A 60,948-nucleotide genomic window follows, 5' to 3' on the forward strand; every position below is an offset into this window, starting at 1 on the left:
CCAAGGATGCCTGGAGCCCCGCAAGAAATAGAGAAACGTCTGTGGACAAACGGTGGTGCCTGTAGGCAGTGGTAGGCATGCAATTTCATTCAAATCTAGAAAATAAGCCATGGGCTCTTGGAAAGGTGGTATAAGGATAGAGTACTTATGCTCTCTTCTGCTTTGATTACTACCAGTACTGGGAACAGATGGTGCATTACACCTCCTCCCCAAAACAAACTATCATCTGCACTCCCACCCACCAATTTCAGCACTGCAAAAGAGGCAGGGACCTTGGAACAGAGCTCTTTCATGCTGATTTTGTGTTGGTTTATTTCCACTGAAATGATTTGCATAACGCTAATGGAACAGATAGTTGGTGCTAGAAAATAATCATGTTGTCTTAAAGAGAAGGAAGGAGAAGTCTCAAGGGATGTTTGGAAGACCATATTGAAGATGGATCCAATTCTAGAAAATGAAGTAGTCAAGAAGGCTAAGTTCAAAACTGTCTTGAAGTCTTGCTGGAGCAGATATCACCAAGTAACCTACCTAGGGGAAAACACATCTTTATAAATCAAGCAATTTCCCCTGAGGACACTGTTTAAAGACATGCGTACGAGAACACCAAAGAAGTCAAAACCATTCACCCACTCCTCCATATAGAGGTATCTCAGACTTTAAAAGAAATACTAAACTGAACAGATATGCACTCCTTTCAAACTCATGAAATTATACTGACCGCAACCACGCTGGCTAGGTTAGAAGTCAACTGAATCAAAGCTCATTAAAATTGATGTGCATATACCAAAATGAACTTATGAAACTTTGATATGACCCCAAGTGAGCACCTAGACTTCAGTGTAAACAAAGATATTATACATACATTGCAGCATTTGGGCAAAGCAAAAATGTTTTTGAAGAATATCTTTCATGTTCTGTTATGCTTAGAGTTGGAATTTTTTACTTCAGAAGTCTTTATTGCCCAGAACTATTTAGTTTTAAGGAATTTCTCACGGTTTATGTTCTTTCCATGTATATCAATGTTTTCTGGTCAATTTGTCCTCTATATTTCTGGTTTTGTATGTGTTTGTTTGACACCAGGTGACAAGAAGTACAATAGTAGATGATTCGTAAAGTAATATTACAGGAAATGCCTAGCAAATAATTAGCAAGTTAGTGTTTTTTTTTTTTTTTTTTTTTTTTTTACTTTATGCGGCTGCAAAGTTAAAATAAACATTAGCGGAACACTTGTCCCGTGTATGACAATAAGGTGCAGATTAGCAACTGGCTACTTATCAAGAAGAAAGCAAACTAATCATTCTCCTTGTTAATGCTTTCATATTGTTTTGTTTAGTGAAGCTGGTTTAGCTGGATGTAAAAGATACCTGCGTTACGTTGCACAGTTCTGGGTTGTACAATGGGTGTAGAGCACCCTCTACTTTCTTTTGATCAAATAACTACTGGGCTTGAAGAAGAGGGTGTGTAGGGGGAACATAGATGCTGTTTTTCTGCAGATTTTTGTACTGAAATCAGAAGAAAGAATTTGTCTATAAGGTTCATTAACTGTTGGCCTTTGCTGGCAGTAACCCATGTTATATAGGCCACCATTGTGACATCCTCAAAAGAACTCCCTGAAGGAGGCAAAATCTAGAAGGAGAATATCTACTCTGAGGTTTCCCACCTTCCCTGAACTATATCTGCAGAGCCACCCCAGGAGGGGAGAATGTGGCTTTGAAAAATAACACCTTTGTTATTCCAAGTGTTAGAGATGAAGCAGAGTTTTCAGATGGCCCCAAGGTTTTTGCACCCTTCACCAAACACAGATGGAAACTGGACTCTTTGAACTGCTTTGAAAATCTGTTACCATGCATTGCTGTGGGGCCTGTGAAGCAGCCATTGCTAACTTCTGTCTGCCTGCAATTTTTATGGCCATGTGATGACAAGGGATTAAATAGCTTCATTTTAGCAGCAGACAGTTTTTAAATGTAAAAATGAAAAACAAAATAAAACAAAAAGCCCAATAATTCTTTGCTCAAGGCAAAACCTTAATAGACATTGAGGTAACATTTCAACGAATGAGGTGAATTCTGAAGTTAAAATGCAAGCAGTTTAGAATTCAGAATTTTATCTTAGGCAATAGTTGCAAAACCTTTATAACATTATGATCTTAGTACATTGGAATCCAGAAAATAAAGATTATCCCTTATTTCTCTACTTAGAAATCTATTGGAATTACAGTATATAATACCATGACTGTTCCTTGTGGTGTTTTATATTTAGTACCTGTAATTTATGTGGAATTATGATAGAGGTGCTGAAAAAAAAAAGTCAATTGTCAATTCATATAATGAAAACTTCTTTGACTCATCTGAATTAATTGTTGTTGATGGTGAATAGCATAGCTTTCTATAAGAAAACATGTTCTCTAAGATTTCTGTTCCACCTTATTCATTATTCAGACCATCAGAAATGTATGTGTTTATTTCAACTGCTCTTGGTTTATTAGAAAAGCTAGAGCTTTTTTTTTCCCGTCATTATTCAATATATTGAATTTAACTAGCAATAGATTGTCTTGTATTTTCATCTTTTTTATTCCAGCAGTATTTAGTTTGCATGTTAGTGAATGAAAACAATATGTTTTTCGTAGATATAAAGCAATTATCTCACTTTTCCAATTTGTATAGCATGACTGATATCAGATGTATGAATCAGGAGATGCATCATGCTATAAACTTCATCCACTTTTCATGAGCGTAACTACTTTGGGCAAATTCAACAGCATGCAGTACAGCTGAATTAACTGACCAACAGAGAGACACAAACCTATGCTATAGACAGCTATATTCTTATCCATTATAGATATAAAACTTATCTGCATCAGCTTTGCTAGTGGAGCAGCTAGCAAAAGGAGACAAAAGTGTGATGTTTTCTACATGTTCTGCCTTTGTTGCCTGGGCAGAGGTCTTGGGCACTGCAGTGGGCACAGGATCGTCTAGGCTGCACTTCTTCCTCCTTCAGGCTAAGGTCTCTCATCTCTTCATTAAGGCATGAGGATCAGCTTTCCATGAGCCGCGATCCTCTCTGAAAGTTGATTTAATGATCTGATATTCTGTCTGGAAGGTGAATCTACCCAGAAAGAGAGACTACTGGTTTGTGGATTCTCTGTAAATTCCTCATCCCAGAGATGACCAAGGCTTTCCCTTCTCTCCACCAAAGGCTCCCACCTGATGCTCCTTCCCCAGGAACTGGTACTTGCTCTGGCCAGTGAGAGAGGCCAGTTTGGGTCTCCTACCTTTCTGGGTGGCATAGTTTATTTTGAAATAAAATGGTAGTGATGGCAAGTGCTGGAAGGCACAAAGGAATATAGTGCAGCCTCCAAGAGCTGAGGTTGGTGCAGCAGTCCTATGGCTAATTTCCAACTCATCACTGAAGTGACAGAATTGATCTACCCGTTACCACAGCGAGGCAGTAGAGTTCACTACAAATTTCCTCTGCTCTGTGTAACTAATATATATTATAATATATATATATATATCTAAAAGAACAAAAGTGTGCTCTGCATATATTGCCATTGCATAAACATCACTCATGACGTGAAATTTTATTCCAGCTCAGGGAATTTTAATTACAAGCCTCATTGTCATAGTTGCATCTTACATGGAAAACAGCTTACAACAGGTGTGTCATGTTTTAGAATTCTCCCATTAGAATTATTTTTTTTTCTTCTTTAATTTATGTGATACTATACAAAAGAAAATTTTGTGATGAGATGAAAAATAATTAACATGCAAGTGTATTCTCTTTCACTTGCTGATAAAGACAGGGAGAGTTTAAGATGAAGTGGGACAGCTGGTAACATGAGGTGTGGAGACACTGGGTCAGTGTGGGCAATTATAAGCTTGTAGCAAATCTATAGTACTTGCTTGCCATTAGTCTTGCTGAAATTTCTTTATCCACTAATTGAAATATTTTTTTCTACTTCAGTGAGTTTTGAACTTTAGCACAAGTCATTTTAACTCTGAAGAAAACTCAGTATTTTAATGTTTAATCATAATTTTAAGCTAATACTGGAAACATAAGGGATCATACTTCTTTTATTAGAGGTGCTAAAAAATAATATAAATTTTCTGTACATTTTAATAGAGACATATAATCCTCAGCAGAATTCTGATTACTAATTTAAAAAGCTTTATTATCTAAGATTTATTCAAAGAAAATTTTCTGGCTCACTTTTTTTTTTTTAATCATTTCCTTAAAGAGTAAGGGTCACTAACTGTCACTAAAATCAATAAAGCTTTGTTAATAATATTTGGAATGAGAAAAAATACACAGGCAATTACATCAACCCTTTCTTTTTTCTGTAGATTTTTTTTTGTACGCGTTTTAAGTCTTATAGGAAATATTCTTAAGAGCTTGTTCATCAAGCGTGAGGTAGATTTTGATCAGAAACTGGATCTTAGTCCTGAGACCTTCCCAGAGAGAGCCTCTCAAAAGCAACAAAAGATTGAATAAATTTTCATTATACTACTTGTATAGTAAAGTATTTGGAGTTCCTCTAGTCTGGCTAGACTCAGATGTTCAAGATCAGTGGAAAGCTGAGTCCAACAGGAGGAAAACAGTGAACAGGGAGGGAATGTTAGCAGGACTGTTGCTGAGTTTGCAACTGGGTGAAATTTTCATAGGCTTCAAATGCAGTCCTTGTACGTGTAGCGGGGAGGGGTGGAGGTTCACAAGGTAGCATCCTGTGCAAGGGAGTGTGTGCCAGTGAGCTGTCTTACTATGAAGTGTGGCCTTGCCAAGTTTTGGAGATGTACGTCCCCCCATCACTGGCTGTATTGAGAGAGATCTGACTCTCAGCGCTCAGTTACCCCTGTACTTCCTACAGCTGATGTAGGCTGTCTGCAAATCCTGCTACAGGTACAGTTCCCTCTTATGTTGCTAATACAGTCAAATTATCTGCTCAGAGAAAAAAGATATTATACTGGAGATTATTCAGTCTTCTTTCTATGGCCAAAGCCTTTTGTAGCAATGAAAGATCAGTTCATAAGCTTTTCCTTCTCTGAACTGCATGCATGCTAGTCCTGCTCGCCTTTGCTGTATAACTACATTGGTCATGTCTAAATACTAGATCAATTGATCTTTTCTTTCAGCAAATTACGCTCCTATCCTTCAAGCAGGAAAAGAGACCTGACATTTTGCACTTTGGGTCTGTAAACATTGCAGCATACTCTGTGACAGGGGCAGACCTATCTTCTTCTTCAGCTCAGCTTGCCAGCCTATTTTTTTCTCTCTCATAGCAAAGAATTATCTATGATACTTTGAAAGAGATTTTGGACTAATAAAAGGTCACATTAAGGCAACTTGGCTAGTATTAAGTGCAAGCTGCTGAGCTGGATGGCTTGACTACAAAGGGACAATTGGGGTAGGCTTAGTTTAATAAGCTAAAAGTATCTTATTAATGCACATAACTGCAATCCCTTTTCACTTGTGAATATCTCATTCAGAGTAAGTTGATCTTGGTTACTGTAGCTTTGTTCTCCTCTTGGGCCCCAACACAGAAATTGGATCATACAAAGTGTAATATGCTTCAGACTGTATGCACTGACCCTTGGTTGACTCGTGAACCTCTGGTGTCTTCCTGTATATGGGCCATGGTGCCTGCCCAAAGCAGACTGCTGTGCAGAAGACCATTGCCTTCCACCTCCTCCTTCACCCCAGAGGCGGGAATGGATTCTTCCCTTTGTACTGTCTGCAAAGTGGCCCCAATTCGTAGTTGTAGCAAGAAGTCTGTGAGTAGCTTTGTGGGATGTCTTCATTCATTGGCAGGAGTGGTGCTCATGCATTAGCCTGGCACTGTGTCAACCACTGGGCAAGAGAAGGCTCCACTAATCATTTCTCTTGAGTAGTTTGAAAGTATTTGGTATTTCTGCATTTGTATGTACCAAAAATATTTGGTACCGACTGCTGCTGTTAAAAGCTTACAGCTAAATGCTACTCATGTAATATTTTACTGGTCTGTAGGTATGTAACATGCCTATGCAGGCATATAATGTGACATACACTTCAGATACATACTAAATATATGCCTGAGGGGAGACAGGAAATAAATGGAGGGCAGCAGGTAGGGTTTTTCGGACTCCTTCAGCTTTAAATGCAATGGAAATGAAATGCCACTTTTTCAAAGTGATGAAATACTGTGTTCTATATAGTTATTTTCATGGAGAAACATTCATTTTGCATCGACAGATGATGAATAGTGACACTTGCCTCTTGGAGGTTTTCTGACACATAAGAGACAGTAGAATTGGTGGAAGCAGACTCAAGTCTTTTCTAACACTTTCTAATCAGTGAGCAAAATTCCCTGCAGTAAACAGCCAGCAGTGCAACATTTTGGGTAAAACTCTTTAGTATGTCGCTGTGCAACATTTGGACATAGTCAAGAAATACTTTTCAGTACATGGATGACAACTCCCCGTTTTATGGTTTATCAACTTGTGCTGAACATGGCACAGCCATTTGCATATAAAACACTTTCTGTACTTGCAAATGTCTGTGCTTTGGCCTCTCACCACTGAGTTAATCAGTTATTAACAAGTTAAAAGACCAGAATAAATGTTAGATCCTGATGCCTTATATAATCAGTCATGTAAATATAAATTCTCTGGGATTTTGCCCCGTATAGGGATGGGAAAGACATGAGAGCCTTGGCAACAATGAACTTGCTGGCTCCTTAGTAATCTACAGTGCTGTGTATGTAGAAGGTAATGAAAATTGTATTGGATGCAATTTAAGAAAACACAACCTATTTGTAATTTTTAAAGAAGAGGGTTATACCATTCTGAAAAGAAGCGTTTGTGAAACAAGTTTCTAAAAGGAACTCTGGTATTATAAATAAAACTCCTAAACTACTAAGCAACTTATTTTAGTAATCATAAAGAAAAAAAAAAAAGAAAAACAAACAAACAAAAAATCAATTAAATTTAGTCAGCACACTGATCAACAAAAGTCATCAGGGAAGAGCAATAAGACAATTCTTGTGAGCAGCTGTAATCAATCTGTACAGCCTAACCTGAATGTTTGTGGGGGGAAACAATGCAGAAATTACATATATGAAAGAAATTAAGATTTATTTCACATCTCTTAAAATGAAGGAAATCTCTTCGCTCATAAGGTTTTTCAATGAGGAATGTTGGGTGAATAGAAGCTGAATCTATTGTGTGTCCTTGTGTGGCCTTACAGTCTTTACTTCCTATTTTTTCCATTTTTTTGCATAGTGCAATTGTAGTTCAGCATCTCATTTTTCATAATTTTGATATTGAATATTTAGTTATTCCTTTGATACACTCTTCCCTTGGAGCATGTCGGAGTGCTACATCCTCAGCTGGTTGGAGCTGCTTAGTTCCCTGTTGTTCCATCATATTCAGCTTTATTTATTCACATCAGCATAGGATCAGGGCCTGGAGTCATCTTTTTTTTAAATATGAACTTAATATGTAAATGTTCTGGCGTATATTAATGCTAAAGGTCACCTGGCTGATTTTGTTATTTCTTTGGATTGCAACAACCATTTGAAGAGTGTTAATTGACTGTAATTGTTTTAGTTAATAAATTTCAGGGGATCAGGAGCCTATTTTACATGCAGGAGTTGTTTGCTTTCAGGCAGTTCACAGAAAAAGTGAAAACTGCCTTAGGTTAATCGTTTCTTTATTGCAAGAGATTAAGTGTTTTGTATGTATGACTGGAGCTATGGGGAGAGTATGGCTTCCTGATACACAAGTTGGAGAAAAATGTTCTCTAACAACAATTGCTGAAATGGTTTAACATTTCAGAAGGGTTAAAGTTTCCTCCAGAACAAAAATTCAAAGATATGGAGAGTGTGGATGGGACTTTATGGATTCAACTTTTCTAAAACCTCTTTATTCCTTTTTTTTTTTTTAATTGAAGAAAAAATTAAATTGGAAAACAGTAACCTTCTCCACCTTGATTTTTCTAACATTCAAGGCTGATTCACTTGTGCAACATACTACCCTTCCTATCCATGTTGTAACTTTCAAAACTGGTAGATGTTCAGATGTATTAAACACTGAAATTCTGAGGGGAAACAGAAAAGGCTCCTGATAGAAGTATTGCTGACTCACTAAGGGGCATGCTATTAGTGGAAAATGAGAGGGAAGGTAGTTAATGTGAATCCCAGATTTCTGGTAGAAAGATAAAAACAGAAGTATCAATAAAATGAAATTACCTGGGCAAAAAAAATCTTCACTTGTGGATGAAATAGGATAAATACTGTGAGAGGGGGACTGCAAATTAAAGGCAGCTGAGCATAAATTTGACGAGATAATTGGAAACTCCACAGATGGAAGCAGGGGAAGGGAGAGAGAGGAGTAGCATTCACTTCAAAAAATGAGTAGAAATAAAGAGCACGCGCTGCCATAGAGGCAAGGAGGTACGGTTACAGGGGGTACATTTTCTGGGACTCCTGCACCTCCTCATGCACCTGGGACTGCTGCAAAAGGGCCGTGTGGCTGCTAGGCCCACCGGCCGGCAGAAGCTGGGCACAGAGGCCTGTGCCCTCCGCTCCATCTGCATGTTCCCGCTTTGAGACATGGGGGTTGTTTGGCTTCCAATTCAATACTACTTGTATGTGAGGGTTGTAATGGTTGAGAGGAGTGAAAGCAGCAGTGATTAGGCTGGTGAAGGTCATGTTGAGCCTTCAATGTTGTCCTTCCCTGCATGAGGTTTGGAGAGGGGAATGGCTGTACCTGGGACTCATCCTGGTCCATTTTCTGTTGGGCCAAGCACCACTTCAGTCGCTTGGTCCGTAAGGGGACATACATGGAGCAGGATTTGCAGGAAAAAAAATTAAAATAAAAATTGTGCTCTGTGGACAAAAATTAAACTGTTTTCAGTCTGCTAACTTCCAGAAAGAAACAGGAGTTACAGCAAACTATAGCATGTTCCTTCTGAATTTGTCTGCCTCAAAAAGTCTCAGGTGTCTGACTCATTTTATATACCTTTCTGTTGTTAAGACAGGCAAGAAGTTTGAGAACAATATAATTGTCATTATGATAAATGAGAAGGCAAAATACTGTTGAGCAGTAGAGGACACCGGGTGTTATTACGGCCTATTGTTGCTATGAATAGAACCACCCAGACACCAATTAACATCTCATTGCTATGATTACTTGCTACAGTATCTATTCCACTAATCAAACTTGCACCTTTTTAGTCCATATTTTGATTTCAAAAAGTTATACTAAGAACAGATTACATTTGTCTCAAATGCAAATAAATGTGAAGCTTAAGAAGCTAATTAAGTTTATAACCACTGAGAATAACATTAAAAAGAAAATTAAATTGCTTGGTTTGGAGGAAAACCTTTTAGGAAACATTTGTTGAATAAACATAAAAGAAATTCTCTTCATGTACTCTTATGCAAATAGTGTTCTCTTTATATTTTTCCATATGCCAATCACATATAACTCTTATAATTTTTCCTTCACTGAACGTTCTTCTTTATAGGAATATTTACTGTCAAGTATACAATATGTATTAAGTATGAGAGCTATATGACAGCAATCTGCTATAGCTTCCTAAACTTTCTGAGAACAGTTTCACCTTTATATAAATAATGCCATCAGAAATATTTAGCAAATAATTGCTCCAGGAAAGGAGACAGAAATGAAGTTGAAAGCACGTGAGATGCTCCTTCCCTCTCTCCTTTTTTTTTTTTTTTTTTTTTTAGTGGTCATAAAAAGTACCAGATTGAAAGCCCTGGAGGAAGGAAGTTTCTGCTTATGCACAGCACAAGCAGCAATAATGCAGAATTTTTTGGGCTGGGCTCCATCTTCCAGTGTGCTGTGTGGCATTGCTAGTGTAATATTCTAACGCGCCTGCTAAGGCGCATCCATCATCTACCAAAAGTCAATGAGAAATCACGGTAGTTAAGCAGACTGGTAAGTGTTTTGGTGGGTCATGTTGCTTAGTGCCTTGAAAGGCTGAGCCCATACTGCAGTGCCTCCTGCTGGGAGCAGTCCTGGCTGGTGCAAGTGTCCTCTGTGCAAGTAATTCCAGAGAGGAAGCTGGGGGAATACCTCCCTTCTTGGTCCCTACATACTGGTTTAAGGTTTGTAAGCAGCAGAGTTGTTTGCAGGGTGTCATGGCAATACAACTGTAGCTCTGACTTGTCCTGTAGGGTCTGGGTGTCCCGGATGAGCTGCATGGTGGTACTACCCTCCCCTCCCCTCCCCTCCCCTCCCCTCCCCTCTCCTCTGCTGGCAAGAGCTTAATTCCTATGAGCTGGACACGATGAATATAGGAAGGAGAATGTTGTGATGGAAGTGGTGGATATGATGACATTACTGAGGCCTTGAAATTATTATTTTGTTAATCCTTAACGCTTTAGCCTGCTGGTGTTCAGATAGCATCACTTTCACTTCAAGGGTTTCAATTACAACTACAATATTTTGAATTTTGAAATGTGCCCCTGATGATCCATCACATTTTTTTTTAAAGCTTTGGACATGGAAGAGCAGTGCTGAACTTGGAGCTTGGATTTAGATACAATTTTTTTATAAAGCAGCTGACAGGTTTGCTGGATTAGTGTTTATAATACTTATTGACATCCCATGATACCTTTCCATAGCTGAGCAGAGTTTAGATTGACTCTGGAGTATTAGTACTTGATGAAGGTAATCTGTTTTCTTGGCTGAAGCTCACAAACAAAGCAGTTAAATCCCCATTACAAATGGCTAAACAGGGACCCATTAAACTTCTTATAGGCCTGTCTCATTTCTATAGCCCCTGAAACATTTATAAAGGGCACTGTTAAAAATTCACAGAACCTTGAGATAGTTTCTTAAGCAAAGCTACTCTGTGTATGTTACCTGAAATATACAGTCTTCCTTTAAAGAATAAAAGTCATTATTTTTCTTTTCTGTACCCTTTGACCTACAGCAGCTGTTTAGACTTTTCAGTCTTTATTTTCAAAGTTTCATAGGAAAATAAATATTACAGGTAGGAAAGACCAATTCATACTGAAGCTATCATAGGAAGCATTGGGATTGGGTATTAATAATCAAACTGTCTTTGTTAATGTCTATTTCAATTATTACTTCTCCAATCACCCTTTTTATGTGGAAGTCACTCTGGAAATTGTTGGCACCAAATTTATGATGAATATGGTAATAGTGGATGTATCATGTTAATGAGAATTCTCATATTAAGAAATATAAGACATTATTTTAATGATTCTACTGGCATCAAACCATGGAAGCCACAAAGTTATTTTTTAATGAATCAATCCCCACAGGCCTAAAATAATTGTGTGAAAACTGTTTTTTTTTTTTTTTTTTTAATTATTCCAGTAAAAAACAGCCCCAAACTGAAATTATACTTTTCACTGTTTTAGCTGATGTTTTGCAATGATAATATGAGGTATTTTGCAAACCTCAAAAAAAAGAAAATGTTTAGCACAGTGCTGGATTGGCGAGGTTGAATCAGGCTTCCCAATGCATGGCAATAAAGAGGTGATAATTAGAGAGAGAAAAAAAAAGCAAAGCCTTCATTAGGCCACAGATTATCTGAGTTGCATGGGCAAACTGTCAAATTGAGCTCACCAGGGATGACAGTATCTTGTGAGACAGCCTGTACCTTAGTGCATGGGGATAGTGGCATTTGTTTGTATAATGGGAACATGGGACTGGGAAGGGGGAGGGGATGGCCAAGAATTGAAAACCACTGTTGTCTGGTTTAATTCATTATATTCTGACTCTGGTCATCCTTTCTAAGAGATTAATCTTCTGCTCAAGTATTTAAAAAAAAAAATGAGAGAGAGAGAGATTCTGTCTTCCTAAATATAGGAGGTGATGCAGAAGGGTAGGAAATAATGAAACCACTCTGTGTATATATTTTCTAGTTCCTGTGAATTTTGATAATTTCCAGATGGTGACTTTTAAGCTTATTCATCAAATGTGAAGGATGGTTTTATAGACCACAATATGTATTCTAAGACACCTCTAAAATTTCCAGAAAATCGGAATCTTTAGGAACTGTTTTTCTCCCTCACTGACCACTGTTGTTGCAAGGAACAATAATAAAGAAGTTAATATGATAGTATGCTTTTTATTTACATGGATTCTGAAAATATATGCTAAGCCATCTATACCATCTGCTCCACTAGGGTCAAAGCCCCAGCTGTGCGAGCTTTAGGAGTAAGTGCTGTAGAATTCATATTTTATGTGGGATGAATTTGGTGTTTAAAGTAGTTTCAAGCAAGCCTTTCACAAAATTCAGGGGTGCAACTGACACTTGTGAGCATATTCCTTCTTGTGAGTTCTTAGTTGAAAAATAACAGACCTCTTTTCCAGGTGTCTTAAGCAAGTTATTAAAAAGTCCACATCGGATCCCAGCTGAGATGTTAAAGTGGCTTGTTCCCTTTTACAGTATGTAAGGGAACTACTGGTCCAAATATGCAACTAAATATCCATCATCACTTAATAAGGCAATCTTCCATTTGAACAATTTCTACCTGTCCAGCTCCAGAATATAGATCAACTAAAAACACAACCCTGTGCTGGATTCCTTTCTCTTCTTTTTGTTCTGATCTCTGCTAGTTTCTTGTTAACCAAGTACAAGACATTAAGGAATTATACAAGCCCTTATGGTGCTTGTATGTGTTCCAGGTACTTTTTTCAGCCCTGTGTCCTTTTCAAGTGGGGAAGTCAGACAAATTCATCAAGGGACAAGAAGTGTAGGAAATTAGCAGCAGCAAAAAAGATCCCTTTTGGTTACCCTTGTCCCAGGATAGTTAAGATGTCTCTAGGATGTCTGGAAAGAATCATCCCTGTTGCTAAACAGCTTGTTTTGAATCTTGGCTGTTTTGAATCTTTGTAGATAAAATGTGGCACAAGTTAAAGATTGCAGAACTTCACACAAATGTTTGGTCTTTGTTTATACTGTCTTGGCTGGCTAGTTTCCTAGAAGATTCCATTCTCATGTTGCATTTACTTTCACAACCTTATTGATCCCAAATGCTTTTTTACTAGAAGTAATTTTAACTATGAGTATTTATGATCCTGTGCATCACAGCTGTATGATGCCATATAATCAAAAAAGCACATCTTCAGAATATGACAGAGTTGCATGTAAAATTACCAGGGATAATCTTCCACTTTTCCACAGACTTTGTAGCCTCTTCACTCCTAGATATCACCAAGTACATCAGTATTTACATATGACAGCCTATGCTTGAAGACAATCATGAAAACAGGACTGAAAATACATATAAAATTCAGGAATACTGCTGAAGGAGAGCAGGGAAAAAGAAACCTCACATACCACAGTCCTACTGTTCTGTCTGTTTAGCAGTTATGCCAAGTGCCAGTATGACATGCCAGAATGTTTCAATCATCAATTTATTATTGTTATTACCAAATAAAGAATTTTAAATCCATGGCTAGCACCACTTCTTGAAATGCCATCTTACTAGCATATCTGATGAAGTGCTATTTGTTTGATACTTGCAGATCATGCTTAGACGAACTCTTCTGGGAGCTGAGGTCGCCTGTTGGACCATTATATTGGTACTGGTAATAGTTTGGAATAAGCAATTCAAGTCCTCTATGCATTCTTCTGCAAATCAAATTATCTACTACCTAACTGGGAGAGCAATAGCAGGCAAAAAACACTTGTCTGAAGAAAGAAAGTCGTAAAGAAGGGTAGTAGTAAGAACTCCAGTTATGGCATTTCATACATCAGTGGAAGAGAGGAGTGCAAATCTGGAGTCTGACCACAAACACTGTTTAGTCCAAATGCAGTTGTAATCACTTGCTACAGGTCTGTCCTGCTCTGTTCCTCTTTGCTGAAAGTCTGACTCCAAGAGGTGCTCCAGAGCAACCTTGTTATGAGAAGCTATTTAAGAGCCACATGAGGCCTGCTGTAAAAACCCTCAGTTACTGGGACGTGGTATTTTCTCCAAACACAAGTATGTCTCTAGTCCAGTGCCAATGAAGTAATGAAGATGTGTGAATTTAGGCTTTAAAAGCTGAGGATGTTCTATGGAGTCTGCACTACTGCATTCTTATCTGGATAGACTTTGTGACTGTGAGATCCCAATTTATCTATGTATGTTGATCAAGGAATTATTTTTATACCTTTCCATGCATTTTTACTAATGGAGCTTCATAATTTGTGATATTTTGGCCAAATTTGGCAATGCAATTCAGACTGCATTTCATCTAAACTTTAACAGTGCATATTCATGTGACATCATAAGGAGGTTGCCACTTTAGTCTGCTACTCAAATTAATGCTCACATAGACAGAATAAATGATTTTGATAGAAAGAAACTCCCGGTGAACAATGTCTTCCCCACTATTATTGAGAATGATCATGAGACACTTTTCCAATTTTTGCTTCATGTGCAAGGCAGTTTTGTTTCAGAGTTCAATCCATTTTTAAAATGTCATGTCAAAAATTAGTTTTTAAAAACCAGTTATTTGCAGGAATATGGTACAGTTACACCAACACTTTTTGGAAAACTTTTGTACCTCTACAATGGAATTTCTCAAGAATGGACAATGCTGTCCCAGAAGGTCATTTAGTGGTTTTGCCTTCCTGCTTAGGAGGAGGAGACAGCAGCTCAAATACTTCTCTTCCTATTTAGGTTAGGGGCTAAATTGATAGTTCTTAATGTTTATTGTATTGCAACCTCTGAGTGGACAAAAATGGGTGTAATTGCTTTCTCTCCCATAGGATAACAAAATCCTTGGCCTAATTCAGAGTAGGAATATCTCTGGGATATCATGGCCTTGGATATGCCCATGGAATGGTTGGGATTCCTTCTTTGCCTGTTTGGCAAAGATGTTGCTCTTCAACCTCCTTACAAGGCAAGAAAATTGTTTCCTACTAGTTCTCATTTCATTCACATTGCTCTTTTTCAAAAGGAAAACATTGACAAGTGAGTTTCTACAAAATAGTTCTGATTAATGTGCTCATCTACTTGGGGAAAGGACAGAACAGAGTACTCAGCGGTCACCTTGCTTAACTTGTTACTGGAAATTGCTCAAAGGTAGCATTGTGGGAATACTTACATATTGTGTAAGTTATCCTGAATTTCTTGGTCATGCCTGCAGTCTTCCAGAATATATCTCAAGTATCCTAAACTGTTTATTTTCACTTCTGTACTTTGATGATATTGTTAGATACTGTGGGGGTTGTGGGTTCATCTTGCTGTGAATTCAGAGAAGCCACACCAAGCTCCTGTAGCTCAGAGTATCCCTGCTTACCATTACCCCAGATAATGGACAAGTGTTTCATTTTCGTGGATACGATTGACTATTTCTTTTCCATTCTCTTGAGTTCTCTAAATATTTCAGAATATTTCTCTAAATATTTCAGAAGCTCTCAGAAGTAGGAGCAGGCATCCCATTTCCAAAATCATGACTGCAGGTTCTGTGAAGAAGTAGTGGCTCTTTCTGGTCATAAGATATCTACTTGTATGAGAAATGTGCGTTTTTGGCAGACTGCTAAATATTACTGCTTAAATCTATTACAAGGAAGCACAATTTTCTATAACTTAATTTCCTAAGCCTAATGAACCTAGTAAATTTCCTCTGATGTCTTCCCAAGTTAATATGTTAAATCTAATTTATTTGGCAAAAAAATGGACAAATTTCCTCTTAATTGGATTAACTTAGAAGAAAAAAATATATTGTTATGGAAATCTGTGACTAATAATTCCTGGGTTTAGTTCCATTCATTTACTAGCCTACCATTGCTACTTTTGTTTGCTGTAATTTAACTAGAAACAGTTGACTGTTGCATATATGTATTTGAAAATCATAGATGACACTGAATTACTTTCTTGTAATTCAATGTTGCAGAAGATTTTCTGTCCTACATGATTATTTGCATACTTACTGGATATTATATTCACCCATTGATTTTCTTGACATGTTACTAGTATTTTGTGAACAACACTAATGAGTGGATGATGCATTTTCATAAGCAATAATATGTTCTTAGTAATTTTGATTGCTAGATCTCAAAGTGGTGCAAAAGGAATTCCCACTGTTTGTCTTAATGTTTAGAAAATTGAAGCACTGAGAAGTTCCATCAAAAGCTAAAACAAAACCATGACTGGGAGCAGGTCCTGGAAAAGTTCAGTTGCAAGACCAAAACATGAGTTTGTCGATGTATCCTACTTTGATATTTTGTGAATAGGGTATAAGAGAGGTATATAGATAAGAGGGACACGATTATGTTTTGTTCGGGAATGCAATTCATATTCTTCATGGAAACATCTATGCTCCTGCTTTCCTGACGCCTGCTTCTTATATGTGGAGAGGTATGATATAAACAGTGGAACCAAACCTCTGAAAAATATATTACAAGGGCCAATAATGAGTGCAAATCCATGTATGACCTTTAGAGCATTCATGCAGCTGTCTCCACCCTCTGATGTGGCTTGTGCTGGAGGAATCCTACTGACACCTAGCATTTCAAAATGACTATGTATATCAAAAGGATAGGTCTGGATTCTTTTGTTTGTACATCTCTACTGATTTCAGAATTGCTCAGGACAGAATTTGATTTTAAAACCATAAGCCAAAGATCTTTCTAACATTCTTACATTTTTAAGTGACTGTTAGTGATATCTGATATTTGTAAATGGTCCGGAGTTTTCCTGCTATATGTTTTTTTACCCTGACGTTTATATCTTTTTCAGCACAACAGCAGTTGTATGAAAAATAGACAATGAGCTGCAATAGTAAGGTCAACAGTTTTAGTATTAAAATCAGTTTACAGTATGTTTGCTTGAAGTGCACATAAATTCAAAGAGTCAGTAAGTATAAACAGAATAGCTGATTTCTTGGATGCACTCCAATATAATTATAGCTATTCACCCTTGTGACTATTTGTGTGTGTAGCTTAAAGCTATTTGCCTGCCCTAAGGTACAGTAGCAGTATTTTTATACATCTTTGTATCTGATTGAAATGCAAAACTCAGTAAACCTGGAAAGGAAGCTAACAAGCTTAAAGAAATGTATGAGTAAAATTAACCAACAGATTGACTGTGCATTTTTGACATTTGTTAGCAGCACCACCCAGTTCTTGGTGCAGGTACCTCTCATTCGCTTCAGTTTTGAAACTGTGAGATATCCCTAAAGGATTTGTCACCAAAATAGTGTATTTCTAATAGGCAATTATGAAAAAAAAAATCATCATCAATCACATTTATTGCAAACATCTCATAAAACAGTAAAACATTTATGTGGCTATGGAAGGCAACTATGTTGCCATGTAATATACTAAGATTTGCATATAAAGAACAGCAGGCAGCAAACAAGTATCTTTCCCTTTCTTATTCCATTTATACAAATGTCTTTGATGCAATGTATATATTTAATTTACATCAAAATGTTATAGCTGCAACACCTGAGTGATATTAACTGTCATTAGGTCTGGGAAGAAAGCAACATGAAGGTAGCTGATAATGCTGCTGTCTTCAGGTAGGGTCCATCAGGCATGTTGCACCTTGTCACAGCCTGTTTGTCACCAAGGAGGCAGGGTTTTGTCTCAAGCTGATGTGCACCTGTCAGGGATGTTTTTTTATTATTATTATTTTGCTTGCTCCCTCCCCCAGTGTCTTTTTTTTTTTTTTTTTTTTTTTTTTTTTTTTCACCAAGCTTCATTCACGTCAGGATTTTGATTTCAAACTAATTCCGGGGATAGTGGGACTCTGTGTTGTTTCCACATGAATAAGAATAAAATGTAGTTGCTTTGAAAGACACAGCTCTTTTTGGGGAGGTTGGGAGAGGGGAAGTGTATAGCAGCTGACTGTCAATACCGAGATTTGCTGATCTCCCCTGTAATCATATGTCCTCATGCTCAGCAAATGCTCAGAAATCATTTTCTTGAAACTTTTTTAATAGCACAGAGTGTGTCTACTGTGGGGCTGTTTGATATGAAATGACTACTAAAATGTGAGGTTATTTGTGTGTCAGAGTTGGTAACAACTGTCTTTATCTGGGTTTTTCCACAAGCCTGAAGGTAAAATGAAGCAGGCAGCACTGCAGAGAAAAGAGAAATGAATGACATCACATTGTACAAATCTGTGGGATTTTTTGACATTTGACTTTCAACTATTATTTTAAAAAAATCTGCCTTCTATTTACTTGTCAGAACTGGATTTAATTCTTATATCCTGCAAGGAATTTGCCATGTTAAGATATTGATATAACAAATTGCTGAATGTTTTAGAGATTGATTCTTGCTGACCAAAATGGGCTTTCAGATTGGAAGTCTTTTTTTCTAGAAAACACCTGCTGAGATAGAAGTCTGACTGCTACACAAAGGAAATACATGGTTTGTTTAGTCTGCTTCTATCTAGCAATTTGCAGATGCTATCAGAAATTGCATTTTTTTAATGAAAATTACCTAAGGATTTGGCAAAGACCTTTGGTTAAAATGGACTGAGTGGCCAGTGTCAGGCCAGTATTAGCATACTGATTGGTTGTTACTTCTGTCAGTCTTGCTGCAAAATTATGACAGGCCACACAGCAGGGAGCAAATGATCATTAATACTTCATCCTCTGGGGCACAATAAACTGCCATTCACTTGCATACAAATAAAATACATAAAGCTTGTCAGGCAAGGTGACAGAAAAAGGTGCTTTTTCAAAATGATTTTATACTACAGTGGGATGTGATCATTTAAGATGTGTTTTATATTGTGCAGTGTATGGTCTTGACAGCAGAATCTTTGAGTTTCTTCCATTTTAAAACAATATTGTTTAGTTCTTTTTCCCAATGTTTATTTTAGTTCATTACAAGACGATAAGATTTTGAGCACTGTTCTCAGCTGTACAGTGGAAAGTTAACACTAAATCTTGCAGGCAGCAATGTTTCTGCTATTTAACCCAGTCCCCCAAATTATGCGTGTGCTAGTGCATGCTCTGTGTAGGTGAATGCAAAGTCAGATTCCAAAACATACCAATTAGAACAAAGATTTCCAAACCTGAAGGGAAAAAAAAAAAGCTGTTCTAAACTTGAATATACAGTTTCCATGTTTTCAGTAGCAGAGGAAAAAAAGCAGCATTATGTTGTGTTATACTTTTGGTAAGGTCAGAAAGAGGCTAGAATTTGAGGTATTTTCTTAGCCAGTGCTTCCAGTAATGCTTTTTCTGTTCTAGGAAGTGCACTGAGAAAGATAATTACTGATTTATGAGGAGATTTTGCATGTTCTGCCTATAGCATTTTCTGTTTTGTTGTTTTTTGACACATCTAGCAATGAATTATTAGGTGGTTACTGCACTGGAAGGTCTGTGTAGGGAAAGGGGTATAGGATTGCTTAACCAGGCAGTGTGGAGCCTGATAATCTCACAATGTTGGCAAGGAATTCCTTCCACATTTACTATAAAAACAAGTTTTCTGACAAACTCTTAGTGTTTTAACCCATTTTACTACTTCAGTCTGCCATGGGAGATTTATGGGATACACTGAATATCACTTTGTGCAAGCATTTGGTTGAAATATTTCAATTTCATTAAAAATACTTTTTTTAAGGAAGCAAAAGATGTTTTATCAAATATTTTGACTGAATTCTGCAGGTACAGCGCTTTGTATCATACCAGTGGATCCCATCTACAGAACTTCAAGGTCATACTTCCTTTCTTACTTCAGTTCCAAGGCCTGTTAAGAAATTTGGATTTCTCCTTTGTCAAAATTGATTCTGAATTAATGCTTTCAGAGTTTGGCTTGGATTTTTTCTTCTCCTGGCCTCGACGACAAGAAAGAGGATTACTAATGAATGTTCTCTCTTGACTGAGCTAGAAGGAAGAATCACTGGGAGTTTCACAAGAAAGCTTAGCAGATCCATCAGTGTTCTCTTCTTGGGTTTCTGCCACTTCTATGTCCCTGTTAGTGTTATAATGTCACCTACTTTAAAGACCCAATATAGCAAAGCATTGATGAATGACAATGAATGTTAGTAACTGAGAAACAAGCATAGGTGCCACTGAAAGTGTTGGTGAGGAATTTGTCAGTATAGTGCAGGAAGAAAAAATATAAATGTTGAATACACAGCACTGGTATTCTTGCATGTATGGTTGGGCAGAGAAGGAAAAGAAAAACAAAAAAAATACTTCTTAAAAATACTTGTGCAACTTCTCTAAACCCTGCTCTCGGATTAAATTCTGATAATGGAGCAGCAAAACTAAACAGCATTCTGGAAATATAGGTGGAGGAGACTGGCTGTGATTGAATGTATTTTGTTTGTTTGTTTGTTTTTTCCCTTTAATGCATTTAATGCATTAAGCACTTGTGGTTTATTGTATTTCTGTTATTTAGAAAATGCCTACTGATTTCAGGCCCAAATAGGAAAGTAAACCTCTTGTTTTGGCAGAAGATTATCTTTAATAAAGACTTAAAAAAATAATTATAGGTTTTTTTGTTTGTTTGTTTGGTTTGGTTTGGTTTCAATATATCAAAGCCTATCTTTACATTAAAGGGAATACTCCACAGGACAACCCATGAGACTGAGAGCAGACTGGATACAGTAATGGCTACCTTGAATTCTGTATGATATATTGTTAAATATTGTGGTTCACATCACTTGGGGATTGTGAAATCCAGTGATGAAATAATTTTTTTTTTTTTTTTTTTTGGCATAGTACTTTCTCTTCACCTTCCTTCTGGTCCTATCCGTTCTGATTTGTGCATGCAGAAGCATGAAAGTTAGGACTGATTAGCTGGCATTGGCATTGCAAAATCCCAAGAAAAATACTACTGTTAATGAGAGTTGTGCGCATAACCCCCTGCTTACTGCAATGACAATTCACTCCTCTGACTCTGTCAAACATTACAAAAAATAAATAAACCTGATAGCTCAATAATAAATAACTGGTCAAGACACGTTTTAAAAACTTTAAAATGCAATAACCTAAATCCTCAGCTAGATTGAATCCAACTCTCTCCACTGAGTTCAGGGCAACTAAACTGATTTACGGTGGCTGGGGAATTAGCCTGTTGTGTCTCAAACTGCAAAGTGTGCAAAGGTTTTGAGAAATTCAGTTGGAACACAGGCGGAAATGAATATGGGGGTTTCAAATGTTAAAACAAAGCATCGGTTAATAAAAAAATAATACAAAATACTTAAACTACTGCTTGAAAATCCTCAACTTACCACTGCAGATGTTCCAGTAATTTGTTCAGCCATGCATTGTGCTGTATTCACTGAATGAAGGAAACTTCTCATGAGAATGTTTAAAATGTCACTGAGGTTCAGTGTGGATCAAGGTGCAGGTGGCTCTACAAAGGCTTTGCTGAGGGGATGTGTTTATACAGTTGCTGCTGATGGATGGTATTGATTGGTTAGGCAACTAATAAAACAAGCCACCTCACTTTCATCTTTGTGGTTTCTGTTCCTTCAGTACATAGAAAAGTGGTTTTAATTATTCACATCATCCATTTTGATGTTTTTGTTTTTTTTTTTTAATTCTCATCCACCCACTGTCTTATAAGCAAGTCATATTCATATTTTCTGATTATTGAACAAAACTTGCAAAGGGGCATAGGAGTGAGCAGACAGATAGCAAATTTTTGAGAACAGGAAAGTTGGTGCTGCATTGCTGGTAAGGTGAGCAGACGTCTCCATGCAATGAGACCATTTGGGTCAGCTTCACGATGACAACACTTGACAGTGCTGTCATGGCCTCAGCAAAGAGAGCACAACCTGTAAACACCATGGTTTGAAAGGCAGCACATGCACATGCCTGTGAACCGAGCATTCCAGAGTATCCAAGGATCCATGCTGGAAGCAAGTACCATGCAGAGTGTGCCCTACCCCTGCACCATTGTGCTGTGAATGGAAGCAGATTTGGGATTGCTTGGCATCAGGAAAGTCAGAGCTGCCTTTTGAGCACCTTAGACTTTAAGTACTATTTTCCCACTAATTACTTTTTGCCTGAAAATTTGAGTGCTAGGATAAGTCTTTTTGTTTACCATGCTCTTGCCAAGCTTCTGTTTACATCAGTGTTGTAAGTTTTTGTAATAATCTACCTCAAAAGGAGGGCATATGGATCACAACAACTGCAAGTGTTTGTTTTTAGATGTAAAAACCATGATCCTCTAAAAATACAAGTCACAAAGAAGTACAAGCAAAGCTTTTGGTGACAATACCTAAATCTGAGGTGCTGTCAAATGTTGCCACCCTAAAGCTGACCCAAACAGTCAGAAGAAAGTAAAAATATGACTTGGTTATAAGACAGAGGGTGGATGAGATTAAAAATAAAATGAAATAAGATAAAATGGATTATGTGAATAATTAAAAATACTTTTCTATGTACTTGCACAGCAAGTAAAATGAGAAAGTATAGATGGGAGAGTTCCTCAGCCAACTGTTACAAGAGATTGTTTGGAGAATGAGCTGTAGTGAAGTGACCTTTTTTTTTTCTTTCTTTTTGAGATGTTCCATTTTCCTTCAAGCTAATTTTAACTTTAAAACATCTGTGATTATTTTCTTTTTAAATCAAGTTGGGCTGTAGGGGGAAGGGAGGCAGAGAAACGAGCCCAAAGGCTGTGAGGTGGGATCCCTCCCACTGCACAGGCTGCTGGTGTGCACGGTTCCAGAGGGAATCACTGATGGATGGCAGCAAAAGCTGCCTCACCATCCCTGTGACAAATATGGAAGTGAAAGAATAAGAGTACAGCTTTTCAAAACCTTATTTTATGTTTCCTTCATATTTAGCAGTCCAATCTTGAATGCAAGTACCAGTTTAGCGTATTCCTTTTATGATTTTGTTTCTTCTAACATCAGCCTGTCTCTCAGAAGTAATAATTTGAGTGTGGAAGAAAAAGTTGAGCTGATTGCAGAGGATGCATATTCCCCATCCCCAGTAAAATAAACTAGGAATCCATGTAAATGAGGCATACAGTTTATAATGAATTGGGCTGATCGCGATGATGTGTTTGAGTGTATCTCTCAAAGTTCATTAACTTAATGTAATATACAGTGGCAAGAATGATACCTATGATTACTCCAATTAAAATGATAGTTTTGTGCTTTTCTGTGCTGCAAGTTAGTGCTGTGAGAACGTGAAACACCTCATAAATGCCACCCAGCTGCAAAAGTGACCGTGAGTCTGCCAGTTTTTCCTAGCAGCATTGGGAATAACAGGCATGGCAGTGGCTGGATTCTGTCATCGCTGAAAACTCTCAGTTCACCAAGCATGGTAAAACCAAGGCGATACGTCTGCGATAACATTGCTCAACAGGTCATTAAAATACACTAAGGAAAATGTGAAAACATATACTTTTAAATGGAAATAAAAAATAAATAGAATTAAAAGCATGGTGTGTGGATACCACTAAGAGGGGGCTGTAAGCAAGGCTCACCGTCCTGCTCAAAAGAAGTGCAGGATTAAAGCTGTGCTCTGTTTTGAGCTCACTGCTTATTAATAGAGTGGATGGTAACTGAAGAGATGAAGAGACTGTATTGTGAGACACCACAGAGCTCTGCATGTGTGATGTTCCTTCTGAAGCCATAATAACCATTTGATTTCTGACCCTGAGGTGAATTTTGTATACTCATATGCATGAAGGAGGTGAAAGGATGTTCACTGAGATATGCCCTTCTTTCCACACTGTGTTTTTAAAAGTGACATAATTGAGGTATAAATAAAATAACAAAGAAAGCTTTTTCATATACACATTATTATTTCAAACTGCCAACAGTTGTCTTCCCACTTGCTGGTATTTTAGAGTATTTTATAGGTATTTTAGAATTTTAAATGGCACAGCTCTCCTTTACCATCTCCTGTAAAATGCACTCAACAGAGAATGCATCTTAAGGGAAATCAGGTCTATAATCAGGTCCTAGGAACTTTGCTGGAGTTTCCTGCTCATCTCCTATTTGTCCTGTGACATCTCTGACAATAAAGAATACAGAGCCCTAAAATTGGCACTTAGCAATAGACGAGGCCATATCCTTTCCCCAAAATTAAAATGGGGACCTCGTGCATGGTAGTTGCTTAAAGTGTCTGCCATTATGTGGAATGCCAAGATGCCACCCCCTGCTGTTTTCTATTCAAATGAATGGAAAACCTATGGATAAATTACCACCTGCAGCGTGTGATAGCGGACATTGTAAGCAGCTGTCACTGTAGCTCTGTAATTATGCAAGTATTTTTCCAATATTATACAATTAGATGGCCCCATCTCTCTTTCTTTCTCTTGATAATGTTTTTGTAGGTGTCAAGAGCACTGAACTCTCTCCTTGTTCTATCAGTTACGTCTCAGTGCAGTACAGCCACCACTTTGCTGATGATCCTGGAGCTGGCACTCTTCTTATACCAGAGGTTGTCTTCTGCTGCATTTGCAGTACTATCTCACTTTTTTTTTCTTTATTTTTTTTTTTATTGTGAGATAGTGAAAATCATCTGTCAGTAAGCAGTCACAGCTTACCTTTGTTATGGGTATCAGGCAGTGTTGGTTGTTAGAAAGATGCAGCTGGCTTGGAGCATTTGGTGGCCTAAATGTGATGTGGGAGATGGACCAAAAAGTGGCAGTACCTCCTGTAAGACTCTGAGGGGCCTTTGTGCTACAAGGGTGGGAGAGAAACTGGATGGTATGACACAAAGCCAGCTTTCTCAAAAGTAAAAAATAGAGTTCAGTTCTCAGCTGGGGGTGCTATCTTAGCAAATTGTTAGTTTGTTCCTCGAAGTTGTTCAGGAACGTATGTTTTACTACAGAATGCTTCTACCTCTTTCATTATCATCTCTTGTTCCTTTCCTTAGAATGCCTATAATTAATAGTGAGATTATGAATACTAAAAAAATGCATTTTCCCAAAGATTGTTAGTAAAAATGGCTATTTCATTTTTTTGCCACCTTGATTGTTATTTTACAATTTAGTACTTTTGATTTTGCCCATTTCTCCTGTATGGTGTTTCTGCAACTATATTTGAACAAGAAACTGTGGAGATCTGAGGCCACACAGCATATCAAATCTCATCCTCAACAGGTGGCCTTCTTTCTGAAGGGGTCTAAATATTTATTGTTAAATCAGCCTACAAAATCTGCAGATTTTATTTTCATTCTATATCTTTTAACCTAAAGAAAGTCTGTTACATCAGAAGGGGATTTGTTCTTTGGGGCAATCAACCTTTTTCTATTAGACTAAAGTTTAAAATAATTTTAGATTCAACACCAAGGTTGCTAATTAGTGCCTGTTATTTTTTTTGCCTAAATTTGGGCTAAGTCACAATGAATACTTCATTTGAAAGGCTTCCTTCTTGCTGCCTTAAAGAAAATTCCCATAAACAAAAATTGTGAGCCAATTTTGAAATTGCCTTTAATTCTGCTGTTTACAAGATCCTCAAACCCTGTCTCTGCAGTAAGCATGCAAAGATTACTAAGTCGGGCTCCTGAAGCAGCTGTACCGATTAACATGTTAACCCTCTCCACACACCAACATGGCACCCGGCTGTGTGCTGTACTAGTCAGCGCGAGTGCAGGCTCACAAGGGTTTTACTGAAACCACCGCTTTTACTGACCTGTGCTCATGGTGCCAGTTGCACAGCCATATGAGAAGCAAACAGGGATACTGATGTTCTAAATCACTGCACTTACAGGGACAAAGGTGTGCCTCTGCCCAAAGTCTCCTGGGCAGTGGCACCCACAGCATGTCCTGCACCGAGTCCCTGGGACTTCTGGCTATGGTGGGTATCACAGGAGCCAGGAGGCTGGCTGCAGTGTGGTCGCAAAGCCAAATTAATGTGGCTGGGCATTGCAGACTGCAGGTTCTCCCACTTGTGTTTGATGTGTTGTGCGAAGGCACAGGTGGATCAGGGCCATCCTGCCCTCTCCCAGCACTGCTGCAGGTGCATTTCTGCTCAAGTCAACAGCGAGTGAGGGAATGCTGTCATGCTGTCATGTTATCTTTCTCATCTCTTTCCATAGGTTAATCCCTCGCTAACTTTGTACATTTACTCAACAACTCATTTTTTGGGGGCACATTACAGATTAATCTACATATTTCAGGGTACATAAATAGATCTAAAATAAGTTGCAGGTAATAACACAGGATATGCACCTTTTCTTTTGGATGCCTGGAAACATTTGACAAGGCAGAGTATGTAGAATATTGTTTTCTGCCTTTATTTCTTGAGCTTGTGCAAATATAGGACTTTTGAGAGCCCAAAGAATCTTGATAACAGAGCATCATTCTAAATTGATAAATTAGAAATACGAACCATGGTAACATAATGCCCCCTATGGTTTGCAAGGGAGTATGTACAACAGCATTATGAGGAGTACTTCCCTACATACTTTCCTTCAGTTGAATCAGAATTACATGTTATGCTCCTCAGCTACAGAGGGAAAAATAGCTGGCTGGATTTTCTTAATAAAGAGGTCAGATGCTACTAATTTAGAGGCTCTGAATCTCCTCCTCCTTTTAGGAGATTCAAAGCAATTGCGATCAAAAATGTTTTTAAGTACTGTAATTGCAGAGCCAGTAGCAGCTGGGTGAATACATTTATGTACCGGACTGGGGTCTGATGGAGGAGGTCGCCTAAGGAAAGCCAAGCACCTGCCCCAGAGGGGAGAGGGTGCTCTGTAGTTGAGTAAATGGCCACTTGATGGCAACATTTTACCACACATAAGTAAAGCCAGCAGAATTTGACAGTAGAAACTATAAACCTGGAGGAAAAACAAACAAACAAACAAAAAAACAAGCAAACAAAAACAAAAAGCCTGTACGTTTCCTCAGGACCCAGTTAAAAAAAAACTCCATATATTAATTCAGCACCGTTTTCCCACAGCCTTTGCAAATAATAGCTTTTTATCCACCATATCTTGTACATGCCATGACTGTAAGTCCATTTAGGTGTTCCCTTGTTAGAAAATTTCATTTAGCAAGTTAGTGTTTCCTTCAGCATGAAAACCCTTTTAAGCAGAAGAGGGCATAACATATTCTTAAGTTTGCAGAGTAGTAAGTTGCCTCAGCAGCAAGAGATGCCGAAGATAATGAATAAATAATGATAGGACATTTTGCTGGTAAATTAGCTGTTTTCCATTCAGAGTTCTTTTCCTCTGCCTCCCCACATCCAGTCTAAATGCAGGTCTTCCCCCTTTGACCTCTCAGTTTCTTTGATTTCCTGGTCACAATAAGAGCAAAAGCAATGCTGCACTCGGTGGGGGGGCAGACATGTCAGGTCTGTTGTGATCTGAAAGTATGGGCAAAGCGGTCCGACCTGCGAGAAACACGTACAGCAGCCTGCCATGGAACCGTGAAGGCAACGAGCAGGGACAACCAGGTGATCCAAGACCTGCAGCTCATCAGTTCCCTTGGATGGCCACAAAGTTCCTTTTGAACCTTCCCAGAGTACAAACAAAACTGATCCTTGTACAGTGGTGAACCAGCAGCAACTGGGGCGCACCCACCAGTATCAATGGATGCACAGATAAAATACAAACATAAACTGGCCACTTCAGGTCCCCAGGGGGCTGAAGAGCACATGTGTGCAAGTGGATTATTCACGTAGGGTAGAAGTAATGTGGTTGCGGAGATGAGATGTCTCCTAAACCCAAAGTTTTGGGATTATGTCATGGATCGGTTGGTGTTTCCAGACTTAATTCTTATAATGCCATTCCTCAGTTGCAATAGCTACTGGAGACATGTTTTTTCAAATATTTGTCTTTGGAACTTGGGAATTGGGTAGGAAAGAAAGATAAAGGACAAAGAGGGAATGACTTGTTCTGTTTCGCATTTTGTCAAAACGTAATGAAAATTATTTTGGTCCTCTGCTTTTAAGTTGAAATTCAGGTAGCAAACTGTAGGGGGGTTGATTTAGCAGTAAGTATATTTAGAACTAAAATAAATAAATAAATGTCACCAACAGTTTATGGTATTGATCCTCTTGCTACCTCTCAATTCCAGAGTATGTCTGGAGTGGGGAGTGCCTCCTCCCCCTCCCTCCTCTTGCAACAGCCAGTTTATTTGTTGAACTGGGACTGAAAACACAATTCACTGCTAAATTTGCCACAGCTAAGTTTAAGCACATGGTAATTGTTATTCCAGCTACTGGTCCACGGGCATATATACAGTTAATATTTAAAATCCTCAAAAAGATGTATTCAGAAGGTTTGTGAAAAATGAGGCAGTTTTCCTTCCCATAATGTCCAGGATCTCAAATGAGTTGTGTTGTCAATGGGAGCTCAAGAGGTTATACAGTTTTCCATAATCTATAAAGCTTCTTCAGAATCATGTCATTAGCTTTCCTGTGGTAGCGCACAGCAGAGCTAATAATGCAATTATGGTTCATGTAGTTAAACTATGCTATTGATATTTTTTTTTCCCAGGAAGCCTTCATTTCTAGCAATTCTAATCATCTTCATTGTACAGCTGTATGGATTCCACGTTTCACTATGAGGGAAATAAAATTGCAAATAAATGCCATCTTTTCTAATGTCTCCGTAAATGCCAGATTCAGTAACCATTAACCAAATGTTGGAGTCTATAAAATGTATAATTCTTTGTCTAAAAAAAATATAGAAGAGACCACATTCACGTCCCAGTCACTAGAATAAACTGTTATGCTGGAGTAAATGAGAGCAGAATTTCATCCAATATTTGATTAATTCTCATTTGCTGCAAGTATAATTCATTACATTTCCAGGTCGTGATATCCAACTTTTCCCATATCCACTGTATTTAAAATGTAAGTATTAGAGTAAATTAGTATGGTTACCACATGAAAATGGCATGTGTAAAAAAGTTGTCTTTTAAATTCCCGTTCTTTGGAACAAATCTGGAGAATGGAATTCTGTACTTTTACCAGATATGCAATAAATGTGAGACCCGGCACTTACGGAAATGTGTTTATTATTATTATTTATTATTATTATTATTATTTTAGAAAAGGAATGGTGCCATCTGTGCCAATCCCCACCATAGCAAAAATCTCAGTCCTGAGAAATTGGAACCCTCATTCAAAACTACAGCAAGTAGTGAAGAAGTTCACTTCCTCCATGGTCTCTGTCTTCCATGTTTAAGGTTGTTACAGGAAGAAAAAACAATAATGATGAGCCTCTGAAAGGACTGCCCTGTTTCCTTGATGCAAATTTTGTCTCTGTTAACTATTATGTTTCTTCTGAGTAAACTATCAAAGGCGTTACAAAGCCTTTAGAAAAGGACAATGATAATAGGGTGTTAATCATTTTTTTTCTGAGGAAAGAATTCCTTTAATGTACCTGGCACACAAATGTGTTGAAAATAAACACAAACAATGCTTGCTGTGAGGTGGCTGAGGGAAAACTCCAGATACAAGAGGAACCTGCGAACTAGGCTTCCTCAGGGGACCTTGTGGAGATGGAAGGGAGCTGAAAATGCCATCACAAAAATAAAGTAAACATAGCTAAGGGCTTTAGCCATTCTTTCAAAAAGTTGTTGTCTGTGATAATGAGCTCTCCATGCTCTGACTGCCTTCAGAGAGACTCTATGTCATTCCCCTGTGTGCGGCAGCAGCAGCGCAGCACCAGGTTGTCACTGGGGATCCCATGAAGGGGATGTAGGAAATGCGGCAGCCCAAGACATACCCAAAGCAACTGAGACAAAGAGCAGGAACAATTTTAAGGGTCCAAGCACCTTGTTATGGGCATGGAGCTATTCCTGCCACGATGGCTGGAAGAGAGGAACTCTGTGCAGTGACAGAGCTGGCAACTGTACTAGTGAAGTTCACGTGTTTTCCCTTATTTTTCAATTGCTCAACTTTTTCTACATGTTCTATTAATGCTATTTTTCTCTTTTATTCAGTAACTGTTGTGACTTTTGTTCTTCAGTGAAGTACAGAAAATACTCAACCTGTCAGCTTGAAATCTTTAAAGCCAAATTGTGCATGCATATCTTCCTACTGGCCTCTCACTCTGGTTTGCTTGCATATGGTGCTAGGTCAAAGAAACAGGCTGTGTCTGTATAGGACAAATGGTTCTGAAACAATGAGCATCAATTTCATCTACGTAGAAGTTTTCTCCTTAGCTTATTTTGCTAACCTAAACCTTTGGCAGCTTGCTAATATTTTCTTCTCTCTTCTTGTTTTACTTAATGGGGAATCTGCAAAATGCTTGGCAATTATTTAAAGTACAAATCTGTCACTTCTGGCAACTGTAGAACAAATTCAAAAATTTTTCTGTGATTTTTCACAAGTGAATGAACTGTGATACAAGGAGAGAGGAACAGGAAACAAATTTGGGAAAAAAAGATTCAGCTCTCCAGATCTAGTGCTGCTTTGAGCAGACTAGAAAAATGTGACTTGACCAGTAGCGTGTCAGGCACTTGGTGACCACTGAATAGTTCAGGTAAACCAAGGTGCACAACACTTTCTGAGAAGCTTGTGTTCCAGATACATCCCTAGATTTTGATTTGTCACAATGGGATGCTCATGAGTTAAGTACTGTTTTGCAGGTTTGTTGGAAAACCAGCAGTGCATAAGGATATTTAAAAGTCCGTGTGTTATCCCATGGGTCGTCAGTTTTAATAGTAGTAAATAGTATGGAAAATAAAATTAGCCAGTATCCTCTAAGAATTATTTTTCTTGGTAAGCAGGCCAGTGTCATCCCTTCAATAAGTAGCGTGTCTGAAACACAATAAATGCAAAACCCAAATGTTTTCAAATTTTAAAATATGTGTAATAGTTCTGCTGTAGCATTGGGTAAAATTTCTAAATCTTGCTGCTAAATGGAGAAAACAAATTGGAATGAGATCCTTAATTCCTTTTATTTTATTTTACTTATTTTATGGGTTGAAAAGCTTTAGTAGAGTTAAGCTCATCTGAAACTTATTATTCTTTCAGTATGCTAATTAATAGAGCAGGATCGTGGATTTGTTAATTAAAATAAGGTACCTCGGGGAAACCGAAATTAATTTTGATGTCCTAATAGAGTTACCATTATGTCATTAAATCTTGTGGTTATCTTATCCATTTCTCTTCTCTAGTTCCCCCCCCCCCCCCCCCCTTCCCCCATTTATTTAGTTTGAAGTTGGAATTAGAATATTGAATGGTGACTTCCAAAAATGCAGAGGAGATCAACTGATAATTTTGATTTTACCTTCATGGGGGTGCCAGGACTGTTCACCTAATGTGCTCTAAAGGAGCACAAAACTGTTCACCTCTATGTCACTGGGTCTGTGCTTCCAGAGGTTAATTTTTGAACAATCACTCCAGCAGCCTGCCGGAGTAATGAAGCAATGCTGGTTTGTATGACAAATGGAACTAGAAAAACCAACCATCAGGCAATCATCATAATGACTGCCAAAATTTACTGCACCTTAATGAAACGTCTTTCATTGCTGGAAAGTGTCATATGATGGCAAATACTGTGGTCAGCTGGGGGTGGCTGTGTTAGTGATGTAGTTCAGTCAGTGTTTTTAAGGCAATCTCCTGGTCCTCCCCACACAAAAGCATCCAAAATATACAGTGTTTTCTGATAACAACAGCTCTGATTTTACCTAATGAATTTTCAAAGCCAGTGAAGAAACTAAGAGCGATTAGGCTGTAGAAAAGCAGCATCTACATTAAGCGATACGGTATCTTTTCTCTATGGACCCACCTGGTTGACTAAGACTCTAGACTTTCAGGAGGGACATGTGTGTTTTGGCTCTGCGCTGTCTGAGACAATGACGTCTTAGTCCGTGGACATGTTTCCTACAGGCTGCAGTACTTTGTGTAATATATACCCATTAATTGTAAAGGTGTTTGTGTCAGCTTATGACACAAACATAGGGATGGATCTCTGCGTTTCTGGAGATGAGGTGGTTATAGAAAAGAGTTGTCTGTTTTTCTTTTACATCAAATACTGATAATGAGTGCAAGGAAGACAATTGTTGAAATATTCAATATAAGCAAATGGTTGGCCTGAAATGCACAGTGTCACAACTACAATAGTATAAATGTGTGGCAGTCTAATGAACTGAAAGCTTCTGAAAGTTTCTTATTAATATGGGATGCAGTATGAAAGCAACATTTTTTTGTACAACAGAAACAATTACTTTGTGATAAATACCATACATACCTGTGCTAACTGCAGGACAGAAACAGGTAAATAATGACCTAAGGGGAACCATTACCTGATCCAACACCTCTTCTAGTAAAACCAAACAAAAATAATTAGATATTAAGGCATTAAAAGCTAAATATACTATATTTCCTTCTTGATAAGCAAATTTTAAAGAAAAAAATTAGGAAGGTGTCTAGACATATAAATTCCTCCAGCCAAGCAGTGCTTGCCCTGATCTCAAAGCCTCTTTGATTTTAATAGATCTACCAAGGTGCTAACTTGCAACTTCCAATGATTTGTTCATCAATCTTTATAAACTTTACAGCATGGGATGGAGCAAATTTATTTTTCAGTTAAAGGGAATGCACATACACACACTCAGTTTCTGTTACACACAAATTATTAATACCTGCAAACATGTTACAGGTGTCAAGCAACTTAATACAGAGGAAGGGAGCAGGCTCAGTGTTAGTGTTCTGTCCTAGTAATGAAGCAAATGTAGGCAGTGAGCCCTGAAGCCTTCAACAGGGGGCAAAGGTTCCCAGCTCAGTGTCTTGGCAGAATTTGGGTGCTGCCGTTCTGCTTGTCCTTAAAAGTTGTCTAGAAATAGTTATATATAATTCTTTAAATGTTCCTCCCTTGTTTGTAGTTTTTCTGTATGTATTTTTAAATAGCACCAAAGGATGCTTGCGTTTGTGTATAAATATGATAAATAAGTCTTCTGTTGCTGCAGTCCTTAGTGAGGCTGCCTTTAATCACAGCTGGAGCAGTTTCTGACCAATATGTGAGTACTTAATAAAAAGATAAATTGAGAAGAAATAAACCGTTAAACACATAATTTTAATTGTAAAGACCTATCTCAATGCAAAAGTTGTTTTCAATTCCTGCAGAAATCCCTTGATGTAATCTACTAAAACGATTGTTTCAACAACAAAAAAAAAAAAAAAAAAAAAAAAACAAACAAACAACAACAATGTGGTAAGAGGGGACATTGTGAAAGATATGGAAATTTGTGAAAGAAACGGAAAAACATAAAACGCACTTCGAGCCACACTTTATATCTTTCTATTACCTGTTTACTGCAATTTTGTAAATAATGCCATGAAATTAGTTCTTTGGGGCAGAACTGCTTCAGGGAAATGTTTATTTCATGAGCAGCAGAACAACGAAGCCTGGTCCCTGCCCGCGCGTGGACCTGCCTGTGCCACCACGGCGGCTCCAGCTTCTAGAGGGAGCCCGTGCTCTGGAAGCAGCCTCGGCAGCTCCTCCCTGTGCCCGTGCTGGGGCAGCCCAGCCACCCTGCTGCCCTCCTGCCCGCTGCCTGGCACCGGGAGCTGGCTGCTACTGGCTGCGGTGGGCAAAGCAGAGGGCTCCCACGACTGGGCTGGGCTGCCCCAGGCCCCTACAAGCAGGGGTTGGGGATGGCAAGGACTAGCCAGAGAGCTGGTTGGAGTTCTCACAAAATGCTCTGCAAATGTTTGAAAGCTTTTCCTTCAGCATATATCTCTAAGTGTGTGTTTTGTCTGTTTTAGGCACGTTTTTCTTACTGCACCACACTTGCTTTATGTGTTGACAGAAGTACTGTTTTTTTTTTTTTTTTTTTGGTTTTATGGGAGGTAAAGCAAGTCTTTTTTCATTTTCAAAGCTGGGTTAGTGCTGTATCTGAGTTGCTTTTTGAAATTTTCTATCCATTGTTTTCAAAGTTATGTTTACGATATTTTCCCAGTGCTTTCTCTCTCCCTTTCTTCTTCAGGAAGCTTGTTTAAGCTTTGTGTCTGCTCCCCAGGTTAGATCCTCGCTCTGAAGAAGCACATCTTTGACAAGGAGAAAGGAAGCAAAAAACTTTTAGTCATTCCTAATCTTTCTTTCCAGTGATGTCAAACTTCTTCCCAGTCTGGAGGGATTTGTTTAGTGTGGCATTTTTCAGTAGCCAAAGTTCCTTTGTCTGTGGGCTGCCTTCTCCCTCCACGCTGTGTTTCCAAGGGGTGAGCCCAGCCGGGATCAGCTGGGTAGGGCTGCACTGCCCAGTGACTTCCCAAGTGTGCAACGACAAAGTGCGGGGAGGTTTTGCACAGCCAGATTTTCACATGTTTCACTGGGAGACCCGTGGGATTTGAATTTACTAATACAGTCAATAAAAAATGGGTTCCGTGTTTGTATTATTATTATTATTATTATTATTATTATTAGGGTTTCTCTGCATTCTTCTTTCATGGATTCTTCCTTGTCCGTATCTTCCTCAGCTGTACCCTCTGGAGTTAAATCTGCCCGGATGTGCCCCTACAGGCCGTTTCAAACCGATAGGACCTGCAGTAACAGGATAGAAAATGGTCCCCAGCACCTCACCCTGATCCTCTGCGCCCTCTGCTCAGGCCCTGCCATTTTTGCAGCCATGCATCATATCTGTCTGCGGCTCACACGTGCGTGATCTCCATGGCGACTTGGGCACTTGAGGTGGAAATATGAGCTGGTAAGTCAAGGTTACTCTCCCTCCTCCTCCCTTCCGCTCAGTGCAATGCGGGTAATTATGCGTGGTACTTTTTGGACTGGACTGTACTCATCCGGAGCAGAGCACAGACAGCGAGTTTTAATTCGCCCATGCAGTCTGAACACCTCACAGGGATCAGCAGCAGAGCCCCGCATGTCAAGGGGCTGTGGAGGGGCCGGCACAGGGTCCTTTCCTGGGGCTCAGTGATGTCCCTTGCAGGGGACAGTGATGCCCGACCAGTGGAGCGCAGAGAGAAAGCCCAGGTAGCTCCCCATGCTCTGAGCATGGGGTTTGATGACTGAGGGTCAGCAGTAGGGAAATGCAGGTAGTTAGCTCCCCTGTCCTTGCTGGATACCTGCAGAAACAGAAACATAAATATTGAATTATAAAGACAGAATTTGTATAGTCACGGAATATATACATACATTATAAAGTGGAATTTTAGGTCTAAAGCATTCAGTTACCTGGTGAGTATGTTGAAGTTTTGTCTCTTTGTATGCACAAAACACTTCCTCTTTCCATTGGTGCAAATGACTTGAAATGAATAATGTTTTTCGTGTTTGTTAGCATCATCTCCCCCTGTTGTCCATCGACATAAAATGCAGTGTTCTGGAACATGAAAAAGGCAATACATTTCCTCCAGTTCTTTGTAAGCTGATATGAAGTACACAGACACCTTCTGAAGTTTTGTGCATGCTGTGCTCTTTTTTTCTTTGCTGCAACAAGAAAAGCCTTTTCTTTTAACCTGCCTTCCTTTGAAGAAGTAACTCAGGAAGCTTCATGGCCTCTCAAGGTAAGTGCATCTATAGTCTGTATTTTTAGATCATGTTTATAGAAAACTACAGTCTCGTACGTTTCCAGCAATCAGCAGTCTGATGAAATGAGAGTTTCAGGCTAAAACCACAGCAGCCAAAGCACGGTTGTTTTGGCTTCCTTTAATTTTTCAGCATTCAAGAGGCTCCTGAGGAGGCTAAAATCTATACTGGAATGTTATTTGAATAATATATGTTACAAAATGTTAGCATGTGCATTCAGTCAGAAAATGGTGTGTTTGTATGTTTGTGTTTAAACCTGTCAGTATAGGCTGTATGGAAAGACATGTACTGATCCAAGATTAACACAGATTTTTGCACTATTCTTTCCTATTCCACTTTGAAAATACAAAATCAGCAAATGCCTTTCACTTTCAAAACTGCCCAGAGTAATATAGGAAAATAAATATCTGAAGGAGAACTGAATTTAACCAGATTACTTCTATCTGTGTTCATTTTTGTCATGTATTGTCTTTGAGCTGGAGCCCATTGGGTATTCAGTAGTATGCTGATCTAACAAGCCATCAAAATTCATTTTTTCTATTCTGACAAATACTAAAACTAAGCAGAAAGACACAAATCTGTTTTTTCTTAATGTGAATGCAACCCCATAGAGGTCACCCTGGTGTTACGTATGGAGGCAGATGCTGGCCCAGGGAGCTCCAGCAATGTCTGTGTGTTTGCCAAATGTTTACCATCCTCATTCCCCCCCACAACATACTTAAGACATTCAGCATTTTCAGTGTTTGAATTTATACAGCAGCAGACAGATTTAAGGGCATTGTTGTACTATTGGAATATACATTTTTCCCTGAGGAGTATACATTTTGCTTGTTTTTAGCCATATAAAAGAGATCTGGTTATGTGTATTTTAATGTATAACAATTAACAGAAGCAACAAAATATTCATGTTGTGTAAAATAGTTTCATAATGAAGGAAGTTGATAATATGCTTCTGTTAGGAGCCAGTAGCTCCCTACATTATAATTGTATGGAATGCTCACTGTATCATGTGGTAACTTTTAAGTTCCCCCATACCATAAATGAAATAGGAAAGAACCACAAAAAAATAGACAGAGCCTCAGAGTAGCTTAGGTTGTCATCAATATTTAAGGTATTTACTGTTTGATTTTTGTATAGCTTAAAATTTGACTGGTAGAACTGCAATTTGTTGTCTTTTTTCTCTTTATTATCCAAGAATAACACAAACACTTGACCACTTCATGGCATTTCATGTAACAACAAGAGTTATGGCAGTAACAGAACCCTGTGAGGTAAAATGATGCAGAAGAGCATATAAAATATTTATCACCCAGTTATACATTTTTAAAAGCCAGCTACAAATTCAAAGGGGTTGCTTCTTCTTCATGTGGTCTCAGACTTTGAAGGAAAGCAGTGGCTGCGAAGGCAAATTAAGATCAAAATATGATTAAACGATGAATCAGCCACACTGGGTTCAAATAAAGCTAAAGGATCTCATTTAAACCCACACCTGCAAAATAGATCTTCAGACCTAAAGCCCAAGTTCCTTCTAGATCTCAGGCCTCATTGTGCCCAGGTATTGTTATGCAGGAGATAAAAATGATCAGTCTGGAGACTGCTTTCTTGCTGAAGCACGGGGGCTCAGTTTAATACGAGGACTTGCAATATACGTGCTGAGAGCTTCAGCTGCTCTTGCTTGTTCCAGCAGAGCTAGTGTTACTGAAGGCTGTGGAAAGATGCTGATAGTGAAACCGATGGGAGTGCAGAATCAAATGGCCAAGGAGCTTGCTGCACGGAGAGAGAAGATGCCTGTGTATATGAGTAGATTGATGCACAGAGGTGCCAGTAACAGTAAATGCTCACGTTACCTCCAGCAGCACTAGTCAGGGTAACCAGCATTGTGTCCTAAAAGAAGGGTTTGCAACAGCAGACCAGAAAATGCAGCTTACCAGTATCTGATCTCCTGTTAAGATTAATGAATAATGCACTGGAAGAAGCTGTAGACTTTTCATACCACAGCTGTAACATGTAGCATGGGGAATATGAGATCCCTGGAAAGTTTATCTCTAATTAAAGAGAAAACATGCATGCCCTTAAGATGCTGGAAGGGAAACCAGCCCTGACAGGTAGCTGGGTGGACATCAGCACAGCGGGAGCAGTGCCGAGCAGCCCATGCTCAGGAGCCCACGGCCACTCCATGTGTGAGCATGGCTCAGCTCCAGCCTTGTCCCATGGATGAACTGTCCCAGCATCTCTGGGTTTAGTTTCATCTGAAGGGATCTCAGTTTGCAAGCTCCAAGACAGCTTTGTAGGGTGAACCGGAGTGCTGGAAGTGAGGGAGCATCAGGAGATTCGCTTCAGATCCTTGCTCTTCATCTGAACTAAAATGCTGACATAGTCCCAGGCAGAATGTGACACTAGTGTCCCAGTTTGGATCTGAGCAACTAGCTGCTGTTCGACGCTGTTCGTTTCTGATTTTTTTTAATTTATTTTCTCCTCCTGCAGAATCTCAACGACAAACAAACCCAATCTTTAAGGATTACCTCCCTGGTTCTTCTGGCCTTCCTGAACAAGATAATCCTGTTGAACCCATAAGCCTCTGGAAGCAAACATCGCATGCTCATAACTTGCCACCTGGTCTGGAGTACCTGAATCAGGTCCTGAATATTTCCAAATGCTAGAACTGTTCTGTTTTCATCATGGACAGATAAATTTGGGGGGTGGGGGAGTGTTCTTTTTTTTTTTTTTCTTGTGGAGGGGGAGTTGGAGAAGGGGAAGCTTTTTGGTTGTCTGATATTATTATGAAATAAGGAGCATAGGACTAATAAGCTCTTCCTTCATTGCTGCCATTCATTTTTATTGAAAAACATTTGTTGTGTGTGTAGTTCACTTTGCCCCCCAAACATGATTTTCCTGTCTCTAGGACTTGCTTTTTCCTGATCATAACTTTTATCCCTCTCATTGTCCCGCCCAGTTTCCTTCCAGCTCCTTAAGAGCTCACTCCCAGGGAAACCACTGCCAAACTCCGGTTGACCTCAAAACTAGTCTGGTTGATGAAAACAAGCAGTGTGCAAAAGGAACTGTCACATTCCATCCTTTTGGGAACATGCAGGTCTTCTGAGCAAATTCCTTGTGCCCACCGGGACAGTGCCCTCAAGGTTAGAGGGAGGGTCCTGGGAAAGCCAGCTCCCAAGGGGATGACTCAGTGAGTGAAAGCCTGGGCAGCTGCAGACCCGCACCCACTCTGTTTTGGGCTGTGGGGAAGGAAAGGGCTAGTGCCAAAGGCAGAGAATTGCATGGAGATGGAAGCTAAATTCACAGGCAGGGGAGGGAAAGGGAATGGTAAAGACATCTTAGTCCTGGTGCTAAATGTGCACCTGTTCACCTTGCTCTGTGAAACCACACAGTTCCTGGAGTTCCGATCAGTGGTGGTCTGCAGCTCCATAGCTTCAGCAGATCAGTTCCAAAAGTTTCATCTTTTCCTGATTTCTTTTTTTTTTGGAGGTCCACCCCTGGCTACTGCTTTGACACTGTCTCCAGTTTGCATTTCACAAATGGCCAGATACCGTCAATCTTACATACACTGAGTAACACTTCATGCATCCCAGCTGGTGTGGCAGGGGGCAGAATCAGGCCCACAGTGTAGTCAGATGACGGTGATTCCAATGCACACACTTCTGCTGTGTTTGTGCTTTGGTAGTGCTGAGAAATGCTTGTTTCACTTGAGGGCTCTATTTCAAATATGCTTGTCTGTAGCTTGGTTTAGAAGCAGAAACTGAATGCATTTTATATTTGGATCCTAAGCCACTTAGATAGCTAACAAAACGAGGAGGCCCTTCAGAAATCATCTTTCATGTGGAGTAACGATTTTCATTTCATGGTGCCTGTGCACAAAATGATATGTGTTGTCAATTACAGAAGCGTTTGTTCACAGACTGTCGAGCTACATTTTTTAGTCAAAAAGTGATTGTGATAGTAAATACTTGCCAAGTTACATATTCAGTCTTCTGCATGAACATGAATTACACCTCAGCTTTAGCTGTACAATGTGGGCAAGCACATTCTAGTTCTCCATTTTACAGAAGCTTTACATCTGACACAAAGACAAAAGAGCAAGGAGCTGTCAGAACTATAACTAGAACTCAAGACTTCATTCACGCTTGTTCTCAGCCTAATAACCATGTGCCTGTGCTGCAGCCCTTCCTAATTATTCTCAATTTGCTCTGCTGTCTGAAGAGAGTAAAGAGGGTATGCAATGCTGAGCCAGCCTGGCTTCCTGACACAACCATGTTGCCCCTGAGCAACCCACTGCAGGTTTTCTGTTAAGGATTTTCATTGTGTAAGAGAAAAAAAAAATTACATCTGCTTGCTGGAGAGTGGCTGAAGAGTGTTAAGCAATTTTCACCGAGGTTCAGCTTCTCCAAGGTCAGGTCTGGCTGTTAACGTGGTCTGACAGCATCCCCTGGAGTAAGGGCTAGGGGACAGTAACAACAAAACGGCGATTGCACCTCTTTGTGTTGCACTGAAGATTTCTGCTCACTAGGATTTTTGTTACTGATTCAAGCTTTGAATCCAATCTGCTGGAATAAGGGAGGTCCAAGGACGACTCGTGGGTCCATGTCTGCTGTGTCACTGCCCGTGATGCTGCATTTGTGAGAGGATGTGGTCAGCCTGGCCCTCACTGTCCCTCCTGCTGGCCAGGGAAGCTGTGGAAGGAGAACAACTCTCCCTTCTCCCTCATTCTATTGATTCTACTTTTCTAGATGAATTTTTTTTTGAAGTAATCCAGTCCTCTGCTCTCTTGTATTTAGGTCTATTTAGAGATTCAAACCTCCCCTCCTCTGGATTATTGGTGTATACCACAGCTAGTGTTTCCATGCGTTGCAGAATGTTCTGGTGCGGGATGCTACTTGTACTTGCTGTGAGATCCCCACAGTCTTATACAAAACAGGAACTCAAGGGCCCAGCATGTAGTGATGGGTGAGAGGAAAAGAAAATATCTGTCTCATTAAAGCCAGAAAGAAGTATTTCCCTCTGGAAATACACACCTGAAGCCAGCCAGGCTGTGGAGCAATGCACTTGGCTGTTCAAAGCGCTTCAGAGACTGGCAATATACCGCTTCTGCCCTGGTACACTGATACCATGACTTTCTGTAATTACCACAAAAGTGACACTCTAAACACTTTTCTACAAGACAGGTTACCCAAAAACCATGATTAACTTCCAGATCACAGCCATAGTTCTTGGAATTGTGCAGTGTCTATCCCAAAGGTCAAGGAAACCTTTGCCCAGAGCAGGAATAGATGGAAGAGACCTGAGATGAATTTTCCAAGAAGCTCAACATTGTGTTGTGCCACTATCCAGGCTTAACGAATTTTGTAAGAAGTTTCTTTGTTCAGATTTTGTTAGACTGATCAGATGTAAATTTAATACTGACAAAACTAAATTCTGACAATAAGCTGTGTATAAGGAATTTAAACACATCTGAGCTCAAGAGGACCGAGACCCATGTAAACCAAAGGGCTTTGGATGCTTTCAAATGCAGTGCAGAATTCCCTTAATCCACAAGTGTCCCAATAAAAGATGCATCAGAATGGCTGTCTTGCAGAAACAAGGCAAAACAAACAAGCCTAACAAGTGGTACTGCTGTGTTGTCTAAATATGGCCTCTGCCTGGGACACAACAAACTAATACACAGAGCAAAATCACTCAAAGCTTTTAACAATACAGGCTCATTATTTTTCTTTTCCCTGTGAAAATCTATGTGGAGGAAAGGAATCCATATTAAATCAATACTAAAATTTTAAAATAGCCCTGCCATCTTTAACCTGTTTATTCATTTTTCATCAGCAGAGCTCAGTACCAACTTCCCATGAGCTCCAAGGCTTCTCATATCTCATGAAATTTAAATGACAAACAGCAAAGATTCTTGGGAGAAGATTTTTAAGTCCAAATATTTTTTATTATTTCTAGCATGCACATTTTAGAGATTAATGAAAGGGATACAGAAGTTTCTCTCCTACCAGTTTTTCTTTGCTGCCTGCACTAGCTGCAGGAGATGACTGGAATTGATAAATGGCTGCAACAGTTGGAATGTGTACCGGGTAAGATTTGTCAATCGTAAAATATACAAATGCCAGAGAACTGTGACATGCTGGTCTCAGAAGTCTGCCACATGCTTTTTGACTTCAGCTGTGAGTAATGGCAAAACCCTGTGTCAGGTTTCTGATACCTACCAGGGTTTTGAGTAGAAGGAACTAGCAATACCTAACATGTCAGGTAAAACATGCACAAAAAGTCACATAAAACTGGAAGGTGGGCTGAAATCAAGGTAGACTGAAATTAAGGCTTTGTAATACCAGTGATTGTTTTCTAAAGCAGAGTATGGCAGAGGGACAATAAGCACAGAAAAGCTGGGTGTCATGGCAAAGAGTTTTTCTCCTACATTTGTAACCAGTTCATAGATGAGGACAGTTTCAGGCAGTGAGGACTTCTCTGGGGAACTCTGAAGGGAAAGAAATATAAATGGGCAGGTGATCGCTGGCAGCTGTAGGCCCTTCCAACACTCACTACCTTGTTTTTTGTTTTTTATTTTTAAACAGCTGGACCGGATAATTATTCATCAGCAGGTGGAGCTCCTTGAAGGTATGGTGCAATCCTTATCACGCTCTAACAGTGCTGGTACACAGATATCTCCAAAGGGCTTTCAAGTCTTCTCCCCATCTTGCTGGAGTCATTGCAAAGCCTTCTGCTGACTTTGCGTCAGGCCTCTAATGTGGTGGTAGTATGGTGAAATGAGGAAAGGAGGATCACAAAGAGCCTCTGCTTCAGCCCTAAAACCCCTCTCTCAAAGGTATTAAAGATGAATTTTTTCCATGGATTGGAAAGATGGTTGTTGTCCTTAATAACAACTAACATACTACAAGTGAATAGAGAAAGAAAGGTCAAAAAACAAAATGAAGCATAATTTTATTTACATAGTTCCTCAAAATTTCGAAGTTTCAAGTTCTACAAGTAAACCATTTTTAAATGCGTTTCTCCCACTTGAAATGTTTTTGACCTGATTCTTGGGTACCTCTCTGAGTGCAAGTTGTCACTGAAGAGGGATAGCCTCATATCATTATTCTTCACAGGTTACAAAGAAGAAGCCAAAACCAAAACTCAGGACATGAATTCTGTTTTGTGATCTATACTTCAGTGTACAGCAAACCAAAGTCTTTGAACTAAATGTTCTTTCAAAATACAGAGTTGACATTATTATTTCATTATTATTGTACTTTGTGTAATTTCAAAACATTTTTTTAAACAGTCTCTGTTCATAGATTTTAGAATATATACTGCAGAGAAGACTGAAGCTGTAAACTTGTATGCAAAGCTGAATTTGGTGAGTCTTGGCAGAGGCTACCTCTAATTCTAACATTACGCTACGGTAACATCCGACTTGTTTTGCTTTATTAGCCATACTTGGCACAGAGACCTGCAGCAAATATGAGATAAAAAACCATTTGGGACAAAGAGTTTACTTTGCAGTGGAAGAAAATGGTTGCTTTGATCGTAACTTGTGTTCGCCTATAAGGTCTTTCACCATAAGGATCGCTGATAACTCAGGCCGAGAAGTGATTACAGTGAATAGACCCTTGAGATGCAACAGCTGCTGGTTCCCCTGCTTCCTGCAAGAGGTGAGTGCTGCCTAATTGCCTTTTGTCCGAGCATCTCACTGCATGTGCTCAGCATTAATTAAGCTTTGTGCGACCTCAGTGAGGATGGCAGGAAGGAATTCCCAGCCACATCCCAGCCCCAGGCTGTGCGGAGGGCAGCTTCTGTTCTCACCTCTGCGTGTGCCCAGGCAACATTACAAGTGGGAGGAGAATAAAAACCTTATAGTGGCTACCGGGCTATGTTCTCACTTCCTTTAAAGACCATTCTTACCTTCATTTAGAAGCAATTATTGGCAAAAAAGATCCTTTTACATGTGATGCTCCCAGCATGCTTCTTCCCTCATGGGCATCCCAAATAGACCCTTATATCTGACGATACAGATTTCTCCAGTTAGGTAATGCCCTAAAACACTGCTTGCCCTGATCAGACTAACATCTGTTAGTGCTACAGGTGTATGTCACTCACTGCAAGCCCAGTGTGGGAAAGAGGAAAAATTCCTGTAGCCGTCAGTGCGTGGGTGTGATTGGGAGGCAGATACAAGAAAGCCGATGCATTGTGCCATGGGTCTGCCTCTTCAGGGCTATATATTTCTTGGAAATTGCAGAAAAAAAAAAAGCTTCTTTGAGTGAAAAACACAGAATCAGATTTTTCCATTCCATTTTTCTCCTACTCATGCATCTTTCTTATTTTATGAAAATGTTTTATAGAGTGACTCACCTACCTATTTTATTGGTTCTGCATCAGGATTTTAGAAAAAAAAGGTCCTTGGGTAGCACAATTACTTCATAAAAAAGCCTATAGGATACTTGCTGATTACAATACTTTCGTATTACATTATATGACCTTTCTCAAATCTCACATTGATGTTAGCTTCTGGTGCAGCTTTTGAGGTTTGCATTGTTCACTGTATTTAAAAACACCATTAGACAGCCATTAGATATCCAGTTCATGGTTCAGTAAAATGATACATAATTACGTTCAGTAAATAAATATTTTGCAGTTATCTAAATGATACAGTATTATGGAAAAATACACTAATATAAAGCTAGTTTACAAGATTTTGTTTTGCTTTGTTTGATAGCTAGAAGTGCAGTCCCCACCAGGTACAATAGCTGGGTACGTTGTACAGAACTGGGACCCTTTTCTGCCTAAGTTTACTATACAGAATGAAAGCAAAGAAGATGTCCTAAAAATAATTGGCCCATATGCAACCTGTGGCTGTTTTGAAGATGTTGAGTTTGAGGTATGTTACTTATGAGTGTTAAGAATTTTAAGGTTACTGCTTTGAATGAATTTCTCACTCAAAAATCCTATTATTCTACCCTTAAAAATATTAAGTACACTGAAATAATTTGGGAACAGAACTACAACGATGTGCATTGGTGTTCCTGATTTCTACGTGCAGATTCCTGCAGGTGTTTTCTGAACAGGAGTGACAATTCTGCATCCATTTAACATCATTTGTCAGGAGAAAAGTAATTCTGAAGAGCCATTGAAATATTTAGAGGGAGATCTATGAGATGAGAGGGAGAATGGGAGATGATTGAAGAAACCATGGACAGAGGTTTCTAATGTGAACAAAGCTCTTTCTCTTAGTTAAAGATTCATAAGAGTACTTCTGTGTTGTTAGCCACATCAGAAGAGTTCAGTAGGGAATGTCCCAATTTTCAGTATAGTCTGAGAAACATGAAGATGGCTGCATAATCAAGAACATATCTGTCAGTTGTAGGGGACAGTGGTCCACAGCAGTGATGCTACTGTGACTTGGAGCACATCAGAAACACAAAATGGGGAAAAAAATCTGTTATGAAAGAAGAATCGGTATAAATTTTCACAATTGCCTTCCTCCACTTTTCCATCAGCTCTGAAGATGCTGATATCTCCAAATGTGTAAGAGAGAGACCCTTTCTTGTGCGCCATTCCTAAAAATAAATCTGACACTAATAGAGCATTTCAATGACAAGAAGAAAAGAACAGCCTGACAACTATGGCATACTCTGCATACTGGGGCAGTCATTAATTCTGTGGGGATATAATCAGTGCGTATTACATTTATTTACATTTAGTTTTTTTTTCCTATCTTTCATTGGTGCAGGTAAAAGTTCTCAATGAAATGTCAACAATTGGCAAAATTTCCAAGTACTGGTCTGGATTTGTAAACAATGTCTTTACCAACACTGCCAACTTTGGGATCCAGGTCCCAGTAGATCTTGATGTGAAAATCAAGGCAGTGATGATTGGTGCATGTTTCCTCATCGTAAGTATGAAAAATCAAGAGGTAGTCCCATGGAGCTGGGCAGTCTGTGGGAACAAAGGGGCCCTTGCTGTCAGCTGTGATCCTACAAAGGCATACATGCAGTGAAAAGTCAAACCACTACCTGAAGGATAACAGTTCACTGGAAACCTTTTATTTATTTTTTTGTCATTCCATTTTTAGTTTTTCTATTTTTGTAATATTTTGTTCATTAAACTTTTAAAATAGTATTCTATGTGTAGTTCAATATCTTGCATGACAGGATCAAATATCAAATGTAGCAAACTCCCCCAAGCTTCTTATCTGCTGTGTTTGTACGGGTGTATGATCCATAACACAGGTTATGGTAGCTCTGGTGGCAATTTAAAACACTGAGTCCAGTTCTTAAGTTCCAGGGCAAAACCAACCCTCTAAAAATTAACTGTTCAAACCTGGTTCCCAGCTGGGACTCCTTGGTGGGGAGGGAGGCAGCTGCCTCTTCAATAACTCTGTTGAGTGTTCTGCATGTATAGTATTCAGGTCATATGATTTCTCCTAAAAAATAAAAAAATCTCTTGTGAAATTAATTGTAAGAAAAGAATTACATACGAAAAAGAGAATACTGTAGTTTTCTTAATGCTTGCTGCTTTTGTCAACTTTAATATGTTAATAGTAGCATGAAATGGTATCAGTCATCTGCAGTATATACATCAGAAAACACAAAAGGACAAAATTATGTAAATTATTCACTAGAAAGTATTTGCTTTAAAACAGCAACAGCTCAGATATTTAGTTTTTATTAGGTTAGAAATGTAACTCATAGTACTTAAGATTTTTGGATTGTCCTCTGAAACTCTGCTTGCTCAGTGGCAAAACAATATAAATTGATTGACTGACCTAATTACTTTATGTAATAAAAGCCTACAAATATGACTTTTGACATTAATTGTTGCATTTTTGTACCTTCCTTACATTCACAGTTTGTTTATTTGTAGGACTTAATGTTCTTTGAAAACTCTCTGGATGGATTATAACAGGATGACAGAAACAATAAAATATGCAGAATGTGTTTCAGTAAGTAAAAATGAACATAAATTGATCTTCTTGCTTTGAAGACTTATATGTTAGATACTTTCTAATTCTTTTTCATTTTCTTCCAGAAATCCCTTGAGCTTTGGACATGATTTTGAACTGCACAAATCCTTGTTCCGTGCAGGAAAAGAAAGGGAGCTAATGATGTTGTTTATTAAAATATTTCTCATGTAAATAATAATTTGCCACTTACATTTCATATGCATTGTAGCTAAACATATACTTTTCCCACAGAGCACTGTTGCTTTGGAACAGTGCTATTCTCTTCTTTCCCTTTTGATGTTCCTGCATGGGAAATCATGAAAGATTAGACGAAGGCTTGCAGCGTCACTGATGAAAGTCAATGTTTAAAGAACCCTTTGATGCTCTGTGAGTGCTGGTACCAGTTACTAACCACATGAAGGTGTGTTGTGTGGGTTTTGCTTTTGCTTTTTCATAATTTTAGAAGTAATTTTCTGATTTGTTATTTAATTAATAGCAACAAACTGAGTTTGAAAGCAACAAATATAAAGACATCACCCAATGGGAACTTCAAGATGGTATCTATTTAAGTAAGTTGAAAAAAACGGAAATGATGTTTGCTAGTAATTTAATTTTATGGCAAAGACTTATTTAATGAGCAGCAGCCAGAAATTAGGCTTCCAACACTAGAGTGGGGAACACAAATTCCATTCAGAAAATCTGGATTTTCACTGCCTATACTGAAGGCAGGAAATAAGGTTTGAGAGAGAGTCATCCCCTATGTGCTAGAGGTGCACAAATCACTTAACATTTGAACTATTTAGTGTGAAGGATTCTTGTTCCCATGAACAAAAATCTTTTTTTTTTTTTTTTTGGCCCTCTTCCTAATATCTGGTGGTAGATAACTTCTCATTCAGCCTTACCTGAGGCCACTCTAGAGCAAAACACCTTCCAGGGACAGAATTATTCTTTCTCTTTGGCAAAGGGAATGACAGGACTATGGAATAGCAGCTTTTTCTATTTCAGGTAAGTTTTAAATAGCTGTTCATTCCTGCAGTCACACCTCATAATATTGTTCCTAATCATTCACACCAACAGGCTTTTACTAATCCAGGCTTCCTGTCTAGGAACATCCATGATACACACAAGATATACACAGAAAAGTTTTTGTTGCAAAGTATTTGCTGTGCAAAGTTGCTTACATCTCTCTTAAAAACTCCAATGAGTCCTTCAAGAAGCAGAAGAGCACCATAAAATACTGGTGGTAAAACCAAACACTGTCATAATCACCAGTCAGGTTCACAAGAAGAAGATTTTACAAATCCCCTGGAATGCAGGATTTTGTAGCGTGAACTGGTAATTCAATTCTTGTAAATAACCAAACACATCAACGGAAGGGAGAGGAGATGATGAATTATTCATAAAAATGAAAAAGAGCTAAATTTATCAGGTGATTAATTCTCAACAAATATTTAGACTAATTTTAATTTAATGTTCATGGATATGAATTCAAACACAGTGAAGCCAGGAAGCAGCAACTAATGTTCCCATAGTGAAATTAGCTCAGGAACGCTTATAGATTTAAACAGTATGTTTTAGATTATATACCAGACTTGGATATTTATACAGATTTACATATGTCTTGAAAATAATTGTGGTTAACAAGCTCTGAAAATCATCATTATTTGTTAACCGTTTTGTTACCAGCTCTCACTATAATTCCTAGCAGCAGATCAGGCTAGAGCCAGCTGCAGTGATGAGCTCCAGGGAAGCACTGCTATCTCCCCTCCTGGTACGTTTCCGTGTTCTCTACCTATGTGTTTAGTGGGCAAGAAGCTCCCTCCTGTGGAAAGTTATAGTTTTGCAGAGAGGTACAGGTGACACGCCAATTTGCTCTTCTCACTAGTTACACACTGGTGTAATTCTACTAAATTCAGTCCTTTTACTCCTGACTTAATCTAATGCAGACTGAGGAAAAGAGCCAGATTGCTGTTTTAATTTATCCCTTTAAATCACTTTGCTACCTTAGACAGAAGTAACTGTACTGTAGCAACAGTGTTGGGTCTCATGTAACACCATGTTCTTGTACTCCTGGTGTGTGTGGCTGAACTCAGGGCCTGGTGAGAGCAGCTGGTCCTGGGTTATCAGCCACTCTTCTTCCAGTTTCCAGCCCTCTGATGACCCTTAGCAGCCAAAGACATCTTTAAAGCAAATGTGTTCAAACTCACTGAAGTCAATACAAAACAAGGTTGTCTTTACCTGGAGGGCTGAATTTGGCCATGAGTATCCACATATGCCCTGTAGGTGAATGATGCATACTTTTATATATTTTTATATATTGCAACCAGATGATCGTACTGTATTTCTTGTGCTTAGTGATTTTGTTGCTGGTTTTGTATGCTAATATACATTATTTTTCTTTCTTTTAAAAAAAAAAAAAAAAAAAGGAAAAAAGTAACAGATGTGTAGGGATGTATGAATGCCCCTGTTTACAGCCAGGGACAGCTTCTGAGACATACAGAAACAGGCTAAGTCCCTGGATAAAACAAAGCAGAGGGGCTGGGGCAGCTCTTTTTGGCTAGAACTTCCTCGGCAGCCTGCTTGACTTCAGTCCTAACTTCAGCATCCTGGTATAAATCTAGTGCCAATGCCAGCAGTTTTTCAACTGGAAGTTCCTTCACTTAAACTACAGTTGCCATGGGAAGGCAGGAATTTATGCTGCCAAATGATGAAATCCTAAGTGCTATTACTAAAGAAAAGTTAATGTACTACAAACATTTTCTACGTAATAAGAACGTTCTACTAATGTTCTTATTAACACCAATGAATTGCATGTGATGGAAGCTACATGAACTCTTTACAAAACCCCCATTTCACAATTCCCCAGTGCCATGAGTGGTGCTCCAAAGAATTTGGTATTCCCTCAAAGGAGAACAGATACTGTCTAAAGCAGAGTCACATCCTGAACATCTAGAAAGAAATACGTTTGTTCTAATGAAAGAGAAATTTTACTTAATTCAGCCAAGCGACTACTTTCCCATTTGATGGCTAGCTGTGGATCTGGGTAGTACATAATTCTTGTTTGCAGTAGGTGGCAGCAACAGTTCATTATTAGAATATTTAGCTTTCCACAAGCGTACCCAGGACTCTGATTAAAGATCAACTCGCTTTTAACCTCTAATTGATTTCTAAACTTAAATGGAGGATTTTTTTCTTTGTTGCCAGATATTAAACCTTTGGCATAAGATGCTTGATTGTCTTTATTGCCCGCAATTTACAGGTGAGTCATGGTGACGTATTTTGTGAGATCTGGTAGATGCACAGGCAGAATCCAGTCCACCATAAAGAGGGTTCTTCTTTTGGTCAGTCTAAAATCTATTTTGCACCTGGAACATCTCTACAACTTCCACAGGTGGGGAGGGGAGAAGCTGCAGTCCCAAGGCATTCCCCACCTTCTGCAGAAACAAAGTGATGTGTCTAAAGGAAACTGCTTTGTGGTGGGGTCCCTAGAAGTGTGAGGAAGTTTTCTATTAGTGAAATAGCTTTGTCCATGTGCTGTATCATCATGGCCTATCACCATGGATGGAGATGGAAACCCCCAGTACTGCCACAACCCCAGGTGACACCAGTACCTGGGAGGGAGCTGCTTTGTCCTTGGGAAGAGTAGCAACACAGCATCTCTGCAGGCTCTGAGATCTTTGATTATCTAATAATTTGCGGTATGTGAAAGTGCTTTTCTTTGAATTACTTTGATGTGTATATTGAAAAAGATCTTTTTAATTATTTATTTTAGAATTAGACAAACCAAGAAATGACGCAAAATAATCATTTTCTAATGGAGCTAAGTGGTATCTCTCTTTAGGAAAAACAAAATGCAATTTCCTCCTATGAACAGTCTTCTTACTTGTATTGCTTTCCTTTCAGTTAGAATGATATATTCTCTGTTAGAATGATACATACTAGTTTAATTCAAAGATCAGCTCTAGGTTTTTAAATGTACTTTTCCCTTCCTTAAAAGTGGCTCCAGGGTGGAGGTAAGGACTTTAGATCCTTAGGAAAAGTTACCCTATATTCTGTGAAAAGAGATTTGTTATTTTTCCTGAATTCCAAGATGCTTTGCTAAACTTGATCCCTCTTATGAATAGCTTCCTTAATGCCAAATCATTGTTGAGGTACTCTGTTAGCAATTGCTGTGAGACGGACTTGTTTATTTGCCACCATTTTATTCCTTCACTCTCCTTAAATGAAGGTAACAAAACAATTTGTTAAAGAGACTAATACCTTTTTTTTTTTTTTTTTTTTTTTGAGAGAGAGAGAGAGAAACAGCCAGGACAGATACAATTTTCTGCTTTCTTTTCCATATTTGTTAGGGTGTGTTTGTATGCACAGTACTAACCTCTTACAAAATAAAGGTCGGATGGACAGACTGACACATGCCCAGTGACTGTACCCAAAAACGTGTCCATTCCTTTGGAATGGACGTTCAAGAGGAAACTCTTGGCACTGCGAAGAGGGGGTCTGCAGGTGACTTCATTGTTGTGCATCTCCTGGGTTGCCATTGAAAATTCATCTCCATTCACAATTAGGTCTTACATTCCAGTCTCTTTGCAAAAATGGTAAAAGAGACTTCTCACCCTCATTCTCATCCATTTTCTTCTTACAAAGGAGTACAAACACTGACATTTTAGTATTTCTGTAGGAATTTGCCTTGATACCCATGAAGTCTACTTGAATGATACAGATTTTGTACTGAACCTGCTGTGTTATTGTACCTGGGACTATCCAATGCAATGAACCTTGGATCTCACTGATTCCCAAAAAGGTCCCAGCAAGTTTCGTATCAGAGCACTGTTTCCCATGTAAAACCACATCCCAGGATTGGCCATGGAGCAAGGCAGCACTGGTGCTGGCCTGGCTACTTTGTCAGTATTGGTTTTATACTGTATGTATTTTATTGTATTAGTCCTCAAATAACTATGTAATAAAAGACATCATTGAGACCACCTGAGTTCTCACATGACATCCTAACTGGGAGGAAGGTCCCTGCTCACCTGTGGGACCTTATTGACCGTGCTTGCTAGTAAACGTTGACAGGCTAGGCTTAGTGTGCAAGAAAGCACAATGGCATTATGGAAAAGCAAAGGACAGAGAAGTGCAGGGAGCCACAAGGTGGCCCCACGAGAATATCGCTGCCACCCAGCTGGCCCCAGGCCGAGTCTTCCCTTCCCCCTGCGTTTTGGGAACACGAGGCTGGAAAATAGGGATGCCCTCACCACAAATGATCCATCGTTAACTTTCTGTCGGTCAGTCATAGCACGACTAATAGCGTTTTTATTCCAGCAAATGGCAGTTATTGAGGGAAAAAAAATATCCCACAAGTCATTTCAACAGGACATGTTAGCTTGATGCATGTTTCCACCCTGAGATATTACTGGCAGGGCCTTTTTACTCCATGCCGACCACATCAGGTAAGTGCTCTACTTACAGTATGGTTGTTTTGTATTAAAATAAAAACCACAAGGTACCACTGGTAGCCATTGCTCTACACAGAAATACTCCTTTCTAGCCAGAAATTAACCTGGATACCTTTTTGTTTTGTTTTCTTTGTCTTTTGTTTGTTTGTTTGTTTCAGGTGAGAAAGGAAATGTTGGTGTGTATATGGTAAGTTCCAGTGTTGCTTCGTAAGTATTTTCCCAGTTGTTCATGAATTGCTCACAGAAGCTTGGGGAATTTTTAGACAATTCTAATGAATGTGTTACCTTTCTACCCATGTCTCATCTCATGCCCAGTGAAGAATTATATTTATTTTGCCATCAGGAATCATTTTATGCAGCCATCTTTAATGATTATGCCCCCGATATAAGGGTCATAAAGGACTGAAATAAGAAATGCAGGCTGATATCAAACTAAGGATCATTTCTAGAAATGCTTCATATGCTTCATGCATTTCTAGAATTCAACTGAATGTTTCGAGCATTTTTTATTACTACTTCTGAATCCAAGAGAAAAATTCAAAGTGACAAAATACTGTTTTATTTTAAAAAGAGTAATCCTATTTCCTTTCATTTTCAGGAGGGATTTTTTGCTGTTATACAGACAGCTTGCTGAGTGTATAGGATAGAAGTGAAAAATATGTTTTTTGAGCTTTTTTTTTTTTTCCACCTTCTGTCCTACCTCCAGTTTCATGTAGTTGTAGATAAAGGCTTTGAGCATCTGGGAACTCAGCAAGAGCCACAAGGGATGCCTTCCATAACCTTCAGCATTGCTCAGCACCAGGGCAGCAATCCCCCACCTGGAACTGTAAGTTTTCCTCCAACATAGGGCTAGGGTTAGACAACATTAGTGTTTGTGATGCGAGGGAATTTTTAAAATGTATTTGAATCAAGAACCAGATATGCACTTTAAACTCCTCAGAGCTTGGAACTGTTTTGTTCTGATATTTATTTTGTTCTGAAACATTTCCACTTAAAATAATTGAGCCCACCATGTGGGAGTGGCATCACTCCAATGCTCTAACAGTGCAACAGATAGATAAAGACAAGTTTAGTGGGATGCAGAACAATCAGGTTATTACTTGAATTAATAATTTAGCAAATACACTAATACATTAAATGGTTGCCTATCAGACAGCTTTGTCACAGCCCTTATCACTGCAGACTGTCAAGGGCAGCAAGATAATACACCAGAAAAGTGAAAGTCCAACAGGAACTTGTGGTGCACAGTGTCTTTCATCCTTCTGACACCTGTGCTGTGGATGTTGTCCCAGTGAAGTCAATGCGGTACCACAGTTTGATTCCTTTGCTTTCTTAATATAGCCTAATAGAAAATTAGAGACACCTTTTATTTTTGATGGTCTGCACAACACATCATTCTCAATGTCCTTCATCCACGTGGACATTTGTCATCATTGTACTATCAGACCTGTGCTCACATAATTAAAAACACATGGGAAGTGGTACTGTGCTTCGTGTTAAGGAGACCTTGAACAGGCGTGTTTTTTTCTGGCTTTGCTAACTAACAGCAAACAGCGTGTGACGGAGAAACCTTAACAATTCAGGAGAATAATGTGAGGCCAAGAGACTAGAAAAAAAACAGGGCTTGGAAAACTGACTGCAGGGAGCAGTGCCTGTGTAAACAGACAGGGTGTGTCTTCTGGCACAGGCTTTGTTCAGAAACAGCAGAGAACGCTAGGCTGATAAACTGACGTTAAATGTGCTGGTAAGTGTTACATCTAAAGTTGTACGTGATCCACAAAAGCTTTTTGTAAGCTAAAATTGTTTGCTTTTAGCTGCAGTAGTTGGAACCAGTGGCACATAGTAATTTTGCCTTGATTTTTTTTGTTTGTTTGTTTTCCAGCACAAAAAATTATCTCTTCCTATGGTTATATTCACACGACTTCCACGCTCAGACCAGCTGGGAGACTGTTAGCATAAGAAGGTGTGGTTATATGGCTGGGGGAAAAAATAGGCGTAGGTGTGACCTGACTTCATATTAACCTGCTTGCAAAAGCAGCCTCAAAATACTTTGTCTCAAGTGCTTTGAGTCCTTTGTTCGGTCTACTCTTGTAAGGACCAGGTTTGGCTCATTTTAGGAACAATGCATTTTATAGTTGAGCTGTCACCACCGTAAGACCATTGTCATGATGTCAGTGAAAGGTCAAATGATTGTGAAGTTAAGGAAGAGGAAGAACCCGACCGAGATGAATCACTGCAAAACTATAGGGCAGCTTTCAGGAAAGAGTGAGGCTGTCATGGGAGCAGAACGGGAAGGGGGCAGAGGAGGGTGCAGGGAGAATGAAATATTCCTAGCAAGATAAATAAACTCTTTCAACTAAGTGTTCAGTTTAATGATGTGACTTGCGGAAAACGGACTCCACAATCAGTAAGATTGTAAAGTAGGTATGTTTATTCAGCGCTGGGCAGCACAAGGGGTAGTCCCGCCAAAGTCGTGTGTGCCTGATGCGGCAACTTGGCTTGGTTATATGCAGTAAAGAGTTACATATGCATGAAGTTTCACAATACGCCTATACATATTCATAACCTGTCCTGTCTCCCCCCCCCCCACACTTCATGTTAAAATTAGTTCCAAGGAGTCATTTCCATAAACTCCTCCCATCTGCGCTTGCGCAGTGTATTCTGGTGGCGGTCGCTGGGGGTCGTGGAGATGAAGATTGATGGCTCTTCCTCGTCACTGGTAGTTGACCTCTTGTCTTTGCACAGACTCAGTTGCTCCTTGGCTCTTGTCCATCTGCAGGACCAGTTTCTACCAGTTTCTTAAGATAGGCTCACACTCTTATTAGGAGACTGACCTTGGTAAGGGGCCCAAGGCTTCCTGCTTTAGTTAATTTGCACAATGCACCATAGTTAGTAAAGACACTAAGTATCATCCTAGTTTAATGCCGTCAGCGCTCTATCTCTACTTGATAAGATTCTCCTAACTCCCTCTCTCACATGTCTGTATAAATATAAGCTCATTGGAAAAAATATTTCATTACAGAATAAACATCTGCTTGGTGTAGTCACAGTTTTCTAATGCACTGTTGATCTGTTCAAGCAATAATGCTCTGTTATTTTGTACTTAAGGAATATCACTGAGAGAAGATGATGAAGGAAGGAAAAAATGTCTTAAGAAAACCTGCAGAAGTAGGTGGAGGCACTGGCTAAATTCCTCCAGATCTGAATTTTGAAGGTCTGCCTAAAGAGTGTGTTGGTTCCAGAAATCTGCAGGGCCTACCTGCATGGACTTGTGGACCGGCTCATCCCACCTCACCCGCAGAGACTGCAAGTCTCTGATGATGACTGGAAGATGCTGTCTCCAGCAGGAGAGAGGGCCCCTTTCCTGTGTCAGGCAGCAGGGCACCAAACCTCCTCCAGCAGCACCTGCAGACCTCCTTGCAGCGGGAAGCACCAGCAGCCTTCTGCAGGGAGCTCCCAGCAGGACCTGTCCTGGCACAGGCACGGACGCTGCGTTCAGACATGGTTAGGAGAGGGCATCTCCTCCACCACTGGCAACCAGCAGCTCAATTATGTTCGACAGCTGAATCAGGAACTGGCTGGCAAATACAATTTATAGTGCCATGTGAAAGACTAAGCCAGGGAGAATGTCTCCAGGGCTGTGAGTAACAAATCTGGCAATTTTGGTTCAAGAACTAATAGGGCTAAATTTGAATCCCACGAAAGCTGTGCTCAGGATTTCTAACAAATGGTCCCAGCCTGAGAGTGAGTTTTCTGCTTCGATGAGCAATTTCTTCATGTGTAATTACTCCATATCCAAGGCAATCCATATGAGGTAAAAGAGTTTACTGTAACTGACATTGGTATCTAGGACTTAACAGGCTTTATGTCTGATGTAAATCTGCTTCATTTTCCTTATGTATTTTCCTTCCCAGCCTCCAGACCTCCCTGCACCTCCCAGCTTTCTGTGAGCAGCAGTGCCTGGTCCTGGGTTCTTAATTGACCTGCAAGTTCATATCATAAACCCTTTCAGATCAAGTGGCCCTTCTATCTTTACAACTTCTTAACTATCTTCTTAACAAATGAAGTCCTTAGTGACCCCAGTACATTCTTATCAGATAAATCACTTATGAAATAAATCTTTGACTTGGACTTTATTGGTTTTAATAACATCTTGTGCTTAGCCTGGTTATGTGTTTAGGTATTGCAACATTCATCCTCAGGTTGATAAAAAGAAGCAAGTGCCAGTGTATTTTACAGAGCAATCAGAAACCAACCCCATTTGTGGTTTCACCTTCCTTTAGTATCTCCATGACAGAGATAGGGTGCAAGGTTAAGGACAGTGATGTAAAGGGCATTATATTTTTCATAATACCGAATTCAAAAACAATGCAAGGATTCAAAAAGATTAGTAACTGTAAATGAAAGCAGGTGTGGGCTGGGTGCTTTCAGATATTCTTTGCTGTGCTGGAACAGAGGTGGGCTGGGGAGTAGACGGGATTGGCACACAGCTGCCCCTTTGTGCCATTTCATGTAGCTTTCAAAAAAGGAGATAGACACCAATTCAAGGCCTCAATGTCCCAACATAACTGAGTGGCCACAATTCCATGCTTGTGCACCTTAGCAATGCCAGGTCTGGAGGCATTTGGCCAGCACAGCCCCTGCATGCTCCTTGCTGGTTGTGGGGTCATGCTGCAGGGAGGGCAGTGAGCTGGGATGTGGGCACTGCATCACTTCTGTGGGGTTGGAGGTTGCCTGGGACAAGGCTTAAATGCAAGACCTTGGCTTGTGCAAAAAGCTTAAAAACAACTGTGGACAATTTAAATTGCCTGGAAATTCAGAGCACACGCTTTGACATGTGGAGCTGCATTGCATGCCTGCGGGGTGAGGTGTGGGGATCTGGCTGGAGCTGGCTTTCCTGATGTATTACTTAAGCTTGTATTACTTACGCTTTTTAGGAAAAAATCATGACTATGAAAATGGTGCCCATAATATCTATTTGCAGTAAGAGTTTTGCTTTAGTGGAAAACAGGATTTACACAAGCTGCATTTTAAATTTGTGGTATCCAAGTTAATCCTAAATGTTGCAAACTGTAATGGCCTATTTCTTTGTTGAGTTGTTCTTTTCCTCCCTATACCCTGGTTTCTCACCCTAAAGCAGCTTATGCTGGTTTGTATTTCAGTGCTGACATTCAAAAACGTGTCTGACTGTCCGCAGTAAAACTTTATTATAGCTTCTTCCTCAGCATAAGAAATGGGTTTGGCACAAAAAACATTCAGTAGCAAAATCAAGTTTGTTGCATTGGTTCTACTGCTGTTCCATTGTTGTTTTCCCCGTTAACCAACTTGAGAAAAATGGCCGCCCATTCACCCTGGGAATTGCTTTTCCTGTTTAGATGATTATCTCCACTGGCAGTGCCAGCCTGAGGAAACATGCCGCAGGTCAGTAGGTGAGGACCAGACCACTGCTTTGTGTGATTTGGAATTCTTAAGCACAAAACCCTCTTATCAGGATGCTGATTTAACAAAAATACAACAATACTAATATCATTTTCACCCATTTTGTTTCTCAAAGGAGAATGTAAAAGTAATTTGTTAGACTACAGGCGTGATGGCTAACCTGACATCGCTAAATGAAATCAGATAAATTAATAGTCCTGTTACCACAGATACAAATCTTTAATACAGAGATAATGTGTTAGCTGCCTCTTCTGGCTTCATGAATACAGTTTTTATTATCTTAGGCAAGGCCTAATCACAGAGCCAAAAAGAGAGCACAACAGGGACTTGGGAGATGTCGGCTCATTTCTCTGCCTGTCAGCTGTTTTTGTGATGGGATCCATTTGCCCCAGTTCCACATCAAAGAAATAATAATAGCAATTTATCTATTAAAAAAAAGTTTAGATTTAAACTGCCTTTTACTACATGTATGTCACCTCTGACACGCTAGTGGTTGTTGGGTATTATTAGTCTCATCATGTTTTATCAACATGGTTGATGTCTCATTGTCATGGTTGGGTAACACAGGATCCAACAAGGTATCAGAGAGGCTGAAGCAGTAGTAAGTGATATTCTGAGTATGATGAACGTATGCAACGTACATCAAAAATGGGGTCAAGAACCTGCAAATAGTGTTTCTTTTCAGGTAAGTGTGATAAACCTAAAGAATAACTTACTAGGAGCACAGTCGCTTTCTCACTTCTTTTGAAGCAATTCCAATCTCTGTCCCAAATGTTTAAGGCACTGATTAAATCTGCTCACTGGAACAAATAAAGAGGCTCTGTGTGATCACTGGCAGGCAAACACTGACTGCCAGTTGTGACACCAGTGATTTCCGTTGGATAAGAAAACAAGTTGGGTATTATTTGATACAGCAAAGACTGATGATTTACGTTGCATTGTATGAAACACAGCATATTTCTTCTGCCCCTGCAGGTGATTAGGTTTCTTCCTACTGAAAAATGCCTGAGAGGAAGAGGAAGGGATATAGTGCTAACTCTGCTCTCCTTGACAAGACAAAGATCATCATGTAAGAAATAATGAAAAAAAAATGAAATGAAAAGAAAAAGAAATAATACCTACATCAAACAGCCATGTTTGCTAGGCAATAGAATTTAAATTTCTGGGTATAAGTCTGAACTGAGCTAATTGCAACTATTTCATTTCCATTAGAAAGGAATACTAGTATAATACACTACTATGGATTTATGACTTTCCAACCATGTCAACATATTTCTATACCTATTTCTTACAAAATATTTAAAACCTATATCTTGTTATTCAGTATTAATCCTCTTAGTAGATTCAATGCAGATGTGTGGAAAAATGAGAGCTCCAGATTAGATTTTTATGTACCTGAGGAAACCAGCAAAATAAAATCCCCACATTCTTGACATGTCCAGTGTCTAAGTGAAATTTGGTACGTGACTAGAATTTTTTGTTGAATATTGTAATAAAGACCATATTTGGGGAAGTAGAAGTTATTTTGGGAGATAGAAGAGAGAGGCTGTAGAGTATATAAGGCTTCAAAGTGACCTTCATTTACTCATTTCTGTTTTCTTTAGTAGGGATTCAAATTTAATTCCCAGTCTTGGGATATACAAATGCACAAATTACTGTGATTAGATTTGTCTGTTTTAAATTAAGAAAAGCTTGCTTTACAGAGACATACATGGACACCAGCAGCCCCAGCATGGATTACATGAATGTATAGAAAAGGATGAAAAAGGTGAGTTCACCAACATTGCAATCAACACGAGCCAAATTGCTCCAAGTGCTTTTTTTCCTGAACAGTTCAGCTTTTATTTCTTCTTGTTCCCATAACTGTGGATTACGTGTGTGTGTATTTATTTTCCCTCTGAGGTGGTGCCTTAAAAGCAAAGTAAAATTATTTCAAATATCATTTATTGCCTTTTTGATGTGGACACAAAGCTTGGGGTTAACACCTGTACTTATATATGTAACCATGTATTCCATGGATAAAAATGAGTGTGTAGCTAGAAGTATAGTTACTGAAAAAGTCAATTATAATTCAAATTCATCACAATTTAAATATTTATTGTACTGCTTGAATTTTGTGGTTCAAACCTTTGATGGATGGGGGAAAATATTCTGCGTTTGGAGATAGAAAAATGTAAATATAAGGAGAAAAGCTAAGCTTTAGTGTTGTTTTTTTTTGTTTGTTTGTTTTTTTTGTTGTTTTTTCATTTTACAATCAGCTATACAATGTCCTTTCATCCCGTTATCTCTGGGAGAGCATGTTGTGGCAGGCAGCTAAGCATCACACAGCCATTCACTCACTCTCGCATAGCGGGATGGGGGAGAGCACTGAAAAAAGGTAGAACTGTGAGAACTTGTGGGTTGAGATAAGGACAGTTTAATAAGAAAGGGAAGAAAACTAGAATTAAACAAAAACCACAAGAGATGCACAGCAGAATTACTCACTACCAGCCAACTGATGCCCAGCCAGTCCCCAAGCGGCAGCAGCCACCCCACCCTAGCCAACTCCCCCCGTTTTATTGTTCAGCATGATGCCACATGGTGTGGGACATTGGCCAGCTTGGGTCAGCTGTCCTGATTCTGTCCCCTCCCAGCTCATGGTGCACCCCCAGCCTCCTTGTTGGCAGGGCTGCATGAGAACCCAAAAGTCCTTGACATAGTGTAAGCACTGCTAAGTAGCAATTAAAACATCAGTGTTGTTGACGTTATTTTCACCCTAAATCCCAAACAGCACCATATCAGCTACAGTAAAGCAAATTAACTCTATCCCAGTTGAAACCAGGACAGAGAAAAAGAAAGACTTTGAAGGAGCAAATGTTGTTAGGTTTGGGTTGTGTTTCTTTTTCTATTGAAGCAGAGTAATACATTTTGATAAAAATTTTGTTTTGTTTTGTTTTTGTTTTTTTTTTAAGTGAATGTTAAGTACTGTGGATCTGTAAACAGCATGCACTTTAATATCAACGTCACCGTAATGTGACTGAGAGCTCTCTCTTCTTGGGGCTTGGCGTGACTGCAGGCAGAGGCTGAAGGCCGAAGGAGTGCTCCTTGCCCCGGCACTGCTCACGTGTGGGGCTCCGGCTCAAGCAGGCAGAGCTGGGACAGGCAGAGGCTGCTCACCGAATGGATACTGCTCTTTGCTGCTGAGTTTTAATACAAGGTTGACTTTGCTGCAATCCGAAAAAGTTCCTACAACTTTTCCAGATGTATGCAAGTTTTCAAATACTTAGCGTTGACATCCTGGGCCAGCTCTGATGGTATCAGGGAGACCGAGCAGCTCCATCAGCACTGCAGCCTGGATGTGTTTTTGTAGCAAACCACACCGTGGTGTGTGTGGCACAGCTATCTCAGGTCACACCACTGGAGCAGCATGGACTGGATCCCTCTTGGATGAACCAAAACCAAAAATCTTCTCCAGGAGCGCCATAACGCCCTCCACCACGAAGGGGAGGTTCAGACTCTCTCAAAAGGCCCAGAGACAAGGTGGTGGCTTGGCATGGAGATGTGCAGGCTGAGCAGCCTCATGTTGCTGTACTTGAGGCCTGGCTGCCAACTGCTCCATAGCCACCTAATGCCTTGGCTTGCATCTTCACACACTGCAAAAAATGCTTTTGAATCACATTACAAGAACTATGATTCAGATAATAAGACTGGAATTTAAAGCACTTTCTACTTGTTGATACATATTAAGTATTTTCTTACTGAATTATCTGTGAGTAAAGGTCTCTAAACAGAA

General features: G+C 39.3%; 1 protein-coding gene and 2 long non-coding RNA genes across 5 annotated transcripts; all 3 read left to right on the forward strand.

Moving 5' to 3' along the window:
* The first annotated feature begins 34,283 nt into the window (after window positions 1-34,283).
* On the forward strand, window positions 34,284-46,471 carry PLSCR5 (phospholipid scramblase family member 5). 3 transcript variants are annotated; one of them, XM_040567421.1, is made up of 9 exons: window positions 34,284-34,506; window positions 35,092-35,317; window positions 37,824-37,975; window positions 41,921-41,963; window positions 42,777-42,997; window positions 44,059-44,220; window positions 45,073-45,234; window positions 46,206-46,284; window positions 46,371-46,471. In XM_040567421.1, the coding sequence occupies exons 2-8, from the start codon at window positions 35,305-35,307 to the stop codon at window positions 46,242-46,244; spliced, it is 792 nt and encodes a 263-aa protein (XP_040423355.1). In that variant the 5' UTR covers window positions 34,284-34,506; window positions 35,092-35,304; the 3' UTR covers window positions 46,245-46,284; window positions 46,371-46,471. The 3 variants fall into 3 exon arrangements, with proteins under 3 accessions (XP_040423355.1, XP_040423357.1, XP_040423356.1); XM_040567423.1 differs by lacking the exon at window positions 45,073-45,234; XM_040567422.1 differs by lacking the exon at window positions 34,284-34,506 and having other exon boundaries at window positions 34,964-35,317.
* Window positions 46,472-47,168: 697 nt separating this feature from the next.
* On the forward strand, window positions 47,169-50,586 carry LOC121074839. Its single transcript, XR_005822560.1, has 3 exons — window positions 47,169-47,289; window positions 47,971-48,055; window positions 49,544-50,586. It is a non-coding gene; the product is annotated as an uncharacterized LOC121074839 (long non-coding RNA).
* Window positions 50,587-51,098: 512 nt separating this feature from the next.
* Window positions 51,099-58,252, forward strand: LOC121074838. Its single transcript, XR_005822559.1, has 3 exons — window positions 51,099-51,924; window positions 54,846-55,551; window positions 58,152-58,252. It is a non-coding gene; the product is annotated as an uncharacterized LOC121074838 (long non-coding RNA).
* Window positions 58,253-60,948: the final 2,696 nt, after the last annotated feature.

The sequence above is a fragment of the Cygnus olor genome, chromosome 9 (assembly GCF_009769625.2).
Source record: "Cygnus olor isolate bCygOlo1 chromosome 9, bCygOlo1.pri.v2, whole genome shotgun sequence".
NCBI lineage: Eukaryota > Metazoa > Chordata > Aves > Anseriformes > Anatidae > Cygnus > Cygnus olor.

What these genes read in the sequence shown, in the direction of transcription:
- PLSCR5 (XM_040567421.1), top strand. An exon ending in GTCTGGAGTACCTGAATCAG is followed by an intron (nt 37,976 to 41,920) that starts GTCCTGAATATT and finishes ATTTTTAAACAG; the next exon opens with CTGGACCGGATAATTATTCA. An exon ending in TTGAAGATGTTGAGTTTGAG is followed by an intron (nt 44,221 to 45,072) that starts GTATGTTACTTA and finishes TCATTGGTGCAG; the next exon opens with GTAAAAGTTCTCAATGAAAT.